We start from the raw sequence: 70,180 nt of genomic DNA, 5'->3' as shown, positions 1-70,180 counted from the left end.
GGCGGGTATGGACAAAACCTCGAGAAATGACCGGGTTGATCATAGTTATAGCAGGGTCCTCTTACTGTCCCGGCAGATCCCACAGTTCCCTTGGAACTGCCTTGTACCGCAGTTGCGGCTGCTTTGTTGGGCTGTACTGCCATCTTGTACGGCTTTTGAGGTCCACGGAAATTTTGGCTTCTTGGCTGAGGTGGCCTGAATCTAGCACCAGGTGCCGATGGGCGATAATGAGGACGACCTCCCATAGGTGCCCTAGCTTGAGACGGCCCACCTTCGAAGGCTCTCTTGCGTGTCTTGGCTACGGTGCTGGCGTTGTTATTCTTCTCCTGCTTCAGACAGTCGCTGATGAAGTCGTTGAATCTGACGCGGTTGTTGATACCAACATGCTTCATCATTTTTGGATTAAGACCCCTCTTAAAACTGGCTATCCTTTTAGCATCTGTGTCAACCATGTCGGGAGCATAGCGACACAAGTTGTTGAAGGCATGCAGGTATTGCGTCACGGTTTTGGTGCCCTGGTTCAATGCCAGAAACTCTCCCAACTTCATCTCGGTCAGTCCGGGTGGAATATAGACTCCACGGAAGGCCTCAGCAAACTCTCTCCAAGAAATTTGAGCATTTGGAGGGAAGGTGGTGCGATGGTGCTTCCACCACATTCTCGCCGGTCCTTGCAATTGAAGTGCAACATATTCCGTTTTTAGCACCTCAGTCATTCTCAACACACGGAATTTATCTTCCATCGTGTTGATCCATTCCTCAGCATCGAGTGGCTCTGTTGCTTCCTTGAATACTGGTGGCCTGGTGTCCATGAAATCTTTGAAGCTGCTATATTGGTTCACTCCCATGCCACCACCTTGATTGTTACCACGTTGAACGTTGTTGGCGATGGTTCTGAGAAGATCCTCCATGTTCTTCTGAGATTGTTCCGTGTTGCGCTGACTCCCGAGCAGCTGTGCGAGGAACATTTCGGGGGTAAACGGGGGAGGAGCTGGCAAATGCGGTTCATGGGGAGGTTCATTGTTGTTGCTGTGGTTTCCACCACCACCACCACCACCGGTCCCCGCACCGTTGGCACCGGGCTCAGCGGCCTCATACGTGGTTCGGCGAGTGTTTGTCATCTGCATATTTCAGCAATAAGTACGATTGAGTGACGCTGTAATAATTGCGAGTGAAGGAAAAATTATGCCATACTGAATTTACTGGAGAGAATAAATTCATTCAATAAAAACAGAGGCACAACAATCGCATTCCAATTAAAACAACAGCACTTAATCGAATTACTTCAACGGCAAACATTGCGTCCATACAATCACATTGCCAGCATACATACACTAGACTTTTTATGCGTTCAGATATCGCATTCTAAAATCAAGTTCCAACCATATGCCAAGTCTCATACATTCGAAGCAACATACGATAGATTACATGCCAACAAAAGAAAGGTCATCGTGACAAGACCTAGATACTAGCCCAAAGCAACTAGCCTACTCCTCGGGGCCATCGTCGAGATCGGAGACGTCACCATCACCCCCAGGTGAAACTGCAGGCTCATCCTCGTTGTCGTTGTCAACGTCCATACCAGCGACGTTCGGTGGAGCATATGGGCCAACCCCATTGTAAAGCGCGTGAAACTCCTCGTGCAAGTAGCCGTTGTATTCCTCTAGCTCATCGACCCTCTGCAGCAGAAGGTTTCTTGCGTTCCAGGCTTCATTCCTTTCTTGAACCAACTGTCCAATCATGCGATCTGCATTGTTGTTGGCTTGAGTCAACGTATGCACTCGCTGCATAGCTCGATCACCTCTCTCAACCGCTTGGTCTCGCTGTAAGTTCATATCAGCCAACTGCTCCTGCAAGCTAGCTATAGCTCGTGCCTGTCTCTTCTTCTGCTTCTTCCCTTTGAGCTTATCCTCACTACGCAAGCCAGTCAAAGTCCAGTAGGTACTCTCGAGACCCTCATACGCTCTGATGGCGGCGAACATAGCACTCATTGCCTGGTTGTCGCTAGCCTGTCCCTCAGCTGGACCTCTGACCAATGCACTTCCCAGAGGCTGAACCCAAATGGCATCACGAGGATCATCCCTAGGAAAAGTACCAGCTAGAGCTGCAGCAAGCTCACTGGGAAATCTGCTCATAATGTCCCTGATGACACGGAAGGCTGCTCCCTCTGCACCCTCAGCTAGGGTGCGACCCTCAAACTCAAAATGCCAACCATCCCAATCTGGAGCATCACCGAGAGCAGGAACCGTGATCTCCACCACTGCAAGTCCATCATCTGCTAACTGGCTTTCATTCCAAGAGTACACCGGCTCTTGACCCTCTGGGTACCCCACATCATGGAGCACTCTCCAAAGCAAAGTTGGCATGCCAAACTCGCTCAAGAAGGTGTCCGTGGTGCGGTGCTCCCTTAGGGCCAACGGACGTCGGGGTGCTCTTCCTCCGGTGGACTTACGGGCGGTCTGCTTCGTGCGGGCCATCTGTAGCAAAAGTTCTCTTATTACCTCGGGGAAACATATTTTAGGTGATACACTTTTATCAAAATGAGATAATCAATTTATAAGGGGAGGTATGCATGGGATGAATGAGATGCACAAGTAACATGATGTATGTACGGGTCGTACGTTCTCACAAACTTAGGAAATAATAATTTCTAACGACGAATTCGGTGGCATAACAACGATCTCTCAAATACGTAGTTAATACGTTCTACACGATAACGTTGTTATGTACCTGCAGAAGATCCATTTCAGCCCAATTCCCAATGAATGCATAAAAGCAGTAAAGTTTTATCTACACACTCTACACGAATCCCCAGATATGTGTACAACGGTAGTAACTACCCGAACCATCGTCCTATTGACGGCATCGCCTCCACAGACGGAAGACCCATACATGAGATACCTTTGTAAAACATGCGTAGAACATGTAATTACTCCAGCATCATATAAGCATTCACCCTAGATCGGCGGTGTATCCGATCATGCTCTCACAACTCACACTTACCGAGGCGTAGAGGCAATTGATCCATTCATTACCACTCAAACAAGTGGCACTCATACAATAGCACGCCGTATGAGCGACGAAAGAGAAATATGATGCAAGAACCCCAGTCAGTACTTAATTAAGCCACCTAAAGTCCTTAACTGGGCATAAAGGATATGATCACTGGCACACTTTATAGTTTTAAAATCATGTTTTCCAATGTCTTTTTGTTTTAAATACACTTGTGAACAGTGACACGCTAAACCATGCTCTGATACCAGCTGTGACAGAACCGACCAATTATACGAAATTAAGTAAGAAAATCATCCACCAGAGCAGACGATTGACAGACTTAAGCCCGTATAACCCGGTAGTCCATGAAATCACGAAGGATTTCAAACCAACTCGTGTCCCAGCCATGATCGTAATAAGTTTAGCGGTCACCATCACATATTACATAAAAGTTCACGGTCTCAGATACATCAGAGTTTAAACATAGTTATTACAAACCAGTTCGAATAAAAGTAGCGGAAGTCATTTGTTCAAACCACACACACACTCACGCGGAGTTTAAATATAGTGCCAGCGGATGATCATCTCCAACAAAAGCATCAGATGAGACGTAAGGAATGACCATGCCCATGGTCCTAAGCATCACCCATCGCAGGATAAAGGCAGTTGATACAGTAGCCATAGTACATCTGCCCATCTGCAACAAGTGGGAATAAAACCCTGAGTACGAGAAGGTACTCAGCCAGACTTACCCGACATAACCGAAAATAATTGACACCAAGGATTATGAAGGGCTTTATAGTAGGGTAGCTGACTCATTTGCAGAAAGAAGCATTTTTAGCATTTCAAGAACCTTTCTAAAAGCATTATTGCCAAGTTAATTATTATTACCTGTCATCTAGATTTGCACCTATTCTAGAGTAAACATGTGATTAAGCAGATAATGATAACCAATGATCATTAAGCAACTTCCATACTGTCATATTCACTATAACTGTCCAAGTGTTCCATAACATTTACTACGATGAAGTAACTCAAGTCAAGTGCTCACTATCCAGGAGCGATGGCGATTCGAATCGATTCCTAACCAGCTGGTGATTTATTCCTTACACAAACCTCACTCACCCGCTAAAGTGAGATATTGATCACCGAGTCAACTTTCCAGGAATCTCGAGTTTGCCAGGAACCACATGTACCCGGGGGCCGACCGACTGCACTTTGGTCTTATCATCCCGCCCCCGTGTCCTACCACACCTGCTCTGGTACAGTACGTTGCGGGCAATCTACTCGGCCCGAAAAATCTCCCAGCTTCGCAGTCGGAAGGTACTTTATCCGGCCAGCTAAATGTAAGGCATGCGTTCAACATGACTCGAGGCCCAACAACGGTCGGTCCTTAATCGACACAGACGGAAACACTACAGTCCAAAACTCTGCAAGTCTCCGTCCGGTCTCAACTTCATTTAACACTTAGTTATACCATGACTTCATAGTCATCCAAGCAGATCTAGGTAACCACCTATAGATCGCAGGTGACAGGAAATCACCCGACTTCTACCGGTCTAAGCCAGCTAAGCATTGACTCGACTGCGGATACCAGGGTAACAAGGATATAGTATAACAAAGGTAAGCAAGGTATAATGCAGCAACGGTTGCAAACAACTCCTGAACGTAATGCATCAATTTAAAGTAAAGTATTTAATTAAATAATTGCAAACCGGGAGAAAATGCTCCGGGGCTTGCCTCTCTCGAAGGAGCTCGGACGGTGATCGGGGCACTCCGGAAGTTCCTCAACGTCCTCCTCGTCGACTTCGGGCACTTCCTGCTGCTGCACCTCGAGCTGCTCCTCGAGCTCCTCGGGGATGACGACTGGGTTCTCGGTTTGCGATCCTGTATGATGCAATGCGCGTAAGTGATTATGCAACGGTGCATCGAAGGAGATGCATGCAATGGATATGTTGAAATGCAAGGTAGTCAACATCATCTAAGAACTATACTACAAGCACATGTCATCTACTGCATTCTCTTCTACTACTAATATGTTAAGTTAACCTATCTTATGAAATGCTTCAAAGATACACCAAAGCTTTACTACTTTCTTAATCACACTTAAAGCAACACTTGCTTAAACCCTAATTAATAATAGGTTTGAATAGCAACCTATATTTCTGATGCTCCTAAAAATCTGAGAAAATTGCAGTAGCATACTACTACCCTAAACAGACTACCATAAAAATTTCATGGCATTTGGATAAGTAAACTATCCTACACAAAAATGATAAGCTATAGCATGAAAATGAGCATGAAATTACTTTGTACTATGAAAAGTGTCAAACAACAGAATTAATATTTTTCCTAGGTTCTTCATAGCATATAATCACTGTACAAAAATCATCAGATGCATGTTTTATGCAACTTTGGCTTTTTAGCAAAAATAACAAAAATCAGCCATAAAAGGGACTTGAACTACACCTCAAAATTTTCCCATAGCACATGCATGAAACCTATTTTCCTTAGGAAGTACATGACATAAGAAGATGAACAAACTTGAAATCATATTTTTCTGAAGCCTATATATTTTTATACACATTTTTCAAGTTATCAGCAATTTACATGATTAAATAAAATCCTATAGAAAAGTATCTCAAAAATGACATGCAATAATTTTCCCAAGTAGATCTGGTGATAAGGAACCTAGAAAAATTTGTTTCAACAAATTTGGAGCAAGTTTGATCATCCTAACATTTTTCAAACCATTTTTGATTTCAAATAACAAATAATAAATGGAAAACAATTCACTTAAGCGCTGCTGGGCCGGCCCGAAGGGACCCGACGGCCCACGACACAGCGCAGCCCAAGCCTGGCTCTCTTCGGCTCGGCGACTGACATGCGGGACCCCCGTGTCATTGACACGGAACAGGGGAGACAGCACACATCGGCGCGGCAATGGCCGAGCTCACCAACGGTGATCTCCCCGACGAAACCGATGGCACCGGCGTGTTCCTAGTGACGATACGCACCTACCCATACCCTTTTCCCGACCGCTACCACTCTCTAGCTATGACTACGTCGGCAATGGCGGACTGCGGCGAGGTCGCTGCGGAACTTCGGCGACGGCGAGTCCCCATTGCCCAGACCAAGCTCGGTATGAGCTTCACGGGGTCATGGTGACGCTATCCAAGAAGAGAAAGGAGAAAGGAGACGCCCCCAATGCTCCGGCCACGGTGAGCCCAACTCCGGTGAGGTCGAAGCATGGCGGCTACGGACTCGGCGTAAGCGCCAACGACACAGCACGATAGGCTCGACCAGAGGGAGGAATAGGTACAGGAGATGGTGGGAAAACTGTGGGCAAGATGTAGCGAGGTGAAACGCAGCAGCGAGCGCACGGGAGCTCGACGGAGTTCACGGCGGCAATGGCGTTCGACGCGGGGAAGAAGAAAAAAAATGCGAGCTCAACTAAGACTCACCGGCTCAACCGCGAGGTGGACGCGCTAAAGGCAACTATGGCAGCGCTGTGGCTAGCTGAAGGCGGCAAGGATGCAGTGGCGAGGGAGATGGCGGCCGCAACGCTCTCGGCGGCAAACAGAGGGCGCTGCGCTCGGCTTCCACGGTTCTGACGAGGCGAGACACGGCGTAGGCGAAGCAAATAGACGAGCCAACAGCCGCGTGGCGATGTCGTGGCAGCGACGGTCTGACCTGCGGGGGCGGCGACGGCGTACGGACTCCACTTGGCGCACTTGGCCTGACGGCGGTCGGCCACTCGGCCTGACGAAGGCGACCATCAGACCCGCGATCAGAGCCTGACGGCGCAATTTGACAACGTTCTTTCTACTAAACCGTGAAGTATTAGCTCATACCATCTACACAAGAGTTGTAGCTCTAAGTACCATCTGTAATTCATCTTAAATGATCAAGACCTAATTTGCAAAGGACAGAGAGTAAAATCATGCCAAAGTCGGGTTCAAGAAACTGAAAACTGAAGTTTATACTTAGAAATTTCTAAGTGTTGAAATCAACCCAAATTCTGACTTGTGGGACCATTTTGAGCATGTTGTGCACATTTTCATGACTTGGTCACAAAATAACTTTTGTTCCTTATGTAATTTGCTATAACTTTGTTTTAGGTTGCTCTGACATGCAAACATTCTAAGTGGTATTTTTTAAACAGTCAAACCAAAAAGTCCTAGGGTCAAAACAAGTCAAACCATGATTTGAAATCGTAATCAGGCAAAATGATCAACATGAACATGGTTCCTAATGACTTTATAAGCATAGCTAAGATGTTTAACAATATATTTAGCTATACCACACCTTGGTCATACAATAATCAAGCACTAAAGATACTAAAATGATGAAAAACACTTGAAATGATACATTTGTTTTCAAAGTCATGTTTCCCGTGTTCAAGTGACATATGCTCATGAATTGATGAATGATGTTCATGAATATGAAATGCAAGTGCAATTAGGCAAGAATAACACCAGGGGTGTTATAGCACTCAAGCTCAGCCATTCGGGCGTGTTCTGCCCGGATGAAGTAAGACTTGCGAGACGACACCTTCCTTATTTCCTGTGAGAAATAGGCATGCTAAAAACAACCGACGAAAGATTCAAAGGGCAAGGATAAGTACCAGAAACTCACCTCCGCGGCGAGCTATAGGTCGACCTCAACCAGCTGCCGAGCAAACTGAGCCTGCTTCCGGGCACTATCAAGCTTCGCGGATAGCTTGGTGAGCTCAGACACCGTGGCATGCCCTTGCCCCCAAAAATGTCCTAGAGCTGGTGCTCCTGGGAATCCTAGAGGATGAACCTCGCCTTCTATGGGTCCTCAGGGAAGGGCCACTCTAGGTCACCCTCCGATGAACCACCGAAGGGCCCAGCCTCTGACCGGACCACTGCCAGCTCCCGTGGCGACACCGCCAGCTCTCGCCACGGTATCCGCCTCGTCATCGGACGGGATCTCCACCACCACGTTCACATGGGACGCCGTCGGGCGTCCTAACTCCGTCTCAGCCATGCTTTGCTCCGGCGCCTTCGGCTCTGACGGTAAGGATGGGTCGTGCAGCCCTCCACCCGGTGAGGTGGGAAGCTCGCCCTCCCTCGTCTCCTCCACCGCGACCGGCAGAGGAGGGGCTGCAAGAGTTACCACCGACGCCACCTCCACCATTGACACCGGGATCACTACCAACAACATCACCGCCGCTGTCACGTTATCAGCAGCTGCCCCGGGGGGCACAACCCTTGGGAGGGAAGGCTTCGCCGCCGCCCTGCTGCCCCTTTCGCTCGCCGCAACATGCTGCAGAGTGGGCCTCCAAACCTCCTGCACGGAGGTCAGGGCGATGCTCAACCCCGACATCCCCTGGCCACTGACAAAAATCGCGGGTAAGCCACACTCCAAAAAAGACTCAACCACCAAAAGTCGAAGAAGCAACAAAAGGAAACATACCGGGTGGCGAGCGGCACTACTCTAAAGGCAGGCTCCGACGACAATGGGCCCATAGGACGAGGACCGCTCCTAGGATGCGACCCGTGCCCCCTCACTTCAGACAGGGTCAGAGTCATCCTAACCAGCTCCTGCCCGGCTTATGGGTCGCTACGACCTCTAGCTCGGGGCTCCCCGACCGAAGCAGCGGGCGGGGCATCCCCCGACTGTGAGTCGCGCGTCGACCGGACGCTAGTCTACCCCTTAGACCGCTCGGACTGCTCGACCACACCCATGGTAGGCGAGGCCTCCTCCGACCACAAGTCTAGCGTTGGCACCGGCCCCGTCGTTGCACAGGCGCCGGTCCGCTCCTTGGACCACCCGGCTCGTCCAGCCACGTCCGCCACAAGTGACAACGGAGCTGGCAATGCCGCTGAGGGGCGCGGTGATCGCGTCCGCTTTGCCGACGACATCCACACTCGCAACACGCTTCCTCGATGTAGGAACCTTCGCACATCGCATGGCCTCCTGCTCCTCACCAGCGGACATCGTCGTAGGGTCACGATGTACCGCCAAGGTCGCAACGACCTCCCGACTCTCCTCGTCGGAGAAGATCATGTCGTCCAAATCTGTAGGATCATCCGACGTGAGTTTCGACTCGACGTCGCTCATACATTCCCTGGCCCTCACGCGCCTAGTGACCTCCTTCTTCTTCTCTTCTTTCTAATAAACCTCCTTGGTTTTCTTCTTCTTCCAGGCGTCTACCGCCTCCTTCTGGGTGGCCTACCGAGCCCGGCCCAACGGTCCCTTGGGAAGGTGCGTCCAGGACTTGTACCTCCCAAGCCCCTACGGAACAAATGAACCAAAATAAAAAAAGAAGGGGGGCAGAGAAAAAAGCACGAACAAAATAAGGGAGCATACCAGCATGGGCATGATCGAGGCATTAAATGGTATGGGTTTTCCCACTACCGTCTCTCTAGGCCTCAGCTGCAGCACTCGGCCGATGCGACTCCAGATCTCGTCGTCCGGCAGCTCCTCCAGCAACACGTGGTCTGGGTCCGACTGGCCGCCATACATCCACATCGGGTGCGTCCTTTCCACCAACGGCGTGACTCGGTGGCAGTAAAGGGTATGGAACACCCACACCCCGTCGAGGCCGCCCCTTATGAGCTTCTAGAGCTCCTCCTCGATGGCCTCCACCTTATGCTTCTCTATATGGGCGTAGCCTTATGACCAACTCTTCTGCTTCATCGGCCTCCCACCGGTAAACGCTGGAAACGGCGCCCTCGCCAGATTCCTGATATAGAACCACTCCCCATGCCATCCCTGGTTGGAGTCATAGGGCGAATACGCGGGATACGAGCCTCCCACATGCGGCTTCCTCTGTAGGGTGAAGCCTCTGACCGGTGCGATCTCGACCAAACTCCAGTCCGCCATAGCTCTCCTAGAGAAGAAGAGCCAGAAGAGATCCACGTGTGGCTCCATCCCGAGGAAAGCCTCATAGATGGTCACAAAACCAACAATGTGCAGCACCCCCATTGGATTGAGGTGCTACAGTTCCAGACCCCACTCGCTGAGGAGCTGAAGGGTCGAGATGGCGACTAGAGGGGGGGTGAATAGTCTTTTCTAAAACTTAAACGCATCGGCTAACCGATACAAATACGGAATTAAAACTATCGGTCTAGCCAAGACTATACCCCACTATATATGTTCACTAGCACCTTGCAAAGATAACAATTATGCAACAAAGGTGCCGGGCTAGCTAGAGCTCTCCTAAATAATTCTAAGAGCAAGGTTACATAAACTTATACCACTAGTATTTTAAGCAATAAGAGAGCTCCTACACATGCTAGTAAGCAAAAGCACAAAGCTAACAATGCTCACTAGCAATGCTCAATAACAAGGTAACCAATGCCTAATTAGTGAGCGCAAATACTTAGCTACACAAACTAAGCAATATGACTAACAAGGTTACTAAAACCAAATTAGCCACGCAAGAGAGCTACTTCTATGCTACACAAGCAAGAAGGTAATTAGCAAGCTACACAAGCTATCTAATTACAAGAGCAACTACACAAGCTTAATATATATAAAAGTAATTGCAAGCTTGTGTGATGGGGATGCAAACCAATGGGAAGAACAAGGTTGACACGATGATTTTTCTCCCGAGGTTCACGTGTTTGCCAACACGCTAGTCTCCGTTGTGTCGACCGCTCACTTGGTGGTTCGGCAGCTAATTAGCATCACCCGCTAAGCCTGCATGTCGGGCGCCGTAAGAACCTACCCCTTGAGTGAGGGTAGCTCAATGACATGCTTTACTAGAGTTGCTCTTCGTGGCTCCCGCGGGGCGAGCACAATGCCCCTCACAAGCACTTCTCCGGAGCGCCGCACAAGCTTTTTGCGCGCTTCGACGGAGACCACCACCAAGCCATCTAGGAGGTGGCAACCTCCAAGAGTAACAAGCACCATCGGCTTGCAACTCGATCACCTAGTGCCACTCGATGCAACCTCATGATGCAATCGCACTAGAATCGCTCACTCACACAATCGAATGATCACTATCAAGTATGTGTGAGATGGAGGGCTCTCAAGCACTCTCAAGCATGGACACAAAGTCCCCTTAGGTGCTCCACACCAGCCATGGCCAAAAGCCACTTCTATTTATAGCCCTAAGGGCTAAACTAGCTATTACCCCTTTACTGGGCAAAAATCGGGCCGACTGGATGCTCCGGTCGTGTTGATCGGACGCTGGACCTCAGCGTCCGGTCGCCCGCAGACAGCCACGTGTCCCGGTTCCAACGGTCACTTGACTTGACCGGACGCAGCAGCTTTCAACTGACTGGACACTGAACCCCCAGCGTCCGATCATTTCCAGTAAGGTACCGACCTCGACCGAACGTGTCCGGTCACACTTGATCGGACGCAGCCAGCGTCCGGTCACACTCCAGCTTCTGTGTCATCGTACGTCAGCCTGACCGAACGCACCCTGCCAGCGTCCGGTGCTTTTAGATCCAGCGTCCGGTCGGTTGACCGACGCCAGCATCTTCGCGATCAACTCATTTTCACTTCTAACTTCTTCACCCTTGCTCCAATGAGCTAACCACAAGAATTTGCATCTGGCGCAATAGAAAATAGGCATTCCATTTTCCCGAAAGCGCCGAATCGAGAGGGACCCAAACCCATCTCAACCCTGCAAACATCACCTCCTTTGTAAATGTGCCAACACCACCAAGTGTACACCACCATGTGTAAGTGTGTTAGTATTTTCACAATCATTTCCCAAAGGATGTTAGCCACTCAATTTGCCACGCCACTCGATCCTAGCGATAATGCAAAGTTAGATCACTCGAGTGGCACTAGATGACCGATATGCAAACAGGTTTGCCCCTCTTGATAGTACGGCCATCTATCCTAAACCCGGTCATAAACTTCTCTACACACCTATGACCAGTGAAATGAAATGCCCTAGGTTATACCTTTGCCTTGCGCATTCCATTTCATCTCCTTCAATGTTGATACAACACATGCACCAACATGATCAACAATGATATGATCCACTTCATATCATCACGTGATCATATTGGTTCATCGATCTTGACTTCACTTGCTCTTCACCATTGCCATCGTCCATCGGCGCCAAGTCTTGCTCAAGCTTCACCACCACGCGGTCCATCACTCCAAAGCCTTCGACTTGCCCTTCACGCTTGCAATCGGTCCATCAAGCCAAGTCTTGTCTTGATCTTCTCCACCTTGATCACATGACTCAATGTCATGTCTCATGTGCATTTAAGCTCCTTCATCATCACATATGTGAGCTTTGCAACATCTCCAAGCCATCTTCACCTTCATGGCATATGTTGCTCACACACATGTACCTGTGGACTAATCACCTAGGTATCTCACATAAACACAATTAGTCTACCTAGGTTGTCACTCAATTACCAAAACCAAACAAGGACTTTTTAGGAGCCCACGCATAAACCAGTGCGCGGGGTATCCTAATCCACGCTCATGGAAGGTAAGGAAAGAAACCACCTCATCGAGACGAGGTTGCGGGAACTCCTCCTCCTTCCTAGGGACCCTCTAGTGCGCCACCTCCTACGGTGGCAGGAACCCCTTCATGACGAACGCCTCCAGCACCGACGCCCTCACAATGGACGACCTCCAGTCCGACATGGCGGTGAGTTCCTCTCTTTTCCCTCGCCCTCTCCCCTTCTTTCCTAGAAACCTCCGTAGCTCTCAGGAATGCTCACGACAAAGAGAAAGAGAGAAGGTGGCGACAGACGAAGAACAGACAAAAGAGCGGAACGAAAACCCTCTCCCCTCTCCTACTTAAGGAAAAGGGAGCAGCGGTTACAGAGGGACGCACCGATCAAGGAAGTCAGAACGACGGGGCGAGATTTTCTTTCTTTCATTTTATATAGATAAGACGTGCCCTGAACCGATGAGACGTGCCCCGCTCGATGGAACGCCTCCTGATCGGACGAGACGTGGCCTGGCCATGACCCACCACTACCGCACGATCAACCACTACCACACGATGGGCACAAGAATCGAAGCGCCACCGCACGCGGGCGGCTCCCCACTTCCCTAGGCCAGACCTATAGGAACCCGAATGACAGGTAAGGATAGACACCGTATGACAGGTAAAGAAGTGAAGGGGCGCCCCATGTAGGCCACGCCGACTCCGTTGCGGACGACGAGCATGGGTCTCGGTCGGACGTTTCCGACTAAAGCTCTCTGAACCCCATCACTCAAGTCGTTAAGGTTCTAGTCGGACTTTTTCGATTGAAGCCATCCGAACCCCGTCACTCCAATCGTCAAGGCAAGTACTATCAAAACCCCTCTATTTTATTACAAATCATTCATACATCCATATACGTATTCATCTCATATGCCTGAACCCCCTGGACGGTTAGGGCATGAACTGTCCGAGGGCTCAGGAACTAAGCATCGCACGTGCAGCGAAATGCACCATAACGCTCCGTGTTGCGCCACGAAGCGATGGTTGCCTCATTCGACATGAGCAAACAACAGAGCCAGGGGAAAAACCATAGATGATCACCGTACGGCCTTCTCTCGGTCTGGCAAACCGGGTCATCTCAACCTTCTTATTCGATCCTGAACCTCTCGCCAAGCCCATAGAATCTCTATCGAAGGGAGGCCATTAGGCCACCCGGGTCGGTCTCTAGAACGACCTAGGCATCTGCCTGGTTACAGGTAAAGGAGTAGTGGAATGCCACAAGAGGGCTATACCGACCCCGTCACGAACGACAGACCCGGATTCCGCTCGATCACACCCGTTAGCGAGCTCACCGAGCTAGTCTTCGAGCTCGAACGATCGAGACAAGCGACGAAACTCAGCCCCTCTGATTGTGAGGAACCAGATGGGGTAGTGCAAAACAACTCACATTGACCCCCACGAAGGCCCGATAAGGCTCGGGGGCTCAAATGCCAAAAACCTTGGGACCACAACTCCGAACTCGCATCGACAGGATCTATGACATCCGGCTACGGCTTGGGACTGCGACTCCGAACTCGCGTAACAGCTTTACTTTCGACAAAAACCTTAGGACCGTGACTCCGAACTCACGTAACAGCTTCGCTTCCGACAAAACCCTTGGGACCGCGACTCCAAACTCGTGTAACAGCTTCACTTCCGATAAAAACCTTGGGACCGCGACTCCGAACTCGTGTCGACAGGATCTACGACATCCGGCTGCGGCCTAGGACCACGACTCTGAACTCGCATAACAGCTTTACTACCGACTGCACTCTAAAAAACCCTGGCCAGGGACCACAACTCCGAACTCATATAAAAACTAACTAAACTAACTAAATCGGCAGCCCAGGCCGCACCAACATCAGGACCCATGGGCTCCGTCTCGTCCATCTCCAGAACTAACAATTTCAAAACCACGGCACGCACGCCCGCTGAGACAACACCCCCCAGACGATTCTGCCCGAACCACACGGGGGCTCGGGGGCTACACCCGTGGGTGCGCACCCATCGACAAGACAAAAATCCCCCGGATGATTCTACTCGAATTGCCCGGGGGCTTAGGGCTCCTGTCGGGTTCATAAACCCGGGGTCCCTCGGGGACCGACTTCTACGCCAAGGCTCGGTCCAAGAGTCTAAAAACAACATGGCAAAGAAACGATCCAGCAACCAATCGGAGGGCCAGGCACAAGAAGAGCAACGCCCACCTTTCCGACCGGAGCACTCAATTCAGGCTCCAGCTGCCTCCGGACGGCCTCTCCGGTCAGAAGACCTGCCCCGAGCCCTACTTTCGACTCCGACCCCACGTCCCTCTGATCGGGAGCTCGTAGGAGCCTTACTTCCAACTCCGACCCCGCGTCCCTCCGACCGGGGCTCGTGGGAATCCTGCTCACCGCTCTTCTCCGACTGATGCACTCAGAGCCGACTGGAGCCATTCGACCGAGGACGCCCCGTTCGGTAGGAACCAGAAGACGTGTGGAGAAAGGCAAGACAATGCTCACAAGTCAAAACCACTGTACCAGGGACCATGCCCTGTATGAAACAGTACTCTGCTGCCACCCTGACACAAACAGTATTTTAGGCGCTACCATCTCCCCCTACAGTATTGTAGGGGCCGCTGAAACTCCCATACGGTAAGCCCCCCGCATGTCTCTGGACATCGATCGCGGTATGGACACCAGGATTTACCGTACCGGATGAACATAACGCGACTCCTCACATGCCACTAGGCATCAAATAGTATCTGCAGGTACCGGCGTCCATCTTTCCTGAAGAAGATAACATGACCTCCCATGCGCATTCGATATTCTACAGCGACATCAACAGTGTTGGGGCCGCCTACCATTATTCAGTCTTTATTAGTGTGGGTAACAAGGCTTAGAAACATCCGTACCCTCTCTCTCTCACCTGTAAAGCTATTCCCTTCATCTATAAAGGGGGATACGCTCCCTCCAGCAAGGAGAGATCGTCTTCTTCAAGTTCAGACCCACTAGATCGATAGCTCATAACTCCTCAAGCACACACTTGGACTTTTAGCTCATAGCGGAGTTCCGGTCGCCCTCGGCCCTTCCGGTCGGATCCGATCGGGCCTCTTGAACACCCATTCTTTCTCCTTCTCGTTTATAACCCCACTACAGACTTCGAGCACCTAGGCTCAGGAATAAAGTCACCGACCGACCCCGACCGGACGTAGGGCATGTTGCCCGAACCAGTATAAATTCTATGTCATTGAGTGCTAGGCCACCTTCGATCACAACGTACGGCAAAACTACAAATATTCACGAGTTGTTCACTTCCTGCACCTAGTAAATTCTTACGGTAATTCCCATGGAGCGATTGAGCAGTTGGGTTCTCGAACGAATGACAAGTGATTGATCAAAATTCACATAAAACAAATTACTTGGGAGTACATTTTTTCTCTCTCAAAAAGCCATGTGTTAAACGGTGTATCAATAATCAATACCCTGGCTAAGCATTCAGTCACCACCAGAAACACTCGCCCCTAAACTTCGCTCCAAGCCGTCCGATCAGCGAGAGGTGTTGAACCAATGGTTCATGATTGTACTTGATCGTGAGACAACCACACCACTCGGTCAAAACTCGAAAGGCCGCAGCTTTCCGTAGTCCCTTGCCAGTTGCCACTTTGCCAGCCGTTGCCAATCGCGCCGTGGGATCTCATCGAATGGAGCGGGCGGCGACGGCGATGTCAAGGGAGGCGGCGAGGACGAGGAGCCGGGTCCTGGTGGTCGGCGCCACCGGCCGCCTCGGTGGAAGCATCGCTCGGGCCAGCCTCGCCGCGGGCCACCCCACCTTCGCGCTCGTCCGGCCCCACCACTTCGCACGCCCCGACTCCCCCTTGCTCGAACCGCTCGTAGCCGCCGGCGCCACTCTGCTCCAGGTAAATGCGCGGCACCCCTAATCTCCAGTTCCACTAGAGCGTGGTTCAATTAGCTAAAGCCTAAAGGGCTTCGGTTCGTTGTGGCCTAGGGGTCACTGGAAGATTACTCGAGCCTGCTCGAAGCGGTGCGTCAGGTGGACGTTGTCATCTGCGCGGTGCCCACGAAGCAGGTGCTCGAGCAGAAGCCCCTGATTCGGGCTATAAAGGAAGCTGGATGCGTGAAGGTGAGCTACTGAGCTGGCAAGCCACAATACATTTCCACTTAACTTGATTAACTTACTACTTTTTCGTGAGTCTACTGTCATGACATATCAGAAGGTTCATCGTTGAAAGCAAATGATTTCGAAATGGGAACATTCACCCAAGTAGATGGAACAAGTTTTAATGAAAGCAAGAAATCGATTTCGGCTCTATGGTTGTCTGATTAAATCATGTAGACAAACTGGCAAGGAAAATAATCAGGAGCATATGGGCTATAGTGAGATGGATAAGAGACTAGATAAAGACTTTTTTTATTTTATTTTTTTGGGAAAAAGTTGCCCCTCATTTGTTTGCCTCATCAGTTCTGTGTTCTGACCTTATCCATGGCTAGCTCTAGGCATGTTACCTACAAAACTTAGACTCCCTAGGTGGTGTTACTTTATAGGTCTTTGTGGTCAATGGTCATATAGCTTGTTTTGTGTTACTCCTCGTCTCTCCATTTCAAAATGTAGGCCATTTTAATTTTGTTCTAAGCCAAACTTCTCTAACTCTGACCAGTTTTATGGAAAAATATATTAACATCTAAAGTACCAAATAAATGCACTATTAAGACATTTCATGGAATTTTGTGAAACTAATTGGATGTTGCAGATGTTGGTGCATTTTTCTATAAACTTGGTCAAAGCTAGAGAAATTTGAGTTAGAACAAAACTAAAACAGCCTACTCCCTCTGTTTCTTTTTATAAGGTGTATTAAGATTTGAGAAAGTCTTTTAGGATATACTTTGACCATTAGTTTTTCTTATAATATATTATTGGTCACTACAAAACCAATGTCTTACTAAGGACAAATGAAATAAGAATATATTGATGTATCTTTTGTGCACTAAAAATACATATGTTTTGAGTAATTCATGGTCCAAGTTTGCAGTCTTTGCTATTTTAAATCTTACTACACCCTACATTTTGAAATGGAGGGAGCACGTTTTGAAAAGGAGGAAGTAGTTTCTGATGACATGTTTTAGGATGGTCATTTTGGATTTTCATAACCTTTTTCTGACTTTGTCCACCAGAAAATTTATGATAGCCGTTGTTGTGTTAGGCAACATGAGGCGTTGCTTCTGACTTTGCAGTGATTTCATGCAGAGATTTATTCCAGCAGAATTTGGAGCAGATCCAACAAAGGTTCAAATTTGTGACATGGATTATGGCTTCTATGAGAAGAAAATTGAAATCCGTCATTCAATAGAGAGTGAAGGCATTCCTCATACCTACATATGCTGCAACTTCTTTATGCGCTATTTGCTTCCTTCACTGGTGCAACCTGGCCTAGATGCTCCTCCTAGAGATAAAATCAAAATATTCGGTGAAGGAAATACTAAAGGTCTGATAGTAATGCTTCTCTATTCTTTTAGTCTTATATCTGAATTTATCCGAAAGTATAAAAGATTGTTCTACATGTATATTTCGTTACCTCAGGGAAGAACATTTCTTTGCAGGTGTTTTTGTTAAAGAGAATGATGTTGCTAAATTTACAATATGCACCATAGAGGACCCCAGGACATTAAACAAGACGTTATATCTGAGGCCTCCAGGAAACGTCTGCTCAATGAATGAATTGGCTGACCTCTGGGAGACAAAAATCAAGAAATCCCTGAAAAGATTATATGTAACAGAAGAGCAACTTCTTAAAGAAATCCATGGTAAGTTGAAACTGCTAAAGATTAGGTGGTAATTATATTTGTGTTGCTTTTGTTAAAGCCCTGTTGTCCAGTGTATTTTCTTGAAATTTAATCAATTCCTTTTCAATTTAAGCTTTAAGATACTGTCGTAAAATTTGATGTATTTCAAGTTTGATGAAGTTACCGATGCTGTTTTCTGATCTGTGATTTACTGATACTTTATAATTTAGTCAATCTTTTTCAGTTTTTTATACCTTCACCTTTAGCTGCAAGTATATTTGATCATGGATGTCTACGAAGAACATAGTTGATGAAAATATGAAGAAACTGTGAAACATCTCTTTTCCTAGTTGCAATTTGTAAATCATTTTCTGAAAGACGTTTGTTTCATGCATAAATCGTGTACTCATTCTTTCTTTCTCCTCATTGCAGATGCTCCATTTCCCTTGAAGATGGATCTAATTTTCATATATTCAGCATTTGTTAAGGGTGACCACACATATTTTGAATTTGACTTGTCAATTGAAGGAACTCAACTGTATCCCCATGTAAATTATACAACAGTGATCGAGTACTTGGATACTCTAGTTTAGAATATTTGGTCGATGTATATCTTTCTTGTAAGTCATAAACAATGCCTTTTTTGTGTCAAATGGAGTATTAAAAGAAGGGGAGTGATGGATACCTGTTCATCTTTGTTTGATCTGACAAGTGAATGTGGTGATGATCTGACAATTTTTTATCCTGCATACACGATGTGATCTTAGGTCACGCGTAAATCAGTAATGGGCCCATATCCAAGCAACAGACAAATCGTAAACAAATAAAAACTCTCTGACAATTTAGTAGGCATCTTGAACTTTCCTTACCGAAGTTTAGTAAGGTTCGCAGAATGATAAAATGGTGAGAAAGAATAGATCAGTGTTAGGAAGTCATAGCACAATATTTTACAGCTGGTAGATCCTACATAAGCTGTCTCCTTTAAATATAGGTTTTATGTTCCTAGGAATATATGACGATCTTTGGAATAAGTGACCTAGGTAATGGGGAAGAATGGCTTCTTCCTCTCTCCTTTGGTTTCTTCTAGAAGAGGACAAGAATGCCAACAGGCGAACAGTAAGGATGTGTTTTTTCTTGTCTTCCTTCTTAGCTGTCTCCCTATAACTCTTGCTTTTGCCCTTCATTTGGCTCTGCAACTGTGGGTGTTTGAAGAATGCCATATTCTTTTTCCTTGAGGTAACTACCTTTCTGGTTCATCTTTGATTCATAGAATTGATGAAGATTTGCACCACATGTTTCCTTAGCCTGAGTTTTGATCTTAAGAATAGAAAGGAATGATGCTTTGATTTTGATTCTATATACTTTATGTTCTGTACATTTTGGTCACAATAACTAAGATACGTGCTAATCCATCATCCATAAAAACCGTAACATATGCATATACATTAACATGCTATCCGAACTTAGAAAGTAGTAGATCATTTACTTCAAATCCGGACACAAACTATAAGCATAATTCTTGCTTTTAGTAAGACACCCTCCTTGGTGAATAGCACAGTTAAATCCCACCATCTCTGTTTTCGCATGTAGATTGTTTGGGCATGTCTCATTTGAAATCTGGAGTAGTTTCCCTATATGGGAGCCTGTTTCTTGTTCTACACACAAAGTTTCAGAATCTTCAGCTAGTTCACATAAATTGTCATGATGATTTGCTGGTTTTATTCCTTTCTTTCCATCCTGATTTTCTCTTGAACATCTAATTTGTTTGATTGATCACATAAAAGGGCCACCTGTTGCAGCTTATGTATTATTCATGAATACCATGAAGCTTATGGGTAAGGTTTACAACAAGTATGTTATATTTCATAATTCAGATTTTAGTCATTTTGCAATTAAAAGAAAATAATTATTCAATAGTTTTATCATTCATCTGAAATGAACTGAAAGGTGAATTTGGATCTTATACTTCTAGAAGCGTAGCCCATGATGAATCTTGTTTTCCTTACTAATTTAACTATGCCAACATTTTGAACTTGAATTTGGTTATACCTTTTATTTTCTTGACATTACAATATTGCATATTTTGTGAATCACAGGGATTTCAAGTAATCAAGTATGCTATCTGCACAGAGCAACTCAGGGCATAATAGGCATTCTCGCAATGATGCTTCCACAAAACACAAAAGTGGCTATGAACCTTCAGACACAGAAACTGAGTGGCATGAAAGCCCTTGGAATGATGGAGCATTGACATCAGAGAGGAGTCGTCTTCCTAAAGATCGTGGTAGGAATAACCAAGTTGGAACTAGGAGGCAAAATATATCTCCTAACCCCACAAGAGATTATCATGCTGAGAAAACTTCAAACTTGAGATACAGTCATACTCCTCCGAGGGTCACAGAACAAAGGCGCCATCCTTCTCCATTTGCGGCTGTGAAGAATGAATCACGTAAGAAGAGCAGCCGGACACCTCCCAGATTCCGTTCTTCTATGGAAAGCTTTAGTAGATCATCAATTAAGGCAAGGTTTTCCCGCAATCGTTCAATTTCTACACCGAAACTACGGCCACAAGAGAAGGAACATCCTGCTAGAGCTCCTGCATTTCCTGGCAGTAACCCGGTCTCAACACATCCAGAAAGAGAAGTTGCTGATAATATTGAAGAAGATTCACATGCAGAAAATTGTTCCCAGGAGATCAATGAGTTGATTGCAAATGGCAAGTTACCTAATTCCAGATATAATGAGTATGCTTTTACGAGCACAGAGTCGATACCTACAGGTGATATCTTCTTCTCCCGTGATTGCAGGGCTCCACTTGAGAAAAGATCAACAAAGCAAAACAATATTGACCAGTCATTTACCTCTGACTCAAATGTCCATGCTGAGAATGATGGCACTATTACTCAAAGTAATTCGGGCCAGCCATCACAATTTGTTTCAGCTCGGACAGGTGTTTCACGCACAACTACAAAATCCAGTTATGCTACTGGTCGCCACTACCAGATAAGCAGCACCACCACTTTGAGTAGCCCATATAGCAATGGCAGATTAAGTGGGGAGAGTGGAAAGTTTAGTGAAATCACTGGGAAACTAGTTGGAGGCGTCATGAAATTCACATCCAGCAAGGTGCAAAATGATGCGTGGCTTCCATGTATGACAGGGAAGGCATGTCGGAAATCAAGAACGTCGAACAACAAAAAAAATGATGAATCTGAATCAAGTTTCATTCAGAAGGCACTTGTCATTGAGAAGATTAGACTTTTGTGGGCTGATAAGTATCGTCCACGAAATTTAAATGGATTTACTTGCCACAGGGAGCAAGTTCAGCAGCTTAAACAATCGGTAACCTTTCTGACTTCTTCCCTAGCTAAGTGTGTTTTATCTATTATGAACTGTGTTTTCATAAACGCTAAACAGTAGACAGTCGGTCACCCTTTGCTGTTTAAACAGTAAATGGTGGTCAATCATGTTGTAAAAGGTCCATTACATAGGAGAAAACAGCCTTTTAGGCTATCAGGCGAACAATGATTATAAACTTATAGTTGTTGCCTTGCTTTAACAAAGTATTTATCGTCTGTTTCTGGCATTTTCACGGCGCAATGAGTTAAATTGTTTCGGTTTGTCCTACCTGCCATTTTTATCATAGTGTTCAAAGTTGGTGCTCTTGTCTTCTAAACATTAAGTATTCTGTTGTGACAGGTCTCCATGGAATTTTGCCCACATATTATTTTCAAAGGTCCTCCGGGATCAGGAAAGAGATCTTTGTGCAGAGCTGTCCTCACCGAAATTTTTGGCGATTCCTCTCTGAATGTACAAACTTAAATACCAAATATGAAAATTTCTGTTAGTATATATACTCAGCACAGATTTCATCAAGTGTTTCGACTTTTCCAGGTCTCTCACTATTTGAAGAGCTGCAATGGCCAGGTCTGTTCTGTCATTAATGCTTATCGCTACCTTTTACTTTTAGGACAATGTACCAATAGTTGACAAGGGAAATTGTTTCTGTAGTTTTTCCATTGATTCTTACCAGTCAACATTAATCTTTTAAAAAGAGCATGACATAAAGTAGTTATGTTTCTTGAGTTCAAGTGAGCAAAGGTTTCCATGATGCTGCAGGGGTCCGTATCTGTGCCTATTCTCGTCCCAGTTTCATCCAGCAGTCACCATGTGGAACTCCACATGAGGTTTCAATCCAAGAACGCTAGATATGCTTTGATGACTCTAGCAAATGAAATGTCGGATAAGTGTAAAATCACTGAGCCAATTGTGAGAAAGAGCTTTAAAGGTATAATTCACTCTCTGCGGTTCTGCAACATTGTTCATTGACATGCCATTTCATTTGAATCATTAATAACATGATTCTTTGTTCCAGTAATTGTTCTCTATGATGTTGATAAAGTCAGCGAAGATAACCAGCGTCTGATAAAATGGATAATCGATTCCTCCTCTGATGCATGCAAGATAATAATGACTTGCCAAGATGAATCTAATCTCCTAGATTCTATAAAGAGTCGTTGCAAGATTATTTCAATTGGTGTGCCCAGTACACGTGAGGTGAGTTTTCATTTTAGTAATAAGCCAGGACTTATATGTTAGATTTTTTTTTTTTGATGAAAATGGCAGGAGCTCTGCCGCTCAATTAAGTTAGGAAAAGTTATATGTTAGATTTGATCAACTATAAATCTGAAATTCATAAGACATGCGATAATTATTCAGCTTTATTAGTATGTTACTTTCATTTGACATGGGAAAACTTATTCTAGATAAATGGCATTGAACATAAATATTTTCTTAATAGTTTAGAACCACTTATTAACATTTTAATATTTCTGTCAGGTGGTAGATATCCTTACCTATATATCAAAAAAAGAGAGTTTTGATCTTCCTACAAGTTTTGCCACTACCATTGCAAATCAATCCAGGAAGAACTTGAGGGAGGCTATATTGGCTTTGGAGGCATGTAAAGCCAACAAGTACGATCGTAGTGTTCCTCTAGCATGAAAAGTTCATAATTTCCTATCAATCTATATCGTATTTCACTAGTATCTGATTTTTGTTTTTGCTTCCCTTTCAGTTTACCCAGTTATCCCTTCATCGATGGACAAGCTATACCACTAGGATGGGAGGATGTTCTGGAGGAACTTGCAGCAGAAATTTTGGATGATCCTGCTCCTAAAAGGTCTGACTGTATAATTAGAAGAATTTTAACTGTTGAATGTTCATATTATCCTTTTGTTGATTGGGAGGCTACGATGAATATACTGTTTGGTGACTTATTATCTGCCATTATGTGCGACAGTTTGTGTGATTGCATCCTACTAGTCCATTTGCATAACAGATGGAAAAAAATGTGTAGGTTATTTCTGGCACGAGGCAAGCTCCAAAAGCTCTTGGTGGAATTTGTACCTCCTAAACTAATACTCCAGGTAAATTATGCAAACTAGATATTATTATTGTATTGTTGTTACTCCAGGTAAATTATTGTTATTCTTTATTTATTTATTTTGTGCTTCAGGGATACTATTATCTCAACAGAGATAACTATGCATATGAACTTCATTCTCGAATCTCTTGCAGAAGCTCGTAGAACTCTTCCTGAAGGGAATTCAGACTGGCGTGAAGAGAGAAGTCTATTATTGGCATGCCTACTATGTGAGTTTGGTTTTCGTACATTCAGTTTAGCATGCACTTCCCTGGTGAGCTATTTTATAACAATATAAGAGAACAATGAATTTCAGGATAAGAGGTTGCCTGTTGGTGCAAGTGCTCTGCTTAAATTGGAAGGTAATTTCTTTTCCTGCATTCCAATAACTAGTGCATGTAGTACTAGAAAGTTGCTTTTGTATTTCGGGGACCTGTTATTATTGGTTGGTGGCTAGTGATTAGACTCGCTTTTGAACCTACATTTCATTTGAGTTGCTATCGGGAAAGGCATATTGTCAGTGCATTTATGTGCCGTCTTCCATTGGCTTTGCCAATCACTGGAATTCCCTGAAGTATCTTTTTCCCTTGTTCAGAATTTGTTGCCAAGTTCATGAGCATCCACCGGAAAAGCCTGTCACATGAGCCCAAGATTCCTAAGGTGGCGCCGTGAGAATCGATAGAGCATGTCCTCGTGCTTCGGCCGTGTCGAAATCCTGTTTGTGGTGGTGGTTACTGGTTACTTGCTTTATATTCACCTTATGTGTCAACTGTTATGGTTCATCTTTTTTCTCGTTCTATGGTACATATGCTGCTACTGTGTGTCCAGCAGAATAAATGTCTATACGGCTATACCTTCTGTGTGGCAATATCTTGTTGCAAAAGTATGGAAGCAGACGTATAATAACCTTTTGATTGGAAGTAGTAGAAGTACATGGATGGGCCGCCCGACAAATGCAGCACGCGGCACGCCACGCTTTTTGCTGGGCTGCTACGGGCCTGACGGCCTTATGGGCTTATCCGTGTGGTAAGGCGGCCACTAGCCGACATGTGTGGCGTGCCAGTTCTGTGTGGGGTGGGACCAGTTGGAGGCAGCTCGCCCGGGCCCCGCCCAGAAGGCCCCAAGCCCCGGAATGGAACCCGCGACTGTACCTGTACGGACGGACGTCGGCGTCTCCGGTCCACGCCCGCGGTGAACGAGGTCTACCCACGTCGAGCGCCCGATTCCCAATCCCAAGTATATTCCTTTCCCGGCGTGGCGTGGGACGGGAATCAGATGCGGTGCCGGTGCGCGCGCCTCCCCTCCCCACGTCAGCTTCCACTCCACCCTGCTTCCACTGAAGCGTTATCCCTCGCGTGGCGCGATCGGCACCGCCCACGTACCCGTCGCGCGGCCATCGGACGGCCTGGGAACAGGGAGTCGAGGGGACGCCAGGGCCCACCCGTCGCCAAAAAGCGAAGTCCTATGCTGCCGCCGGAAGCCCGGAAAATATCACATTGATTCGAGCCAGCCAGCCAGCCCGGAGCGCTGGACAGCAGCAGCGAACTCGAGGCCGTCGCTCCGCCACCTCGCACTCGCCTGTCGCCTCTTCTCGCTTTCGCCACCAGGGCAGGGAAGGGAGGGACGGGACCTCCCGATCGACTCCGGTGAGTGGCTAGGGGCCCCTCCTGTTTCCCTCCGATCCGTCGCTTGCTCGTGCTTCTCACCTTCTGATGGCGTTCGTTTCTTGGGGGCGTCGTGCTGTACGATAGCATTTTCTTCGTCTCTTGCCTGCCCTAAGCGCCCTCGTGTGTTCTTTTTTCCGCTTCTGTGTGGCTTTGAAGTTACTCAGAAGAAAGAACTTTTCTGCGTTCCCAATTTGTTGACTGTCCATGGCTACAAAATTTAATCAGTTTCTGATTAGAATTTTTTTTTTCTCCCTCGGCATGACAACAGAGCGAGAAACCAAGAACTTCTTTGTTCAGTTATTAGTCACTTAGCCGTGACCGTGAGGCCATGGATATGGTGCTAGTATTTTTGGTGTACAATTGTGTAAATTGTTTGCTAAAGTCTAGTTAGGCATTGCATGTTGATCTTAAGCAGGCAATACAGATTGAAGCGATCCTTGTTCTGAAAATTGGGGAATTGTGTCATTTGGGTACAAGTATGCTGAGATCAGGGACGGTGAGCTAGACCGAATAGTTGAGATGGGTAAAGTTGCATATACACAAAGGACAACGAGGTTCGGCGTGATCGGAACTGCTACTTCCGGCTGCAGTTGCAGCTTTGCCGCTTCCAGTTCACTTTGCTATTGCTGCTGGCTGGCTGGTGGTCCTTTGCAGCTGCAGCTGCAGCAGCAATCTGAACCGATTAGATCCGTTATTATTTGATTTGATTACCTATATTGTTTGAGCACATACTCTATAAAGTGGCGAAAACTATTTAACTTGCCTCTTATGGTCCTTGAATTATAGAATTCCTGAATTAATGAAATTGTTTTAAATCATAGCCATGGCTGGACCTGGTGTTCTCAATGAACGTATCCTTTCTTCCATGTCCCAGAAACATGTTGCTGCTCACCCATGGCATGATTTGGAGATAGGTACTAAACACTTCTTCCCTCACCAAGGATATACTCCAATCATTTTGCTATGCTTGTTTCATAGACTATGATATGTCACCTTTCCATTCCCTGATTCCCTTATGGTGTAAGAATATAAAAAATGCACTAGTGTTGTGCTCTGCTCTATAAGTGATTTGTTGTTTTGTATTTGCCTTACCGTGTACACTTTCAAATGCAGGACCAGGGGCTCCTGAAGTGTTCAATTGTGTAAGTTTACAGTTTACTAGTAAATTTACAAATATGGTCGGTGTTCTGAATTCTGATCTTACTGATGGATAGTAATTTAAAGCTTTTATCTTCATACTTCTATTAAACTTGCCTGGTTAGCAGTTGTGGACTCCACATTTTATAACCTCCCTACATATATTAGGTCTATTGAAACTTGTGGGACAACATCCTCAGGATTTTTGAATTTGCACATCATTTTGGCTGTGATATGAATATATGATGTAGTGGTACAAACATGTCTCAAACTGTCTTGTATTACGGATACATGATGTTTCAAGTTGTATTATTTGGGTATAGTACTCCCAATCAATGGTTTTGTATAAACCAGCTATACACATACTAGTCATCTAGAAAAAAAAAGGGTGTACCCAGTGCAGAGAGCTCCCACTCTGTGCGGGGTCTGGGGAAGGGTGTTAGTGGCAAGCCTTACCCTCGCCTGTGCAATGCGGGGAGACCGCGACTCGAACCCGGAACCTTCCGGTCACAGGCGGTAAGACTCTACCACTTGCACTAGGCCCGCCCTTCACTAGTCGTCTAGTAGATACTAGATATTATTTCTTGCAGCCGGGACTCCTTTATTTACCTGTCTTTAGCTGTGATGCTGAAATAAAGCATATCTCAAACCTATCTTATCATGTACTTGCTTGATTCCTATAAAGTAAGTTTACATGCGCATTTTTTTTTCAATTGTCAGGTGGTTGAGATTCCTAGAGGCAGCAAGGTTAAGTATGAGTTGGACAAGGCATCTGGTCTGATCAAGGTGAGGTCCTATTTCATGTTCAGCACATTGGTTTTGTTTCGGTATTTCTTAATTTCAAATCACTTAGTAATTATATGCACCATATACTCCCTATTGGATAGGGAACAGCATTGCTGAATTCTAGTTGATGTGTGTGCCTAAGCCAAGAGGCAATTGGCACTGCTCCATACAGAATGCAATCTTTATTTCAAATCAAAGGAATAAAAAGGACATGTCTTATAATGTGTTATTAACAATATTTCTGTGACCGTTAGTAACACCTAGGATTAAGGTGTGCTTGCTTGCTACATCTTGTTTTTTCACATTGACAGTAGGTAATCGGAGATTACTTGTTACAGGTGGACCGTGTCCTTTATTCCTCTGTTGTTTACCCACATAACTATGGTTTCATTCCACGCACACTCTGTGAGGATAGCGACCCCATGGACGTCCTCATACTGATGCAGGTATTTAATGTATGCAGCGTTTTGATAGCCTTCCATTATCAGCTTTACTCTAACATTGTGTGCTCTTTTTCTGGAAGGAACAAGTTGTCCCTGGGTGTTACCTGCGAGCTCGTGCTATTGGGCTCATGCCTATGATCGATCAGGTCTAGTCTCTCCATCACCTGATCGCATAGTGTTTGCTCTGTTTTACCTTTGGCTATGGGCTATTGCGCTGTGTTCTTCCATGTAATTTTGATATCACTTGATGTGTCAGTTTTGACCAAGCCACCATAAGACCTTTCTATAGAATATAACAGTTCCCCTTGTAAATTAGTTCTACCCCAAGGCTGAATTTTTGCATCTTATTTAATCATTGTTCAACATTACTAGGGCGAGAAAGATGATAAGATTATAGCAGTCTGTGCTGATGACCCTGAATTCCGTCACTACAAGGACATCACGGACCTCCCCCCACATCGCCTTCAAGAGATCCGCCGCTTTTTTGAAGATTGTATGTTCTTAAACTGTATCCACAGGTTGTTCCTAGTGTTACACTACAGATCATCAAATGCAGTAACTAGAGTCCAATCGTTATATTTCTGCCGTGTTTACAGATAAAAAGAATGAAAACAAAGAGGTTGCAGTCAATGAGTTCCTCCCAGCGAAAGATGCCATCAACGCAATCAAGTACTCGATGTGAGTTTTCTAAAACATACTCTGGCATATATGTTACTACTCTATACTAGCTTGCTTTGATACTATTCTACACAGGACAATAATTTGTGTGTTATCAAAACAGAGCTCACTAAATCAGTTTGGATGTTATACTGCAGGGACCTATATGGCTCATACATCATTGAAAACCTGAGGAAGTGATCTCCAGCTGCTTGATTGTGGATGCTACATCATTTTCTCAACAGCTCATCGAGAGTACCCTAGTACGACATATGTTAACACGCACGAACTGGAATCATGACCAAGGGATATTACCTTCTGTTCATGTTGAAACAATCAGCAGTGCCTTTATTTCCATTATATGCCATGTCAAATCAAGGCACTTGGCCCTGAAATCTTTGTGGTCAAGTCAAACCAGCACTTTGACAGAACGATTGCTGGATGCCTGGATTACTGTTACATAAATTCCCATTTGCTGAACTTTTTTTCTCGAATACACAAAAGATTTACGTATCATTGTAATTAAGAAGAAAAGTTTAACCGTAACGACACGCTTCTAATGAGCGTGTTTGGTGGTCTTACCTAGCAGACTATCAAACTTTGATATTACATAAAAGATAAACAACCGAACTAAGAGCACCACAACCACCTACGGAGCTGGGCGTCTCCGCTGCTGGCGATCCTACTCCGCCATCCAAGAAGAGCGTTCTTCTACCAGTCCTATTGTTGGTCGCTGGGAAGAGCTCGTCTAGAGCTGTCACGTGGCTCGGCGTCAAGTTTTCTCTGAATATGACGTTGTATGTTCCCCTGGACGCAGATGAAACTGGAGCCGTCGGTGGCACGATGCCCATCCTCTGCATGAGTATCTCGCCTCGCTTGGAGGTCGGTATGTGCGTCAGTGGCTGAGCGGCAATCCATCTGTCCTGATTGACAGGGGCCTCTTGGTTGCCGCCTTCTGCCTTGGTGGAGTGGCGAGTAAGGGCGACCTTCGCTTGAGCTGCAGCTCCTCGGTAAACCTTGCGAGGCGCCGCGCGGCATGGGCGTCGCGTTGCTGGGGTTGGACGTGGCTTGGCTATCCAATTGTCCGTCCTTTGTCGGTGTAGAAGGATCGGGTGTGGCATCTCCCCTGGCGCCTCGGTGCCCGTGACAACGGGCTGTCCCCTCTGTGGAGCGTGCCCTGCATAGGCGATGACGGAGGCGGGTTCGTCGTGCACTGAGGAGCCGTCATCGGAGAACTGATGTCCACCAGCGAAGCTTGAACCTCCTGAGAGGCGGCTGCGTAGCCTGCAGCAACCCAAGTGCTGATGTGGCCTCCTATCGGCTCACGATGAGGGAGGCGGCAAACTCATCCAGCATCGGGTCCTGTGCCCTCACACAGCGCCTACACCAGCGGATCTGACTCGAGGAAGCGGCGTGCGGCAGTCGAAGCAGTGGCATCGTCGGTAGGCACGCCCATCCTGATGTCCGGCGCCGGCTCACCCCGGCGCCACCGGCGTCATCGTCTCCGGCTTGGACGGATACCGTCAGCGCCACCCACGGCTCTAAAAGGTCCTAATGGCTAGAGGGGGGGTGAATAGCCTAATAAAAATTTCTATAACAATACCTAGCAAACCGGTTAGACAATTATGAGGCGAAACAAGTGTTGCGCTAGCCTACTAAAAATGCAAGCCACCAAACACAATTCTAGTTGATATAGTTTCTATCCACACAATAGCTATGTCACTACACTAAGTTAATGTGCTCTCAAAGGCTAACTAAAGAGCCACACTAACCAAACTAACAAGCTCTCACAACTAGCTACACTAAAGAGCTTAACAACTAGTTTGCGGTAATATAAAGAGAGTGAGCAAGAAGGTTATACCGCCGTGTCGAGGAAGGAGCCAATCAATCACAAGAGTGAATACAATGAAGGCCAATCACCTCGGAATCAAATGATGAACACAATGATTTTTACCGAGGTTCACTTGCTTGCCGACAAGCTAGTCTCGTTATGGTGATTCACTCACTTGGAGGTTCACGCGCTAATTGGCATCACACGTCAAATCCTCAATAGGGTGTCGCACAACCAACATAAGGTGAGGATCACACAAGCCACGAGCAATTTACTAGAGTATCTTTTGGCTCTCCGCCGAGGAAAGGTCAAGAACCCCTCACAATCACCGCGATCGGAGCCGGAGACAATCACCACTCTTCGCTCGACGATCCTCGCTGCTCCAAGCCATCTAGGTGGCGGCAACCACCAAGAGTAACAAGCGAATCCCGCAGCGAAACACGAACACCAAGTGCCTCTAGATGCAAACACTCAAGCAATGCACTTAGATTCTCTCCCAATCTCACAAAGATAATGAATCAATGATGGAGATGAGTGGGAGGGCTTTGGCTAAGCTCACAAGGTTGTTATGTCAATGCAAATGGCCAAGGGTGTGAGTTTGAGCCGGCCATGGGGCTTAAATAGAAGCCCCCATGAAATAGAACCGTTGTACCCCTTCACTGGACACAACGCGGGGTGATCGGACCCTCCGGTCATATTGACCGAACGCTAGACCTCAGCGTTCGGTCACGTGATGCGTGCCACGTGACCCTCTCTTCAATTACTGAACACCCGATCTCAACGGTCATATGACGACCGGACGCTGCAGCTCAAAGTGACCGGACGCTGAACCCCTAGCGTCTGGTCATTTCCAGTAAGCATCCTGAGACGACTTTTCACGATCGGACGCGTCCGATCATGCTTGATCGGACACACCCAGTGTCCGATCACTCGTCGACTCCTCTGTGCACGACCATGTCAGTGTGACCGGACACAGCCAGCTAGCGTCCGGTCATTTCAGCGCCAGCGTCCGGTCGATGAACGACACTGCGCTTTTTCTGCTGCTACTGACCGGACGCGTTGGTCCTTCAGAGACCAGCGTCCGGTCACTTATAGTGACCTCTATTTTTTCTATCTAGGGCGCCGGTGGTACCGTTGGACTATCCGCACTCTACGGCCAAACACTTCGCCGGTGAAGTTCCTAACCCTTGCTCAAATGTGCCAACCACCAAGTGTATCACCTTGTGCACATGTGTTAGCATATTTTCACAAACATCTTCAAGGGTGTTAGCACTCCACTAGATCCTAAATGCATATGCAATGAGTTAGAGCATCTAGTGGTACTTTGATAACCGCATTTTGATACGAGTTTCATCCCTCTTAATAGTACGGCTATCGATTCTGAATGTGATCACACTCACTAAATGTCTCGATCACCAAAACAAAATGGCTCCTACCATTTATACCTTTGCCTTGAGCCTTTTGTTTTTCTTTTTCTTCTTTTCAAGTCCAAGCACTTGATCATCACCATGGCATCGCCATCATCATGTCATGATCTTCATTTGCTTCACCACTTGGAATGTGCTACCTATGTCATGATCACTTGATAAACTAGGTTAGCACTTAGGGTTTCATCAATTCACCAAAACCAAACTAGAGCTTTTAGGCACCTTGCACAGTCACATCCGAGGTGCCAAGGGGAGCATGCTGGGAGGCCGGTGGGTTCTCAGTACGAGCCAAGCGACGAGGCAGGCCACCACCCTTTGGCACCGACTTGGACCGCCTACACTCCCTGGCGAGGTGGCGGTATCCGTGGCAACGCCGTGGCAACTGGCAAGTCACGACACGGTGCGAGTATGAGAGGCAGTTACGGTGCGAGTACGAGAGGCAGTTGAAGCATCTGTCGCAAAACTCTGCTTATTATGAGATGCACCCTATTTACCGTGAACTTAGTATGTCTTATCTTTTGGTGTCAGTTCAAGAGATGGCTAGGACTCATCTAAAGCATTACTGTTATGAGGCACTCTTTGGCATAACTTTTGCTTGCGCCGAATATAGCTATTAGTTGGCGAGAAACTGCTTTAGTTCAGTCATGGCTTGTGCCTACTAGCCAGAGCCATCACAGAAATAAGTCGTTTGGTTGAGTTCTGCGTGTTTCTTGTTACGAAATGGTGCCTGCCAACAGACACCTATTCATGGGTGATCTCATTAGATGTGCAGTTAGGATTAGGATTAGCATAGCAGTTAATCTCGTCACCAAAGGGCCTGTCCTTTGGTGAACGGTTGTCTCTTGGAGACACCCCCTCAAATGTATATAATCCCCTTTATAGATCAATGAAAAGTGGTTGTTCCAAAATCTTGTTCATTTTTCATTCACTTTCAACACGTCATCAGCACTACTCTACTGGACAAGAGAAAGAGAATGACGACGACAGAGGCACATGCCTCTGAACCCCCATCGGTAAGCATGGCAAGGATTGACTTACCGTCGCATGTTGTTCATCAACTATTCTTCGCCCTTCGTCGTGTCGATAGAGTTCGCTGTGGCCCGATCCGCCACCACAGCCACCATGGACAACGCCGTAGCGACTTTGAGCGCCTTGGGCCTCGTGTTCGCTGCAACAGTGCCCATGGTCATGGCCATGGTCCTTTTGGCCGCCTCTTTGACTCCGTTGTTCGTGGCTTCCGTTCCAATGCTGTACCTCGCCACCGATGGACTCCTGTTCGAGGCCACCATGCTTCTCCTCCGCGTGATCTTCGTCTATAGAGCCAGCCACCATCTCCTCGCCTTGGCTTGGATGGTGCCGACCCCAGCAACGCTGAGCCTCCAGCGGTTGAAGCCCCAGCGCCACCAGCGGTTGAAGCCCCGGTGCCACCAGTCGTGGAAGCCCCGGCGTCGCCCGTTGATGAAGTGGTTGCCGAGCCCGTCGCCGCGTACGTCCCCATGGAGCCTATGTCGCCAGCACCGGCACCGCCTCACTACTAGTGTGTCTTCTGCAAGGAGTACACGTTAATGCCACACACGCTGGAGTAAAACTACTCGCTGCCATCGCCCACACCGGTCGATCCGACCCAAGTGGCGGCTAACAGTGGCATGCCCGGCGGCGTCCTCAATCCTTGGATCTTCAACACCGTCTCCGCGCCGATGCTCTAGCAAGTGAAGACCGAGGACGAGGACATGGTGGCTGCCCCCGGCGTCGGCAACCTCTTCAACCCCGGCGACACGCGCGCGGCCAGGACCGGCGTCCCGCTATACAGCTTCATCGAAGCGGCTGGCCCCTTAGCTCCTTCTCCAACGGCGACCCCGACATCGGCTTTTCCACCCACGACTCGCGCGGAAGCCGCTACACGCATGAAGGCGAAGGCCCTCTTGGGTCCTCCTCCGGCAGAGATGCTGCCGACCCCGATGCTCCAGCACCTCCTCGGCCGCAAGACGGCAACAGTGGACCGGCGCCCTGGCCTCCGTCGCACCGGCGCCTAGAATCCGGCGGATCTCGACCTCCCAAGCATGGAGGTGCTGAACATGGCCGTCGGCGGCAACGGCTTCTACTCCCCCGACGAGGGGAGTCTTCCTCGACCTGAAGATGGTGAGCTCGGGCGGCGCAGGGGAGAGGAGCGGCGAGGTGATTTTTGTGGCGGCGGCGTCCTTCAGTCAAGCGACGGCGGTGGTTCCTGGCCTCTGTGGCTATGGAAAACCCTAACCGCCCGACCAGGCCTTTAATGGCCCGTGCAAATGGGCCAGCGGCCCAAGGCTTGTGCCCTGCCCCTCCATCCACTCCCTTGTGCTTGCCTGCATAGGCTTTTCTGGGCCCAAATTCGATGTTGGCTTTGTTTCTAGTTCCAATCGGTCCAGCAGACTTAGTGCCTATTTTATTTATTTTTCAGCATTAATTCGTCAATGACTATGTTAGTCTCTTATAATTATGTGCTGTAAAATTAAGTACTCTTATATTTAGTCGCTGACTTTAACTATAGTTGTACTTGTGATATTTTATCATTGTTAAATGTCCATTTATGATATTATTCAAAGTATTTGTCCATATATGTATGGCAAAACCAATAAATAATGTCCTTATTATTACGACCATGATCTTGCAAATTATTTATTCATTAATCACTTTTGCAATCGATCATTTTATTTAAGCCCCTTTTTATGCTTTTTTTACTTTAAAGCACTACGCGCTTAAATAATGGATGCGACATTTTATGTATATTTTCTCATCAATTATATAACGCGCATGTTCCCTATTTGTATGTTGGCCATACACAAGGTAGCACCACTGTTGCTACTACGGGATCTACACTAAGTAAACACTTAGTGACTATCCTTAATGTGCATACCCAACATCACAAATGAGAATATTTGGTCTACATCTTTTCACAAAGATGACTACCATTAATTCGCATTCCTTTTGGCCATACACAAGGTAGCACCATAGTTGTTATTGTGGGATCTACACTAAGTCCACAACTTAGTGACTATCCTCAACGTGCGTACCCAATTTGTTTGCGAATTGACTAAGGTCTACATCATTCTTGATGACTACCTTAAGACATGTTTATACAACTTGCATAATTACTTGGCATCTACTGTTAATACAGACTATACCCAATTTGAGGTCTACACTTTTATGGTGACTACCTCCATTATTTCATTATGCACATGAGATCTTTACAACATCAATAATACAAGATTTATCTTGTATCTATCTTGCATCCCATAATTACAACACACCACAGCATTTTAATAACTTAAAATATTTTGATGGTTTGCCTCGTGTAGGATCAATGACCGTCAAAGAGTTTGATTTGCTTGCTCTAGACGTCCGCAATTATCCCACATGGGCTGTGGACGTAAAGGTTAGTCTTGCGTCCCGTGGACTTTATCGAGCTGTGTTACCACCCGAAGAGGGTGTGGCACCTCTTGATGATCAACATGTATACACGACCCTATATCTCATTAGGAGCCATATTCATCATGATCTTAAGGTTGAATACTTGTTGGAAGAGAACCCACAAAATCTATGGAATTCTCTTAAGCAACGCTATGAACAACAAAAGTCACTTGTCCTGCCTACGACCAACTATGAGTGGACGCAACTTCGCTTACAGGATTTTAAAACTGTGAGTGATTACAACCATGCTGTTCATAGGATTTGCTCAAAGTTGCAATTCTGCGAGAAAGAACCTACAGATGCGGATAAAATAGAAAAGACTCTGTCTACTATGCTTCCCTCTAAAAGGATTCTTCAACAACAATACCGTGAAAGGTGTTTCTAGGTTTATTATGAACTTATACAAACTTTACTTGAGGCCGAAAAACATTCTGAACTTATGGTTTGGAATAATCAGCAGCGCCCCGTAGGGTCTGCTCCATTGCCTGAAGTACATGCTTACACTCAGAATAAACCCAAATTTGATGGTGGACTTTCTAAGACCCATCCTTAGGGAAATTTCAAGAAAGGTAAAAAACAACGCAGACGCAATAAGAAATCCCAAACTCGTGTTTCCAACAATGGTAAGAACATTTCCAAACACAGGAATGACAAACCTATGTGTCAGAAGTGTGGTTGTTATAGCCATACTACAAAGAAATGTCGTACTCCAAGTCATCTTGTTGATCTCTACTTAAAGTCTATGGGCCGTGGACGTGCTGCACCAGGACAGAAGTATGAAGCCCACTTCAACATTCGATATAACACCACCAGAAATGAGGCTGGTTGTTCGCAACAAGTTCTAATGGAACCAAGCAGCAACAACATACGAGGAGGCGAGGATCTTGCTAATACGGGGAATATGATCGTGGAATATGCATCCAACGACATATTTGGAGACTTTGAATAGGCTCCCAATCCCTTAGATTCTCATGTCTTTATGTCCTAGTGATTATAATAGTTAAAATAATTTATGTCCTATGTGTTGTAAATATTTAATAATGTCATCACTATTCGGTTTAAATATCCAATAAATGTAATGTAAACATTTGATATTCAATAAATAAAGTATGTATTATATATATCACCACAGAGTTTTATATCAAATTCTTTATTTATATATAGTTTCTACGGGGGTCAATCTGATGGAGGAGGAATTATGCCTAGTGGACAGTGGTACCACTAATTCTATACTTAGAGAAACAAAATATTTCCAAACTCTTACAAAAAGACAAGGAAATGTTTTGACAATCGCCGGGCGCGATGCTACAATAGTTGGCTCTGGTCATGCCACTATTGTACTCCCCATGGGTACCCAAATTACAATTGAGGATGCATTATTGTATCCCAATTCAAAGCGTACATTGTTAAGTTATAGAGATATCCGTCAAAATGGTTTCCATATAGAAACCTATGATGACAATAATGAGGAAATTCTCCTTGTTACTAAAAACAGCGGATATGGCAAACGAATTGTTGAGAAAATTCCCTCTTTTCCATCCGGATTGTACTACACATACATCAAACCCGTACCGCATGTTGCGTACAAGGTAATTTTTTAGAATGTTGACGCATTCAAAATTTGGCATGAACGCCCTAGCCATCCTAGTATAGGGATGATGCGGAAAATTATCAGCAATTCTAAAGGTCATGAGTTAAATACTGCTAAATTCCCAAAATCTTTAGATTTTATGTGCACTTCACGCGCTATAGGGAAATTGATCGTACGTCCATCGCCCGTTAAGATCCAAAATGAGCCACTAAAATTTGACGCATTCAAAGAGATATTTGCGGCCCCATACAACCACCGTCTGGATCGTTTAGGTACTTCATAGTTCTAATAGATGCATCTAGTAGATGATCTCATGTGTGTCTTTTATCCACACATAACCATGCATTTGCAAAAATTATTGCTCAAGTTATTAGACTTAGAGCACATCATCCTGAACATCAAATTCAATCAATTCGAATGGATAATGTTGCTGAATTTTCCTCAAAGGCTTTCAACGATTATTGTATGGCTTTGGGAATTCAAGTTCAGTGCTCTGTCCCATATGTTCATACATAAAATGGTTTAGCAGAATCTCTTATTAAGAGAATTAAACTCATTGCAAGATCGTTATTACAAAATTGCAACCTACCAACTTCATGTTGGGGTCATGCAGTCTTATACGCTGCTGACTTAATTCAATTGCGACCAACTGCATATCACGTAGTCTCCCCATTGCAATTAGTACGTGGAAATATGCCAAATATTTCCCATTTGTGAAAATTCGGTTGCGCTGTATACGTACCGAACTCACTGCCTAAGCGTACTTCTATGGGCCCACATAAAAAACTTGGTATCTATGTGGGATATCAATCTCCATCAATTATCAAATACCTCGAGCCTCCTACAGGGGATTTATTCACGGCCCGATACGCTGACTGCATATTTAATGAGGACCATTTCCCAGCATTAGGGGGAGATTTTAAGTACCAAAATGAATGCTAGGAAATCATCTAGAATGACCAAGGCATTCCCCCTCAGATCCACGTACTCTAGAAACTGAACAACAAGTTCAGAAAATCACAAACTTGCAGCATATTGCAAATAACCTGCCAGAAGCATTTACTGATTATAAGGGTGTCACTAAATCCTCTTATCCTGCTCGCAATGCGCCCGAAAGAGTGGAGGTACCAATAAAAACCATTCAACTCCCACTTCCAAAGAAGAGGGGGAGAAGTACGGTCGCTCCTAAGGATAATGGTACAAGTAAGCGTCCGAGGATATCGAGGACTAGATCCTCCAAATCAATAAATCCAAACCAACCTCAAGTTGGTAGACACCCAATAGTGGATAAAAACCCAACATCAGGACCAAATCCACAACCTGGATCGATGGTGCATCCAAATTCTGATCCTGGGATATCGGAACACCCTGACTTCATAGTTTTGGGAAATATTGAGTTAAATAATGGGGTGAAAGAAATTTCCATCAATTACATAGATTCTGGAGAATCATATGATCGTAAGACTACTGTTGTCGACATGTACTTCTCCGCAGCAATTGCAGAAATCTTTCTCAATGATCCAGATCCCAAGACCATGGCAGAGTGCAAAAAGCGCTCGGACCGGGCTCAATGGAAAGAAGCAATTCAAGCTGAGATAGCCTCGCTCACTAGAAGAGGGGTATTCACATCTGCAATACCTACACCTTCCAAAGTCTTTCCTATAGGCTTTAAATGGGTTTTCGTCTGGAAACAGAATAAGAACAATGAGGTGGTGAGATATAAAGCGAGGCTAGTAGCATAAGGGTTCACGCAGAGACCCGGCATTGATTACAATGAAACCTATTCTCCTGTAATGAGTGAAATTACTTTCCGATACTTAATATCATTGGCAGTTCAAAATCATCTATTTATGCAGTTGATGGATGTGGTGACAGCATATCTATATGGGTCACTTGATTCGGACATATACATGAAGGTTCCCGATGGAATCCAAATTCCGAATCCAAACGCGCAACATGTATTGTGTAAAACTACAAAAAGTCATTATATGGTTTAAAGCAGTCGGGACGAATGTGGTACAACCGACTGAGGGAATTCCTTCTAAAGAAAGGATACTCTAACAATGATGATTGCCCATGTGTTTTCATTAAGAAATCTCGAACAGGATTTTGTATTATATCCGTGTATGTTGATGATTTAAATATCATTGGCAGCCCAAAGGATATAGATGAAGCACGCAAACATCTAAAGAGAGAATTCGAGATGAAGGATTTGGGTAAGACCAAGTATTGCCTAGGTTTACAACTTGAGCACCGTCCTTCAGGGATTTTAGTGCATCAATCAGCCTATATCCAGAAAATATTGGAGAAATTCAATATGGATAAATCATACCCTAATAAAACTTCAATGGTTGTTCGCTCCTTAGAAATAGGGAAAGATCCATTTAGACCACGGGATATTGGGGAAAAAATGTTGGGACCAGAGATCCCATATCTCAGTGTCATTGGCGCACTTATGTATCTTGCAAATTATACCATGCCTGATATCGCATTTGCAGTGAACTTACTAGCTAGACATAGTATGGACCTAACTCATCGTCATTGGACAGGAGCGAAGTGTATCTTCAGATACCTTAATGGCACAAAGGATCTTGGTTTATTCTTCAAGAAAAATCATGATCCCAGTATGATTGGTTATATTGATACAGGTTACTTATCTGATCCTCATAACGGAAAATCCCAAACAGGATTTGTATTCCTACATGGAGGTACAGCTATTTCATGGAAGTCTTCTAAGCAGACTCTGACAACGACCTCTACTAATCATTCAGAAATTATTGCTCTATACGAGGCATCACGAGAATGTGTATGACTTCGCAGAATGATTAACCGCATACAACAGTCATGTGGTATTGGTTCAATTGAATCACCTACAATTATCTATGAAGATAATTCCACTTGTGGTACATAGATACAATCATGTTACATAAAGAGCAATATTACTAAGCATATTGTTCCTAAACTGTTTTATCCCCATAAATTACAACAAAACGGGGAAATAAACATCTTACAAATCAAGTCATGTGATAATCTCGCTGACCTATTTACTAAGTCCTTACCAACTTCTGTGTTTCAAAAATTGGTACATGGAATTGATATGCGACGACTTCGAGATTTACCAGAATCAGGGGGAGACATCTCCTAAATATTGACATGTACCTACATCGTATTATACTCTTTTCTTTCACAAGTTTTACTTATAAGGTTTCTTGTTAAAGTTTTTAATGAGGTAATATTAACATAAGCATGTGTCATATTTTCTATTTTCCCACCAGGATTTTGTGGGAAATATCAAAGACACATATTGCCCTCACAACTCATACATGGTTTTTCCCTGAAAATGTTTTCCATGTGAGTTATCCAAGAGGCAATACCAATAATATGTCGTCATATTTTCTCCTAATTTTCTCACTGGGTTTTTACAGGAGTTTTAGCGACATATCACTTTATATTGCTTCTCATATTTTTCCTGAAATGATTTTTGGGAAGTAATCTATATATCGTATCTCCAATATTTTTCTCCACTGGGGTTTTTAATGGGATACCAATGACATAGTGATTTATTTAAATCACACTTATATATGTTATTTTCTTCTTATTTTTCTATAAGGTTTAAAGGAGTTTTTATAGCATATCTATACATACATATTCCTCAGATTTTTCCCACAGGATTTTTCGAGGAATCAAGCTCACGGCTGCATTGATCTCAAAGAAAATTCGATCAAGAGGGAGTGTTACGAAACGGTGCCTACCAACAGACACCTATTCATGAGTGATCTCATTAGATGTGCAGTTAGAATTAGGATTAGCATAACAGTTAATTCCGTCACCAAGGGGCCTATCCTTTGGTGAACGGTTGTCTCTTGAAGACACCCCCTCAAATGTATATAATCCCCTTTACAGATCAATGAAAAGTGGTTATTCCAAAATCTTGTTCATTTTTCATTCACTTTCAACATTTCTGTGTAGTAGCAGCTGCCCAGGGCTGGGTGGCAGGGTAGCAAGCAAACTGAACCTTGATGGCCCCGCCTGAGGATGGCAGGACGCAGGATTGCCCGCGCTTTTTCTAAGAAACTTTACAGGACTCCAACCGGATGCAGCAAAAGCAAAGGCAGGGTGCAGTGGTACAGACAAGGATGGAGCCCGGCAAAACTGATCCAGGGTCTCAACCAAACGTGCCCTTAAAACTGATATCAGCCTGTTCGCTTGTTCGTTTCAGCCAGCCCAAACCAGCCAGCCAACAATGTTTTCCTCTCACAACAAACCAGCACCAGCCAGCCCAAACCAGCCCAGAAACCAACCAGCCAACAGGCCGCATGATTTGCAAACGAAACTAGCACAGAAGTTTACTTTTTATTACCAAACTTTTACAGTACAACAAACTCCCACCCTGAAGAACAGCTATCACGTTACAAAACAGTTCGTCTGAATCAAGCTCTCATATATGCCCTAAAGCCAAAACAGCCTCAATCCCTCAGCAATGCCTAAGAATTTAAGAAAAGTGTGACACTGCCACACTGGTGTGCAATAGGAGAGTTAAGCACCGAGCACGTGAAGCATGATGGCATTCTGAGCGTGCATTCTGTTCTCAGCCTGGGGGAACACGATTGAGTTGGGAGCCTCGATGGCACCGTCTGTCACCTCCACTCCTCTCTCTGCGGGCAAACAGTGCATAAGGTAGGCCTGTGGCCCAGCAATCTCCATCAGGGCTTCATCCACCTGAAATATAGGGTAAAAAACAGAAGTTTTAGCTGATGGACAACAATGTAAGCTATCATTACTGAGAAACAGAGTTCCACTGTCACTTGAATACCACAATTATGATGGAGATAAAGACCTAGTATCTTGAATCATATGAAGGTCAGAAAATAAATGATTATTTCTCTAGTTTTAACTCAATCACCTCATGGGCATATGCAAAGTATATGTACTTGGAGTCCAGTAAGACACACAGATTCTAGAAAGTGTGGAAAAAAAAAGACAAACCGTGAATCCCTGGAACTTCTGCTTTCTATAATCAGCTTCTTCCTTTTGGCCCATGCTGGCCCAAACATCTGTATACACAACATTTGCTCCCTTAACTGCTTCCCTGGGATCGTTTGTTATTTCAATCTTACTGATTCCAGCACTCCTGGCGATCTCCACAGTCTTCGCATCAGGCTCAAATCCCTTGGGACAAGCACATACAAAGTGAAAAGGAAGTACAGCAGCCAATAGAAGCCATGAGTGCACAATGTTGTTCCCATCTCCAACATAGACAACCTACATAGCAATTGAAGAAGACCATTGGTCACAACCCAGCTCAAAATTAGACACGTAGAGCACATGCAATTACTTCCGTGGTATGATGATCTACCTTAGTGTTTTCAATACGACCAATGTGCTCAAGCATAGTAAGTGCATCAGCCATTATCTGGCATGGATGGTTATAGTCGGTGAGACCATTTATGACAGGTACAGGTGCATATTTTGCCAAGTCCAAAATATCCTGCCAAAACCATATGAGAAGTTAGGAGATAGTGCTTGGATGGAAACAAAAAGGAATCAGCATCGAGTGGAACTACCTAAGATCAATACAAGAAGGACAAACGACAACGGTAAAATATGCAGATAAAGTATCTGAGTAACAAAGACAACTAAAATCAACCCAAAACATCAATTATTTGTTTACATCCAGACGGAACAAGTTTGATATATTATCAAAGGACACAAACAGACAAAGAAACCACAGAAGAGAACTGCCAAGATAATGATATCAGTTCAAAACCACCATGCATCCATATACATCCAGGACACATGTTGGCTCTTATATTATTAGAATTAAACAAACTTACCGTTCCAGTTAAATCTATACTAAATCGAAGTTGGTGTTTCATATTAATATACTTCCGACTGACAAAATTTTACTTTAACTGATGACTATAGTGCTTGTTGTTTTGAGGTAGATATCTAATTGTTGTGCTTAAGCAGCATGGAGAAGACAGATCAAATATGTAAAAAGAAATGATCATGTTGGTAAAAATACCACAAAAAGGAAATCTTAATCATGCAACTCATGACCATACCTGGTGAGCAAAGACCCTAGCCATAATGATGTCATTATAGCCAGAAAGTACTCGAGCGACATCACGAGTCTCCTCACGCTTGCCCATCTGGATATCATCTGGACCCAAATAAATAGCATGCCCACCAAGTAAGAAGAATCCCGTCTCAAATGAAACACGGGTCCTCATTGATGGCTTAGCAAAAATCATCGCCATTGATTTCCCTTTGAACGGTTGGAAGCTCCTGTCTCCAGACTTTATCACTGCCTTAACCTCGATCGCTCGATTAAGGATATGCATTATTGTATCCTTGTCAAAATCATTGATATGAAGGAAATCCTTAGGAGCCTGTTTGGCTGCAAGAAATTGCTAGAGTTAGAAAGAAAGTGTGCTAAGCATGAAACAATACTTCCTATAGAATGAAAGCTCACATCGATGCCTAAAACATTTGAGTGCATATATTGGTATGAGAGTCAGAGAGGATCACATTCAGAATTAAATAAAAGTCAGAATTGCGTGCATTTGATGTTCTACACATCAAACAGAAGGAATAGCTCAATGGTGATGCTAAGAAAATCAAATTACACAATGCAGAATTCGTAAGTGCTAATAAATTTGAAATTCAAGAAAAATGAAAGGTTTAGTAATTCACATATGACATATGTATATCTCACTCAAAATAAGTGTTCCTAATAGGTCTAGTGGCTACACCAGAACAGAATTACAGAAACGAGACTAAAATTTGGCAATTGGCATAGGCAACTTTTCTAGTTCAAAGAGGAAAATACAGCTGACTTTTAAGAGGTACTGGCAACCTATACACCCCGATGAGCACCCAGAGTTAGCTACAAACAAAAGGACTTGATCACATTTGACTGTCCCAAATCAACGAAATCAACCAACCATCGCAGCTCAGCTTATAGTTTATCGCATCTCACAGCATTGTTACTTCTACTCTAAGTCATCATCGAATCCCAAAACCACACCGAGAGCACAGATCAACAGCCATACCCCTCAGCAGAACCCTCGATACCACCAAGCCCCAACAGCAACGAATCAGAGTGCTTCAATGCGGCGTTAGAATAACTAACCATCCTTCCCCGTGGCGGCGGACACAGCGGGGCTGGACACGGCGGCGACCGAGACCCCGCGGCGGGCCACGGGCGAGGCGGCGGCGGCGGCGATTGGGCGAGCGGTGCGCGGAGGGAGCGTGAGCGGCTGCCTGAGGCGGGGGAAGGAGACGACGAGGTGGCCGCTGGAGCCGGAGATCGCCGTCGCCGGCGTCATCGCGGGTGGCGCGCGTGTGATTGGGGTGCGGTGGCAGTGAGGCGGATGGGTGCGGGAGTGCGAGCTCGGATACTGCCGTCGCCGGACTGGAGATACGGATTTGTTGCTAGGGGGCGGAATCAGGTTAGTCTAGGGTTTGGCGAGGTGTTGGCGAGCACAGTGACAGTATGGTTTAGGGTTTAGGGCAACAACTGTATCATCAAGCGATTAAACAGTAGTCTCTGTACAGAAGATTTGAGGAATCAAACAATTTTAGACGAAGTGAGACATTATGGTTTTATTCAGCAAATTACATTCTTATACTAATACGTACTAATTATTAGCTTGTGAGAGCAACTCCAGCAATAGCCCTCAAAATAGGGCCCATACTTTTCATTTGAGAGGTGTCCCTACTTTTTAGGGCCATGTTTTCTGAAATGAACTCAAGCAGCAGCCCCAAAACAGGACCCCTACTTCTCAATTGCTTCTATTTTTTCTATATATATATATATATATATATATATATATATATATATATATATATATATACACACACACACACATTTGAGAACATCACACTATATAATAATTTATTTAAACTCCAACTCTAAAGCACCATACTTAAAAATATGATTGAAAATATGAATATTCAAATTTAAATTCAAACATAAATTTGGTCCAAATTTGACGACATTCGATCAATCAAGACACATAGTAATAGTTCACGACAACATTATCAAATGAAAAGACATATAGTCCTAAACCAAAACATAACATAACGATGAATATCAAATTTCTCCTCCGCCACTAGCTTCATGTCCTCCACTGCTACCACCGAAAGCGTTGTTAAATACTGCCATCTTTTTAGCTGCAATCTGAGCCCTCATTGCTATCACGTATGTCTTTTGGGAGGGGTCCAATGTGTCGAGGTCACAAAACATAACCTTTTGTTCTTGCTCCCGTAGCGTCTTCTTCTCCTCATTTGCAATCTTGCGCTCTTCAAGTGATAATTTGCGCTTATGCAACACCTTGCTCTCCTGCCTATCCTCTCTAACTCTCTCTTTCTCTGTAAGAAATTTCTCTATCAAGTTGTAATTCGTTGGTACTCCTCCTTTCTTCAGCTTCTCCTTTGCTTGCTTCCTCCCCCATAGGCCTTTTGCTGCTAAGCATGGAAGAGTCAGGGGTTTGGCTCTTTCTACTCTCACCATCTTCTACATCAAACACATCCACTGCTGCTGGTGGTAAATCACTTCTCCTAGGCCTTTTGTTGCTGATTGGGGGCGTGAACTTCTCGCAATGTCTGATCTTCAACCAACAATGGAGGAAAGGAAACCCCTTCTTCTTTGGATCTTTGTCTATATATGCAGTTTGAGCTTCTAGCAATTGATTAGCAAAAATTAGTAAATAAATGACGCAACATCTAAATAAAAACAATGCTTACATGTTCCTCGTAGGGCACACCACTAGGATGACGGCGCTCAACCTCCTCAAATAAGCCTTGAAACTTCTGACATTCCTTGTGAATTATCCCCCACCTATGCTCCAAAGAATTTGCATTCCTAGCAGATACAATTTTTTTGTTGGCATGAAAGTTATCATGAATACGCTTCCAATACGCTTTGCTAGGTTGCTCATTTCCAGTGATCGGATCCAAACTCGTGTTCTCCCATGATTCACATAATTGGAGATCTTCGTCTGGAGTGTAGTTGGCAGCACTGATTGGCCTCCTCTTTGGAGAACTAGGTTGACTAGGCTGGGTACCAATGGGTAAAATTGCAATGTCATCGACGTCAACATCGTCGGACATCATCCGTGACCAATTACCTCCCTGCGATGTATTCCAAACTGTGCAAAAAAACCAGCACATATACATATCAATTTGAATCACATATACAGTACAGTACAGTTTACTAGTCGCGTTCAGAAACTTCATCTGACACCCGGGAGGCTATCAGATGCTAAAAGGATCTCGTCACGGCAACAGGCAAGGGAACTACTACTAAATTATATGTGCTGCTACTACTGCTACAGCATGAGCATACTAGGATCCAAACTAATTCACACAAGTGCTTCAATCGAACATTTCATAAGTTGAGAAATAGGAATAAAAAACATTCACATATTCATTGTGGCCTCAAATTCACACGCAACAGCATTCAAATCGGATACAGAATCATTCACATATTCACTGTTGTTGCTGCTCCTTCCGGGCACAGCGACGGGAATGGGAGCGCCGGTCTCGTTGCGGGCGGGAGGGGAAGGAGGGCGCGGCGAAAAATTGGCGGCACACGTGGGGCTTCGCGCGCAAGGGGAAATAGGGCGCGACGAAAGAGAAGGCCACAGTGATTTGAGGGCCTCGCCTAGCCCGCCAGGCTGAGGTCTGGAGGGGTGATTTGAGAGGCCTCTCAAATTTGAGGGCTTTAGCAGAGTCTGCTAGAGTGAGTTTTTTTTTTTACTTTTGGTCCTCAAAAGTAGGATGATGATTTAAATAAGGGCTCTGCTGGAGATGCTCTGAGAAATAAGATGATGATGGATAAATCCATTCTACTCCCGTAGCAAACAAAAAGTTAGGGGTTATTCGGCTAATGGTTTTTGCAGCTGATAAGTCGGCTGATATTGTTTCATTATGAGAGAAAAACACTATACCATAGCTAATAAGTCGAGCTGATAAGTTGAAGCGAACAGAGAGTAACATGATGATGGACTAACGGGTTGTTTGGATGTTAGTCGATGCCTACCAGACCAAAATTTGGTCGTTGACTGAGGGAACCAGCAACATTTGGATCAAGCCCGTATTTTGGCTCGGCCGAGCTTGCACGAACAAAGTCCAGTTGATTTTGTGGCCCATGTGCGATCAAATTTTGGGCAGCCGATTTGATTGCCAAAATTTGGTCGGACTTTGGCTGCGCATGGCAATGCTAAAACTAAACACTTCATAACTCATTTCTCAAACCAAACGCATAGTATAACATAATTTAGTACAAGTCATACCAAATCCAAAGTTACCTTGATTTCTATAATAACCATACATATATGTAGTGGAGCAAGCATGATGGATTGTTAGGTCATAGAGATGTAGACCACTCTAGAAATTATATCAAAATATTAAAGGCAAATTTTGCTCGTTCGCTAGCTGACATAAAAAATGAAGCTATTTGCTGAAAGATACTTTGGTTGCTTACAATTTTGCTATAAGGCATCGCGCCTCTTAATTTATTTATTTCTATCGGTTAAGGAGAGAGGAAGGTGGGAAGATGACCATTTTGCCCTTGTCCGTGGCGCGGAGGCAGCACCTAGTCTGGTTGGACCAGCTTGTACTTAGGGCGAGCCCCTTACTTGCGTTCCCCATCTGGCTCACTCACTCTCCTTCTTCCCCATCTCTCATTCCTCCTCCACTGCATCTGCACGGGAGCAGGGAGCGAGAGAGGCGCACCCACTGTACCATTTCTGCAAGACACCGACCATTCATCACCTAAGATTGGCTTTCTATATTTAGGCTAGCTTTTTTGTACAGTGTAAGACACGTCTTTTATATCTAACTAGCGTGGGAAGGAGGTGGGAAAAAAATGAGAAATTTTTTTATCGGGCTGACACTGTTCTTTTTCGGGGAAAAAGGGAACTTATCGGGCGCCGGTGAACAGTAGCACGCTCGGTACTGTTGATCTACATGATGCTGAGTCTGTGAGAACGCCGATGAATGCTGAGTTTGTGAGAACGCCGATGAACAGTGCGCGACGATGTGACACCCCTCAAATTTAAAGTTCTTATATATATATATATATATATATATATATATATATATAGATAAAGCAAAATCCCATTAGAGGTTTTATCTAACACCAGAGCTATCCACGTCATCCACTAACCAAACAGCAGCACTACATCACGGCTGGCCTTAACAGTCCCATTCGCAGTTTTAATAGATCGAGAGAAACTTCCATCCATCATCACATCCCAAATGGAGACACCCACCGAATGGAGCATTCGAGGCGCCCGTTCACCACTACAGATTGCAATAGCAATCGATTCTCCTTCCCGTCAGCTTCCTTTAAATTCTCCTCTTCCGCCTCATCTATTCATTCACCTCTGCGGCTGCACCTTCCCACTGTTGCAACTAGCAGCGTCCATGCGCCATGCCTAGATCCTCCGTTGCCATCGGATCAGAAGATATAGGATTATAGCCTTCTGGAGGGAGCACGAATCCACTTCAAGCTCCACAATGCCGCAAGATATTTGCCACATGCGCTCCCCGTTGCGCTGGCTTGCCGCCGCGGTCTCCTCGCCACACCCGCACGCGCAATGGCTGGTGCAATAACCCCGCCATGCATGCAGCCTCGCATGACCTTTGATGGGCGCTCGCCATCCACGCGAACTGTAGGCTGCGCACGAGCTCCAGCAGGCTGCTCTGGATCTAAGAGGAGAGGAAGCGTGAGAAAGCGAATGGAGAAATAGAGATGGGGAGAGAATCACGGGACAGATTTGGTAGATAGATATGGTTAATTTTGCTTGGGGCCCACCGTGTGGTTTCCACAGACACGCGTCCTGAAAAACTTTTTTCCATGTTCATTATTTGTCTTCATCGATGCTTCACATGTATTATGCATTGCTTTGTTCCAATTAGTTTAATTTCTACTTCTCCATTTCATCTCCCATGTTTCTCAGTTACTTAAAAAAAGTGCCATGCATAACCTTAGAAAAATTAGATCTTACATTTAATACATGTGGCATTTTTGCACAATAACAAAGAGTGCTTTTGTAATTTTTCAGCTAGCTGCTTTTGTTTTCCCATTATACCTAAAAATCTAAATAGTCCTCTATAATAATAGTATGAAAGTCATCGCTAATTCCCGCAGCAACACACTTCTCGTTCTATATTCAAGGGCTGGTGGAATTCTGTATTCTTAAGATATTTTGGAGACTTTGAACTATGAAGCAGCACCTAAATTAGAAAATTGCAGAGAATGCAATCACGGGTTGTTTGTAATGATTTATTGGCATTGGCATCTCCATGAAAAAACAAAAATTTAAGCTTCAAGAGTGAGTTTTCAGCATTGACACCGTTTATCAAAGGATTGAGTTGTAAAAGAACAAGTAACTGAAATGAAAACGCATGGAAATGAATCAAGAGGCTTGCAAATGATCATATAAGAAACAAATATAAGTCAGGGACAAGCCGTGGTGATCTCCATACACTACCCAACAACAGCTTCTTAATGGCTTCAAGACGTAGAGCCGGTTGATGTAGAGCCGGTTGTTTCAAAGCAGCCTTGGCGACCAGCTCGCACAAGTCCCTGGTTCTCACATGTAACTGAAAATTAGCATCAGCCTTTGGGAAACGAATCAACATACATGTAAATTATCAAGCCTGTACATGCAAATTTCAACTAATTGTAGATACAAGTCGAATCAAAGGTGTGTGCGCATTCAATTTGGCTGAATCAGCGTAACACTGCAGCAAACAGGGTCATCTTTTGCTTCCATATCAGATGAGACATGAGAGAGAACAGACAGGGAAAGGGCAAGAGGACAGCAGCCGCGCAGGCGCAGACTAGCACGTATGGCGCGTTTGGTTTCCTTCCGAGGGCAGCCAGGAGGGATATTTAACTTTTGCTTCCATAATAGAAGACGATCTCTCTAATAACACTACAAGGATTGACGATACGGTTTTAACAGCAGAGAGATAAAATCGATATATATTTGTCACTTTTGTTTATGTGGCACGCCAGTACCCTAATCCAGCTTGGATCCGGATCAGCAACCTCAAGTAAAATGACCACCTCTGCCTCTGGCTTCTCTATCCCCCTGCCCCTGGCTTCTCTATCCCCCCTCCCTCCCCCATCACTGACATGTGGGCCTCACAAGTCTCCTTTAACCTTCAACCATCACCACGCAGCCTAGGAGGGGGATGAGCTCGGCCACGCCGCGGTGTGCCATGTTGCCATCCACGGCGACGCGCAGTGCTCACCACGGCCGTAGACACGGAGAGCCCCGCGCTCTCGACGGCGCGGTGCGCCTCGAAGTCGAGCCTCGTCGGCGTCGTCCCCGCAGTATGTGGTGTTGGCACTTGGGGTCGACCGCGAGCCCGTTGAGGACACGGCGGGGACCGTCCAGATGCTACACTCCAACCGGATGCTCGACACCGTCGCCATTGCCAGCCGTGCGTCGCCGACCTATGCGGCCTCGGCGTCCTCGTGCATGGGCTCCAGGTCCTGGAACGTCATGCGTTTCCTGCTCCTCTCCAGGCCGCCGTCGCCCATCGCGTTGCCTGAGGACGCCGACGCCCAAGACCAGCATGGTGGTCACGCACCGAGGCGGCTTCATGATCTGGCGCAGCTGTCCGGATCTGGCGCGCCGCCCTTCCCCGGCTCCGGCGAGCGCGGCCGGCTCCGGCGGGCGTGCCGGTGCCAGTGGCCGCGAGGATGACCGGCTGCGCCTGCTGCAGCAACCACTCGATGGTCTTGCTGTCAGACTTATGGCCGAGCTCGCGCTCATCCTTCCGGAACGCCTTCGAGCACGTGCGCCCTAGGGCGGCCTCGCTACCTAGCGCGGCAACCACGCGTGCCGTGAAGCTGGCGGACGTGACGATCTCGGTGAGGGGTACGTCGACGAGGGCGTCCTAGTCCCCAAGGCCTGCGGCGGCAAAGTGAACAGGGCCGTCGAAGATGGCGGGGCGACGAGCAGAAGCACGAACGCCGCCGCGCTGCGGAATATCATGGCTCTGAGGAGCCCCTCGCCGGCCTCGTACGAGCGCGCCGAACGCTGGCCTGAATTGTACGCATGCCATGCTCTGCTCTTAGCCATGACATCTTGATGACATCATATACGCTCTTTTTCCCTTTGAAAATTAAAGAAGAAATGTCTTAAAAATACAAGTATATGTATATCAGCCAACAGCTATCATGAGCTGTCCATTCTTTAATCTGTGGCCTAGGCGAAAGTAAGATGGGAAGGGCAGCATGGTCTTTTCGCATTGGTTGATGACCCAGCACCATCGTGGCTTGCTAGCTTGGCATGCCACGGGAGCAAAAATGGTATTTTTGTAGCTTGTTTCTCTTTGTGCTGTTAAAATTATATCGCGATCGTAAAAATGCTATCTGAAGAGTCGTCATCTGTTATAATGATAAAAAGTCAAATATCCCTCGCCACGACTGCGCGAGCCAGCCAGGCCCCTAGCAGCCATGCTGGGCACGTGCGAGGAGGTGCTATTTGGTTCGTCGTATGCTGTCGGCTTGGGCTCTATTCGACATGATTTATTGTTATTGCGGTTAATTTATAGGGCTAATTTATCGTAAGAGAAAAATATTGTTTTATAGCTAAAAAAGTAGAACTGATTCTGGCTTATAAGCTCAAGCTAACGTAGCCTTGATGTAGGAGGGGTGCTGTTTGGTTCCCATGATGCACAGATGTCAGTCCTTCAAACGGACGTCGCGCACGCGCTTGCTCGCACCATCCCGCCCAGGCCCGAAAGGAACGAAGGAAAATCTCGTATGGGGAGAGACAGGCCCAGCGGCTCCTTTTGCATGATATCAGCCTGGCCCTTGTTTAGTTTCACCAATTTTACACCTCTAAATTTTGCATAGTGCAAGATTTTCCATCACATCACATTAAATTTTTAAACACATGCATAAAGTATTAAATATAGGTAAAAAAAATAACTAATTACACAGTTTGATTGTACTTTGGGAGACGAACATTTTGAGCCTAATTAGTCAACGGTTGGATAATTATTACCAAATACAAACGAAATACTATAGTACCGCTTTTTTGATGTCCAAAATTTGGGCAACTAAACACACCCCTGGCTAGAACGAGTGTACAGCTAACCAAACATGCGTTGGTCACTTGATTGCATCAGACGAGCCTGGTTAGCCCTCTTAGGCCTTCCGCAGTGTGAAGTAGAGCCAGAAAAATAAGTGGGTCCGACTGTAGGAAAACAAACATCGTTTCTTATAGCTGCAGTGTGTAAAAGAGTTAGCACCGATGCTATCTTCTATCATGAGACGGTACGGGTGCTGTTTATTGGCTTTCATCTGACACCAACATATGCTCTTCTCTCACAGAACACAAGAAATATTGTTTTAAGTCTCTAGGCAGCGCTGCTTCTACTTGCTCCGCTCCAGAATCTTTGAAAGTTAGCATTGGTGGCTGCAGGGTAGAGAGTGATGTCTGAAAGGGAGAGAAAAGGTTTGAGCATCACTTTAGGAGCACATTGCTGAGGGCCTTACAGGCAACCAAACGCGCCCCCGCCCATATATAGTTGATGTCCACGAGCAATTTAACTGAACTGCAGTCTGCTTGGCAACTGCTTCCTTAGAGCAGCACCAACGCAGGCCAACACCAACTGTTGGTTTCAGCAAAAAGATGTTCCCATGTAGGCTTTGGGCAGCTAAAACTACTATTCTTCTAACGCACATGCAGACGTTCAGTGCTACCTCACCTGAGAAACGTTGAACCACAACATGACTATAGGAATCTTTTTCTCTCACACTCTCTCCTCAAACCTCTAGCTTTCAGACCACGGCATAGATGTCTCTACAGACCACTCTGACTCAGAGTGGAACCACCATCCGGTGCTCTCTCTCCTCTACATGGAAGGCCGAACCTACATGGCTCAGGCTAACATCCTCGTCGGTGAATTTTTGGGCTGATAAGAGAACTCTAGAAGTCAGGTCCCTGGTTGATTTCTAGGCTGATAAGCCTGGCTGGTGTTGGTTTATTATGAGAGAAAAAACACTATATCATGACTAATAAAACCTGACTAAAACCAATAAGCAACCAGACTGAGTGTCTTTATGTGGTTCCTAATTGTCAGGAATCAAGATTTAATGAAAAGCACTCTAATTTTTTTTAATTAGATCTTCAAAAATAATCATCATCTAAAGCACACACAAGATATGAAGAAATTGCTGGAGAAAAAAACAATATATCGAGAACTATTTCGATTTTCATGTTTGTTTCGTTGAAATTTGGTTTATGCTGATAATTATGTAGATTTATTGTGAGAGAAAAATATTGTTCATTCGCTGAAAAGTATCGTTAAAGTAGTTTAAACAAACAGGGCTCACTCTTCTCTCCTTCCCATGGTGAATATGACGAAACAAAGCCCGTGTTACTTTATTTTATGGTTGATTTTTCGAATCATATTATATTTCCTCTTTCTTTATCCGGAAGACCAAGACACCCTCTCCCGTTATCATTTTCTTAATTTTAGATCAGACATGATGAGAAAAGCCAAGAGGACCTGTAACTTGTTGCAAGAATTTCGTCTGGTGCTGACTGATGACCGCTGACCGGTTCCTTGCGTTGAAATTCGCCGATCGCGTATCAGTTGCATCATCATCCATGGACCAACAGAAAACAGCGACTGGAGGGCGCACGACGGGTCCGGAAAGGTCAGAAGCATCCACGAGCCCTGCCGCACCCGCGTGCGCCAGCGCGCGCGTCACGTGGTCAGATAGAACCCGGGCCCTCTCTGCCAGCGCCCACGCGGGGCGCGACGCGAGCCGAACCGAACACCCCAACAACCCCTGCAGCTCCAGCTCCAGCTCCCTCGCCTGTCGCCTGTTGCCCACGCACCACCACCCAGCCCCGACCGGGTCCGTCCATCCGCAGCCCGAAGCCGCGCCAACCGAGCACGAATCTCAAATCCATCTGACCCCCGCCATCGCGCTCGTGCCGTGTACGGGTACCCCACCAAACCACCAGTGAGCCAGGCCACCGTTCAGGCAGTCGCATCCTGTCATCCACATGGCACACGCCTTTCTTTTCCTCCAAGAACAGGGGAGGGGATCCGCCGCGCCAGCGCCCCCATCTGCCTACCCATCCGCGGCTGACAACCGCGGCCCCCCCGACCGCGCCGTGGAAGATACGCAAGGGATTGGGTGCGTCGCTGCGGCAAGCTTTCTCTGATTCGCAGAATCGCAGCCTTTCCTTTCGTGTTCTCCACCCTCCGCCTCGGCTCCTCTATGCAGTAAGGCCATGTTTAGATTTAAAAAATTTTGTGTGGTATCCGTTACATCAAATCTTACGGTACATATATGGAGTACTAAATGTAGACGAAAAAAAATTAATTGTACAGTTGGGTGAGAAATCGTGAGACGAAACTTTTAAACCTAATTAGTCCATAATTAGACACTAATTACCAAATACAAACGAAATGCTACAGTGAGTCAAAATCCAAAATTTTTTGAATCTAAACGGGGCCGGTCTCCGACGGCGAACTCATCCTAACCTTCAATAGAGTATTTTGGGTTACATTAGAGGCATAATCTAAATATAGACATCCTCTATCCTGAAAACCCATTTACAGAAAAGATTCTCTTTTAAGTCTTATTGGGGTTGTTCGCTGGTCTTAAGAAACCAGCCAGCCGGCTGGTTTCCCCTCACACGGCACTATTCATCCATCCAGCCAAACAGTGTTTCTCTCTCACACAATCAGTCAGTTTCAGCCAAAATTCTGCCAGCCGAACGGGGCCATTGTTGGAGAAGATGCCGAATAGGTATGGAACCTTTTGCCTGTAACGCTACCCAAAAGACGAGTGTGTCTTGTATTTTGGATGTTATTGTCAGAGATAGCCTAATAGAAGGCCGCTAATAAATAAAGCAGAGCGTGTGTTCAGTTACACCCCAAAATCCCAAAAAGTGCTACAGTACCTATCCCATCGAATGTTTGCGCCCCGTGCATGTAGCATTAAATGTAGACGAAAAAACTAATTGCACAGTTTGGTGGGAAATTACGAGACGAACGTTTTGAGCCTAATTAGTCCATGTTTGAACACTAATTGCCAAATAAAAACGAAAAGTACTACAGTAACCCAAAATTCCAACTTCCTCGAACTAAACACGCTCAGATAATAAAACCCTGCAGTAAAATTCGCAAACCTTCCCTTCCCCTCATCCTCTGCCTCCCAGCTTGTTTGTTGCCTTGCGCATGGGATTTTTAAGTTTGTGTCATCGTTACGGATGACACTTCTCTGTTTGCCAGTTTTATATGACCAATTATATATTTACCACACGAAACGATGAGGCATCTATGTATTTGCTATTTTCGCTGATATGACACGCTAAGTAGTCAGCCAGCGCAACCGCGCTTCTCAAGACCACAGCTTCTTCTCTTCGTCCACTCTCTAACATGTGGGCCCCGCAAAAGTCAGCCCCGCCCGCCACCTGGGGCCAGCGAGGCTCGTCTCTCCCTCGTCCTCGCGCCGCTTACTTCTATTCTGCCCGGTCCCATAAATTCGAATACAAACGCGCGACCGTCGCTGCTGCGACCGTGGGAAAGGAAACACAGAAAAAGGCCAACGCCTTCTTCTCTTCCTCAACGCCAATCCGCCAAGGGAAGGAGGTGGAGCGCAGCTGCCTCCGCTAGGGTTTCCCATCTTCTCGGTGGAGGCGCCGCGCCTCCGGGACCCGGACCCTGCCAGGTGAGTGCTGCAACCTCGATCCAATCTTATCGCCCTTCGACGTCAGTGCCGGGTGAGGGATCTCGCGCTGAAGGTGAAGGGGTGGGGGTTGGGGTTCAATTCGTTCGGCTGCCAGGGTGCTGCGCGGCTGTTTTTTGGGGCTACGGGCGACGGTCTCGCCTCATCTGGTGTTGGGTCGTCAGTGAGGCGGATTTGGGTGTTTCCTCTCTTACGCGTGGTTGGGGTGGTCGGGGTTTTTTTTTTGTCAAATTTTGCAACGGAGCTGTCGGATTTGACACGAGTAATCACAGGGTTCGTGCGTTCCTTCGCGCGATTTCGTGTTGGTATGTAAATATGTAATCACAGGGTGGGGAATATTGAGCGTTTTCTCCTTTTTTTTTCGGGGAATGATTCGTGTGCTGTGTGCATATCACCATCTCAAATTCTCATGCCAGAGGCTTTTCTAAAGGAAGGATACGTGTTCCGCTTGAAATGCTGCCGAATATTTTGGATCTGAATCCCCCAATCGTGAGCAGGATTTTGATCGATTCTGACGTCGAATTTATCATGCCAATTTTGATTCAGGTCCTCCTTGATGCCAGGGAGGTGCAGCCGTCATTGATTCCCCTCCTGCAGCTGCATCCCCATGCCGACCATCACGCACTACGCCGTGCTGGATCCCTTACTTGAGGCGGGGTCGCCTGCGCAAGTCCAGAAAGCCACGCCCAAGCCGCCGCCCTCGCCTCGGGACAAGGCCACACCTGTGCCGGTGGCTCCTGTCAGGACGCAGACGTCGCCGGCATCACTCTATGCCACGCCTAAGAGCACCACCCTGCCTGACTCACCTTCCTCGTTCCCCGGAACCTGGTCGCCGTACATCATCAACCATAAGAGGCGGGGGGCCTCCCTTGCCAGGACCTTCTCTCAGGGTGATGTTGGAAGTGAGGGCAGCCAGCCGAAGCTCCCAGTGATGCTGCCTTCTTTGCCCAAAGGGGGTGAACCCACTGCAGTGCAGGAGCCTGAGTTTGCGTTTCAGCAATCAGGGAATTGTCAAGCTGAAGGTGACAGTGGTGTGGAAGAGGCTCCCATCAATGGAAAAAATGAAATGCTACTGAAGGGCAAGGGATCTGTGTCAGCCAAAAATGAGCAGGAGCAGCCTGAGTTTGAGTTTCAGCGTGGAAATCTTGAAGCACTGGTGAAGCCTGTTAATGTTGGAAGGCCTTTGCTTGGCGGGGCACCAAAAAATGATGACAGTGACACATTCCTTGAACTTCAGGATTCGATGAGTCTGGCTAGCAATACTGAAGCTGATGATGCTGGTATGCAAGAGCGGTGGTGGAAGCCCAGTTCCCCTCTTGGGGCCTCTGTTGGCACACCTGGTGCTGAATTCTATGATGCATTTGAAGGTACCAATCAGTTTGTTACACTTTGTTTGTCAGTTATCTGTATCTCTACCAGGTTTCCATGGTATAAGACTGTTAAAACAACATTGAAAATAAACGTTCTAGTGAGTCTAATGTTATTTGCAAGATGCTTCCTGCAGATATTCTTTGCAGACTATTTCTAATTCACTATAGCAATACCATATACCATATCTATTAAAAAGCTGCTGAAAGGGTTTGGGTACAAACTTAGGACCAACTGTATGAGAAAATACCCTGGTCGTTGGTCTCCTAAGATGTAAGATTCATCATGTTCTGCTTCTTGTAAGTTTGGCTATAGTGTTTTTAAAGTAGAATGATCTTAGGAGTTTACCCTTTTGGCAGATTGACAATTTCTCCAGTCCTAAGTTTTCTGCTTCCGATATTTTTAATGTGCAACAATAATGCTCATAGAAATTTTTGATGTTGTTAGAGGTATGCAAAAGTCATCCTACATATGATTTTCCACGATATGAGTTAGTTTCAGGCTAGAACTAGAAATGTGGAGTATGTGTAGTCTCTCCCAGTTATGCCTTTAGCCCTGTTAGGGTTTGATTTTTTACAGGTGCCATTGTTTTGATTTTCCTCAGTCATCTTTATTTGGTTGAATCTATGTTCTCTTCAATCATGTTATACTCTGCAATCATTTATTGCGTTGTAATGACTAATCACCATGAGCTAAGGTCTTTTACCCCAAATGATGGAACTGTTTAGGATACATTGAATGTTGCATGGAGATAATTTCTGCTAATCTTTTCTATTTTACTGGGAAAATTGCCCATTTTACTATGGAAATTTCTGGATGCCTCGATGTATTCAGAACTAGTGGTTGCTATGGTGCTTTTGTGCTAACTTCAATGTTATTTGTCAAACCTCAGAAATATCAAGTGATGGTGGAACTCGATCTTCACGAGCCATGGATGATGACCTCCGTGAAATGAGGCTAAGTCTGTTGATGGAAATTGAGAGGAGGAAGCAAGCAGAAGAAGCACTTGAGATCTGGCAGAAGGAATGGAAGAAGCTGCGTCACCACCTATCACGTGTTGCCTTATCACTTCCATCTCCAAGTATAGCTGAGGATACTGATGATTCAAGCGTGGATCCTGGAGCTGAGTTGTGCCAGCAAATAACTGTTTCACAACTTGTAGCTGCTGCTATTGCCCAGGGTTTTGCCCGTACTGAAGTTGAATCAGAGATGGAAACCGTGATTGCAGCAAAGAACTTTGAGATTGCAAGGCTGTCGGATAGGGTCCAGTACTATGAAGCTGCCAACAGGGAAATGTCCCAAAGAAACCAAGAAGCTATCGGTAAATACTTTCTCCATTGCAGTTAGCTATATTTAGTTCAGTGGTAATTTTTGTACAGAAGATGACCTTGATTAATACTATTTGAAACGGTGACACCCCTATGAAGGGCTTATATATATTCTAAGGTAGTCCAGCAGCCCGTAAACAAAATCATGGGCACAAAATCCTCCTAGTCGGCACCTAAGTCCTAGGTGGTGCCCTCCCTTCCTCTCTTTGTTCTTTTAGAACACTGCTGATTGTATATAGTTTTCAGGTGTTCGATAAATTATATGAGAGGTGAACATCTGTGGGAGCTGGATGCAGAAAGCTTACAGACATTCTATACTGGATATGCAAAAGATATTATATCTGTTTTCTAGGTTCTAACTAACATGAAATATGTTTGTTGTCTTGGCAGTATTCCTCCTATACTCTCTTAATTTATGTCGAGCTAAATGACTTTGTGTAACATAGTATTCCCTCCGTTTCAAATTATAAGTCATTCCAACTTTCTTGGAGAGTCAAAGCATCTCAAGTTTTACCAAAATTATAGAGAGAATTACAAAGATTTATGACATCAAATAGGTATAATATGAAAATATAATTAATGAAAAATCTAATGATATTTATCTGATATCATAAATGTTATTATTTTGTTATATAAATTTGGTCAAACTTGAGATGCTTTGACTCTCCAAAAAATTTGGAATGACTTATAATTTGGGATGGATGGGGTAGAATTAAGGCTACGTATGCACTACACTCATCCACTTATTGACATCGATGTGTATCAATCGGCATTTAACAAGGGTTGGTTTAATCATACTAGTGTTGGCTGCCTGCCTTGCACTTGAGTGAAAAATGTTGGCCGAATTGTTTGAGAAACATTTAATATATGATATATTGATAGTTTTTTTAGTACTGTGTACTTTTGTTTTCCAGCATATTAACGCTTGCATGTTTTTCCTTGTGGTTTGCAGAGATGTCAAGGCAACAAGGCAAGGAGCGTAAGAAGCGACAGAAGTGGTTCTGGGGTTCAGTTGGGCTTGCAGTCACCCTTGGTGCCACAGCCATTGTCTGGTCTTATCTACCATCATCGCAGCCCCAGGCTAGTGCAGATTCAAATAGTACCGCCAGCGACTAGAGCTAGGATGAAGACATCTCATTTCAGAAGCCTAACAAAGCTCTAACTATACTCCTAGTGGGAAAAAAGGTTGTATAAGTTCTCTTTTGGTGATCGGCCATGATCGCTACAATCTTCATCTGTTGCTTTGTCTGTAAAAATGTTGGATGGGCCATCTCCGTTCAGGACTGGCTCCATTCCAATCACCGTAAATCTCTGCATAGATGGTTCATGGTTGAGCAAATAATACAAGGAATGTGGATATGGTTAGTAATCCATGCCCACCGACCCCACTCAAGAGGAGTTGATTTTGTCAACCGCAGTTTTGTTCTGTTCATCCTTTTTTTTTTTCTGTTTACAAACAAAGAGATAAGAGATAAGCTTACTTTCTTAGTTCTGTGCGCTTGTAATTGCATTAAGTGTGGTTCTGTAGCCGAGGGCTATCTTAACCCTTTGTGGCTATGACAAAGAGCAACTAAATGCCGTGTTGTCCTGGGCAACAAAATTGACACATTCTGTTTTCATTGCTCTTTAAATTTTATATATTTATGTTTAGTAGGAACTGTCACTGTACATGGAAATAACGTTGCTGGGCACAAATAGCACGCATCTATCCTATACTAATACTAATACTGACAAACACCAATTTGCATTCTTTTTTTCGTAGTAGATTCGCCACGGCCAGAGTTAGCTGCTGCTGCTGAAACACGTAGGAACCATAGAGCAGCTACATCTTTTGGAACACAACAAGATACGTGTCATATTTAACAAACAACAGATTTACGCCTACAATGGTCTGCTTATGTTTCCGTTCCAAGCCACTTGATCATCTCCATGTGTTGACATACCAATGCACTTTCAAAATTTGAACTTGAGTCTTCACTATTTTGGAAGTGCTCTTTCAACCAGTTGTAGTTGCACTTCATCATTTGGGTTATTTTATAAGGATGTGCAATTTTCTTCAGTTGTCCAATTGGTCTGTCCTGTCCGAAATGATAGCAATTTTTATCCACTCCAAGTGACAAGGCCCTCATAGCCCAAGTGAAAATAATAAACCAGTTGATGTGCCTTTTTCTTTATGCATTCTATCAGATAGATCTGTTATTCTTAAGTGACATGACAGATAGCACTCGCTTACATTATTCTCAACATTACATTACAGTTAACTATGATTTCTCTATTGCCCAAAGGAACAGGTATACAGTTCCTTGGTCTAACTTTCAGAGGGGATCAAATTGTTTAATTCTACATTTAAATTGTTTCAGCACGTGGATTCGCTGCAAAAGCTGACTACCACAAGCTTGGCGATGTTTCGATACAACACTTACTATGCCTTGGGACAATGTGATGATACAAAACAACCAAGGTTAGTACCCTGCCCTGCTCATGCGTTGGTCAGCCTCACAGTGCAGTATCAGTTACTTCATTACTGCTAATTGCAGATTCAAAGATTCAAAACTAAAGAACCTTGATGTCTTCTGCGCAACAACAATATGAATTGGCTGTAATCTAGCTAAAGTTATATGCGATTTCAAGATAACTCTACTTTTAATTACATAGTAAGATGTGTATTTTTTCAGATTGCTCTTGAATATCTGATATGATAAGCAATATTCCTATATTGTGATGCCTGCTGCTTTCCCGTTGTTTTTTTATTGGAACAGGCTTGGTACATGTCAACTGTATATGTAACTACCACCTCAATAACAAAATTCTTCACCTGCCTTCTTTGTTCAATGGGAATTGGCTATGTGCTGCAACAATAAAGTCTTATCATCTTTTTCTTATGCAGATATAGATCTTGCATGATCTTAATGCGCTTGGCGAATATCGAGTACATGATATAGAGATGGCTTCATGGTAATATCATAACATTCCTTGACCAATCAGATAGCTTAATGCCTTTTGTTCAATCCAAATTATTTCACCGCTGCTAATTGTATAAATTTAAAACTTACCCATGCTATCTTCTGCTAAATGAAATTTAATGAGAAGCCAAAAAAAGGTGGTTCCATGTTACTATGCTTAATTTCATAGTCTACTGTGCATATATATATGTGCTTTCAGGTTGCTCTATTTCCAATGCTCAAGAACTCTAGCCCGCGGCAACGCCCGGGGGTTCCGGCTAGTATACTGTTAATTCTTGCATCTACCTTGAAACACTTGCATCTACATTGAAACATTCGTAGGGTGTTTAGTTTAAGGAGGAATAGTTTAAAGAATGAGTTAGACCATGATCTTTTCACTCACTTTTTTATTTGGTTTGTGGAATGCAACGGATTGATTCATCATCACATCATTCCTCACAAACTAATAATTAGTGCTAGTATGAGGAATGAAAACCAATCATTATTTCACCTAATTTGAGGAATAGACTCATGATGCACCATCTCATCTATAATAGTTTGGTTTCTTAATATCAATTCATCTAGAATGGTTTGATTCCTTAGTGTCAATGCAATCCAAAGGAAGCATCATTTGCATAACAAACATGCACACACTATTTATAATGTTATTTGTGACGATGGATCAATCCATTTCATTTCACAGAACAAAGAAAAAAAAGCAAGGAGTAAAATCATTCCTCAAACCGAACACCCTTTTTCTCATGTGAATATGTGATTGATGTTTTTTTTATAACTCAGAATAGCATGGAAGCAAAGATTGTTGACTGTTAAGTCATATACTAACTAAAAGGCACTAAAATATATGCAAAAGAAGGAAACCAAGAGGCTAATTATTTGCTATCACCAGAATCCATGCGTTTAACTTCCCTTCAGTGTTAAATAAAAAGAATTCTAATTCAGAACTGAATTTGCAATGCGTGTTCAGTGGGCTTCGAACTTGGTATAGAAACGTTTCGGACGTGGGTTCTCTCAAGAAACATTTCTAATGATCAATTAGAATCATTTGGTGAGATTGTTTGGCTAGTAGACTAGATTCTGATTCAATAAAAAAAATCTTCATAAAAAATCATATAAATAAAAATATTCTTAAAAAATCAGAACGTTTTGGGGGCTTAGAACAACTTAAATACAACCCATTTCTAATTTATTGTACTTAAAAATGATTAACTGGAAGAAATACAATTGCTAGTGAGACAGGAGACGTGTGACTATCACGAATCGGTGTGAAACTAGCTTTTCCCCGTTCCTAGAGTTTCTGAAGGAAAGGAGAATCGTTTCACTCCTGAATCGCTCCGCTCAAAACCCGTTTGCCACCATTTCAATCGATTCTGATAAGAATCAGAACGGATTCAATCATCCAAATGCATCGTGCCTATCAGTCGATCTCCCATTGCAGCTACGAAATACATTACTCATCCTTGAGCCAGTGACGAATCATGTAGATGACAAAGCTAACACAAAATGATGATGATCCAACGATGACTGCAATCCTGACAAGCAGAGAAGAAGCAAAAGCCTCCTGCACAAGCGAATGCCAGAGCACAAACCATAGAGCACCGAAGGCAGATCCTACAACAGCTCCCACAGTGACCTGGTTTAGTGTATGAAGGCGCTGAGACACTCGTACCCAAGACTGCACGTGAATAAGACCAGAGTTAGATTGCAGCCAAAACTTAAAACTAGTGCCTACTGATACGAGAAGCTCAACATTCAGGATATTATCGAACATGTTGGAGGCTTGGAGCTTCCAAGAAACACTTGACTTGACCAACGGAGTTAAACTTAGTCGGGCACTATTCTTACCAGATAGGCGGCCACCGACAGAGTTGCAGGCCCAAGAATCATGGTCAGAAAATTTGTCCCAAGCCCATAGTACACTGCATTGGAAAATGAAATTAATTAATCAAACATTGTGCTAAACTGGAGAAAAGTGTGTTTGATTTGTGTCCATGTTTTAGAGTGAAAGTTTTGTTCCTCCTAATTTTATCATAAAATTGTAGAGCATAAAATAAGCATATTATATATAATTTAGTTTTGTTCATTTTGTTTATCAGCAATGAAGAGCCACATAGCAAACCGACAAGAAAATAGTATTATTGTTAGCAACACACTTAAACCAGGTAAGTAGCTCTAACCAGCCTTTATGCGTTTAGTGTTAACAGGAGAATGTATTGTCATGCTGTGTTATGATCAAAGTATAATTGAATACTAGAGTCTTTCTGATGTTCTTACATGAAAGAGCTAGGATGGTCGCAGCATAGAATATGGATTGTGCATGGGACGATGGCATCCCAGGATCAGACCGCAGAGCTGGTGCAGGTCTTTCATGGTTTAGCATCTTTTTAAGAACCATTGAAAGCAGAGAGTTGCCAACCGCACCCAGCAAAAACCACATAATTTCAGCATCATGCTTCCAAATAGCTGCAAAAGCAAAAGAACCAGACACCAGCCATTTACTCTGGTGCACAATATTACGATTTCAGTAGAGTTGCCAGAATTCCAAGTAATATCGCAAAGCTGAGCTCAAGTTCTAGTGAAAAGGTCATTTTTCAAATATTGTAATGGTTGACTCTGACTGAAACTCAGCAGTCAGAAGGAAGTTTGGGCATCCATAATTTTATCCCTGACAATAAGCATGCAACTTTACAAATCAGGGCATTTAATCAGATTAATGATTCTACATGTCAACGAAGAAGGTCCATATGAGAACCGTTCAGCTCATAAAAGTAGAATTCACTGCCCGACTAGACACCTATACGAAGACAGATTGATGTTGATCAGAACAATAAAGCAATGTACACTCCCTATAGATCGAGGAATCAGAATATCCTGGAGCTTCATTTAGTATATAAAGTCTACTATGCGATTCTCTTTTTGGTTCTATGCAACCTTTGTTCAGCTTGGCTAGCAAGTTATAAAGTTTACTAAGTTTAAAGATAAGATCTTTTTACAGTTACTAGTATATAACACTGCAGCAAAACAAATTTGGTTCTCAGAATCTTTATCATGAACACCTACAGCATCATGCCAAGAAACACTAACCATCCGATTCAGCGCAGCTTCCACGGGCGCCCACCGGCTCGCTTCCCACCTCGTGCGGGACGGCGCGTCCCCTCCCACAAGCGGGTCACTCTCCATGGAAACCCCAACCTCGGGCGGTTCCCCGCCGCTCCCAACCCTGATCATCTCCGCCATCCGCACGCCAAGCCACGGACTTGGCCGCCTCCGGGTCCGGGGCAGGAAGAACCGATATTTGGGAAGTGGTGGCCGACTCACCGAGTCGATTAGACAGGGGCGAGGCGGTGGAGCTAGAAGCAATAGGCAGGGCATGGTTCTTGGAGCGGTGACCCGCGAGACAGCGCGGCGGGAGCTGAACTAAAGGAGGAAGAGAGCATCTCGATGACTCCGGGAGAGGGAATTAGGGAGTTGCCGGGGTTTGGATGGATTGCGCCGTTGCGGTGGTCTTTGGTGGGTTGCCCCGATGTGGTTGACGTTGACAGGATAGAAAATGGCCGTGGCCCGTGGATGACTAGTCGTCTGGAGGAGAGAAGCTGGGAGAACGGAGGGCGCGACAAGCAAGCGGGGTGTTTGGTCGTGGTGGGCGAGGCCTTCGAAGATTAAGCGGCTGCGGCTGCACGGCTTCTAGTTCATGCTATAGTACTCGCCGACGAGTGAACAGCTGTAGGCAGCTGCAGCAGCTGCGGCTTTAGCAGGTGCGTTTGTGGTTCTTTCAGTTTTAGCGTATGGACAAGGTCTCCAAAGTACTATACTCGCACATGAGCGAGGCCATCGGTCTTGTCTAATGGTCACTGAAAGTTACTGCAACGGTATGCATAATAATTAGTTGAATTTAATTAACCTTCTCTCTAACATTAAATTGAATAAAGTCTAATGCTCGTAATAAATACTAATGCTATAAATGATTAATCTCGTCTAGAAAATTAATAAGAGATTGACTCATCGGATGAGGTGGCTAGTATGTGCATATGTTGTAAGTTTAAGAAAGAGGGAAGGCGTGACCCGCGCTCGCATGCGCACCGCGACAACAACGAAGGTTTTGTAGCTTCTCTGTTCGGCTGCCATTGTAAGCCGGCTTATAAGCCGGTTTATCAGTTACGGTATATTATTTTTCTTTCTCAACAAATTAGCCGTACAAATCAGCACAAGCGGTTTATAGACCAGCCGAACAGAAAATTCAAAGTGAGAAGGGTGAGTGATGGACGACTGAGAAGTAGGAGACGGACGAATGAGGCAGAGAGTAGGAATGGACGACGGAGTGAGGGGCAGACAGACGAGATAGACCAGAGAGTGAGAGATGGAAGGGAAGACCGCTTTTATTATTGGCCCTGTTCGTTTCGCTGAAATTTAGCTTATGCTAATTTGTTGTGAGACGAAAACATTGTTCGTTCGCTGAAAAGTACTGCTAAAGTAGTATTGCGGAACATGACCAATACCAGCAAATATGCCCCGTATGTTTCAACTGAGGTGCATAATTTGTTACGTAGTGCTTGTGCTAATAATAAAGAGCTAGCTATTTTTATTGGAATTAATTGGGTTTGGCTCAATGTCGGGTTCATAAACCCGGGGTCCCCAATGGACCCGTTTCCCTGTAAAAACTCGGCCCAGCAGACGGCGTAACGACAACGCGCGCTTCCTGGGCCGACCCAGATACATAATGACAGGCCAGGAGAACGATCCGGTCCCCGACCGGAAGGCCTGGCTAAGGTGGGAACACAGTCCGACTCCAACCTCTTTTTTTGACCGGGGATACGCTGGACCTCTGCTCGCGGCTCTTCCCCGACCGACACGGTCGGGCCAACTGAGAACGACCGACCAGGGACGCCCGCTCGGTGAGGGCCCGGGGGTCAGGCGAATCAGATAAAGTAAGGCGCTCAAGTCAAACTACAATACCGGGGACCGTACCCTGCCATACCCTTCGTACTTGTAGGACGGTACCATCAGGCCATGCCAGATGGGCACTATGTAACCTTCCAGGCGTGTCAGAACACAAACAGTATTATAGGCGCCGACGTTTGTCATACCAGGCGAACACAGTAGAGCCTGCCACATGCATCTGGACATAAATAGTATTATGGGCGCCGACGACCGTCTTGTACCCGACAGCATGGGCAATAAGACTAGGTAGCGCACGTATACATTCTCTCTCTTTCTCTGACTTGTAAGGCCATCCCCTTCGACTATAAAAGGGGATGAGCTCTCTTCTAAAAAGCTCTCTAGCCCTCCTCAAAAAAGAGAAGTTAGACGATTCGAGCACTCGAGGACCTGAGAACTCGAATAGCTCAATAGCTCTAGAACTCTAAAGCTATACAGAGCATACGCTCCAATACTTAGCGCATGTTAGAGCCCCCGTCATTCTCGACCCTTCGGTTCAGAGTCTGACCGGGCCTTTAACACCCCCCTTCTTATTCCTACTCGTTTGTAACCCCGCAGCAAACTTCAAGCACCTGGGCTCAGAAATAAAGTCACCGACTGACTGAAACTAGACGTAGGGCACGTTGCCTGAACCAGTATAAATCATGTGTCATTGAGTGCTAGGCCACATCCGATCACAACACACGGCAAAACTACAAATATTTACTTGTTGGTCACTTTTTGCACAGACAGTTGGCGCCGTCCGTGGGGAGGGCGTCGTGCATTCACGCTTTTGGTCATCGGATAGCCCACCTTTCCGCCATCTTCGTCATGGCAGGCTCGAGCGATATGATTTGCTTCGGCTCACTAGAGTTCCTCATGCTCCCATCTATTGGGATGTGGGTTTCTCCCATCTTCGTGCCACTCCAGACCATCCTCTTCGGGAATCTAGACTTCATCGCTGACCGGCTCGGCGTACTCTGCCTCCGCGAGGAGGCGCTCATCCTAGCATCCACTAGAGGAGGAGCGCCCTTCATCGGCCCCAGGCCACTCGACGACCTCAATGTCGAAACCCTCGCGCTTCACCTCGAGCCCATGCTGGGCTCAAACTCCATGGTAAGTAACGTATATGTTGTTCTTTACTCATTATTTAACACCTTCCACCGACTCTCTAGAGGGACTCCGTTGTTCCCACTACGACCACCGTGCGACCGGTTCCTGTACGGCTTCGCGTCCCCTAGGGATGCGTATGCGAGGGGGCTCCAAAGGATGCTGACGCCGCCCTTCTCACAACCAAATTCATGGGGATGGTGGGCCACGCTCCCGCCTCCTTTTACGACCACGTAGATGATGAGGTCAAAAGCAACGGCTCTAGCATCGGTGACGTCGTGGCACCTAGCCACCCTTTGTCCTGGGAGTGTGCTATGGTGGACGCCCCGGGATAGCCACCGGTGGTAGCAGAATCTTTGTAGACTCACATCCCTCTAGACCCTTGTGCGAAAGCCCTCATGCGTGCGTAGAAGCACGGTGAGGAGTTACGACAAAGGCGACAGAGTCAGTAGCTACCTGTGCTAGCACACTCGGCGTAACACGCTACGCCATGTGCGCATAACCCGACGAGCGGCGCTCGGGGTCACGCTCGCTAGGTCCAGCGTAACATCCTAGATGGAGGTAACAATTCCCCATAGTTTGTGTAGGCTAGCAAGAAGATCGCTGCTGCGACGATGCTTCTACATGGCCTTCCTGAGCCTGCTGACCTCTAGGAATAGGCAATCCATTAGAACCTCCAGACATTGGTGGAAACCACCACCGTCCAACAGGCTGAGAGCTCCACGTCGCAACATCGGCTCGTGGCCTCTTGCCCCATCGGGGGAATGGGGCTGCACCAGTCGAATCGCTCCACCCACTCATCACTACGGTTGCTGGGCATGGGGTAGGAGGCCCTTGGCTACACCATAGCCTGACTCGGTGCCTGCTCCACACCAACCACCTGTGCGTGAACGGCTCGGGCCAAACCATGACGCTCGAAGCATCATCAACAATTGATGCCATGCCCGGCATGATGATGACGTCCATCAAGTGGAGGCAAGAGCAGGAGGCAAGGGCCTTAGCTAACCATCGAGGAGTGCAGGGACACGCATCCTAGGCATGGTGGCTGACCAAACGACTAGAGCCCTAGCTCGGATGGCCCGAGGCCACATGCCTTTGGTCGTCATATTCAGAGAGCGTTGTTCCCACAACGCTTCCGACCACCCACCAACATCGCCAGATACACCGAGAAAATGAACCCTGGTATATGGCTCGAAGACTTTCGGCTCGCCTACCGAGCCGAAGGAGTGGATGATGACCACTTCATCATTCAATATCTCCCCATCTACGTGGGGGAGCATGTTCGAGCATGGCTCGAATTCCTCCCACTCGACAGCATCCTTCCCATGTCTCCTGACTGGGTCGCTACCCGCTCATGGTCGACCCCATCATCCCCAAGAAGTGCCTCACCAAGGTGCTGATGGATGGAGGTAGCAACCTCAACATTCTCTATGTCGACACCCTTGACGCCATGTGCATCCTCTGGTCAAAGCTCCGCCCAGTGTGCTCTCCCTTCCATGGTGTGATAATAGGGATGCAGGCGTACCCACTCGTGCATATCGACCTACCGATGTTTGCTGACCGAGCTAACTTCCGCTCGGAGGTCCTCACCTTTGAGGTGGTGGACTTTCTAGGGTCCTACCATGCCATCTTGGGGCAGCCATGCTACGCCAAGTTCAGGGTGATCCCCAACTACAACTACCTCAAGTTGAAGATGCTGGGACCGAACGACGTCATCACCATGGGTAGCACCTTTTCACATGCCTGCACATGCGACCACGAGCATTATGAGCTCACCATGGCCGTCATCAACTCTACCGAGTCCCCGAAGCTCATGAATTCATCGACTCTAGTAGTCCTAGACTGCAACAAGCCGACCTCCTTGAGTGCCTTCCACCCGACCAAGGAAACCAAGGCTGTGGGGATCGACCCCGCTGACCGACCAAGATGGTGTGGATCGGGACCAAGCTCCTGGCCAAATAGGAAAGTGAGCTCGCTGACTTTCTATGCACCAATCGCAATGTCTTCGTGTGGAAACCTTCTGACATGCCAGGCATACCAAGGGAGGTCACCGAGCATGCATTATGCCTCATCCTAGGCTCAAAGCCCACCAAGCAACACTTGCGTTGTTTTGATGATGAGAGGCGCAAGGCCATAGGCGGGGAAATTGCCAAACTCCTAGCAACCGGGTTCATCAAAGAGGTATACCACTTCTACTGGCTAGCTAATCCTGTTCTTATGAAAAAGAAGATTAGGAAATGGGGAATGCATGTTGATTATACTGGCCTCAACAAGGCATGTTCAAAGGACCATTTTCCTTTGCCACGCATAGACCAGATAGTCGACTCCATCTCAGGATGTGAAATCCTTTCCTTTCTGGATGCCTACTCAGGCTACCACCAGATCATGATGAAAGAGTTCAACCAGGTCATGACTTCATTCATCACCCCATATGGTTCGTATTGTTACGTAACCATGCCTTTCAGTCTGAAGAACGCCGACGCCACCTATCAACGGTGCATGCAATGATGCTTCACCGACCAAATCGACCCGCCCGACTAGTCTGACCAAGTCGAGTAGCCAAAACCAACAATCGCCATCTATGTAGATGACGTAGTGGTGAAAATGGCTCAAGCTAGCGACCTGATCGCAAATTTGGTCGCAACATTTGTAAACCTCCGAAGGTTCAATATCAAATTGAATCCAAAAAATGTATTTTTGGAGTTCCGAAGGGGAAGCTCCTTGGATACATCGTGTCTGAGCGTGGCATCAAAGCCAACCCAAAAAAATCATGGCCATCTCCAACATAGGCCCTATACGTAACATCAAGGGCGTACAGAGGCTCACTGGCTGTTTGGCCGCCCTAAGCCAGTTCATCTCCTGACTAGGTGAATAGGGGATGCCTCTATATAAACTTCTTAAGAAGACAGACACATTCATCTAGATAGAGGAGGCACAACAGGCTTTAGAAAGACTCAAAGCATCACTAACGTTGGCCCCAGTCCTCGTCACTCCCGAACGGGAAGAACCCCTCCTCCTCTACATCGCGGCAAACAACCACATTGTGAGCGCCACCCTCATCGATGAAAGGGAGTAGACGGGACGCCCCCTAAAGGTTCAATGACTGGTGTACTTTGTCGGTGAGGTACTCACCGATGCCAAGGCTTGAT

General features: G+C 45.6%; 6 protein-coding genes and 1 pseudogene across 9 annotated transcripts; 4 read left to right on the top strand and 3 right to left on the bottom strand.

The window, feature by feature from the left end:
• Positions 1-12,877: 12,877 nt before the first annotated feature.
• Positions 12,878-18,894, top strand: LOC136467543 (probable pinoresinol-lariciresinol reductase 3). Of its 2 annotated transcripts, none has more exons than XM_066466295.1 (5): positions 12,878-16,307; positions 16,397-16,531; positions 17,654-17,891; positions 18,058-18,210; positions 18,622-18,894. In XM_066466295.1, the coding sequence occupies exons 1-5, from the start codon at positions 16,092-16,094 to the stop codon at positions 18,780-18,782; spliced, it is 903 nt and encodes a 300-aa protein (XP_066322392.1). In that variant the 5' UTR covers positions 12,878-16,091; the 3' UTR covers positions 18,783-18,894. The 2 variants fall into 2 exon arrangements, with proteins under 2 accessions (XP_066322392.1, XP_066322391.1); XM_066466294.1 differs by having other exon boundaries at positions 12,884-16,307; positions 18,007-18,210.
• Positions 18,895-19,046: 152 nt separating this feature from the next.
• LOC136467542 (uncharacterized) lies at positions 19,047-24,981 on the top strand. Of its 3 annotated transcripts, none has more exons than XM_066466292.1 (12): positions 19,047-19,425; positions 20,286-21,531; positions 21,889-21,999; positions 22,084-22,116; positions 22,309-22,477; positions 22,565-22,746; positions 23,029-23,165; positions 23,267-23,371; positions 23,549-23,618; positions 23,770-23,844; positions 23,931-23,976; positions 24,210-24,981. In XM_066466292.1, the coding sequence occupies exons 2-12, from the start codon at positions 20,305-20,307 to the stop codon at positions 24,284-24,286; spliced, it is 2,232 nt and encodes a 743-aa protein (XP_066322389.1). In that variant the 5' UTR covers positions 19,047-19,425; positions 20,286-20,304; the 3' UTR covers positions 24,287-24,981. The 3 variants fall into 3 exon arrangements, with proteins under 3 accessions (XP_066322389.1, XP_066322388.1, XP_066322390.1); XM_066466291.1 differs by having other exon boundaries at positions 19,047-20,024; XM_066466293.1 differs by having other exon boundaries at positions 19,047-21,531; positions 23,276-23,371.
• Positions 24,982-25,126: 145 nt separating this feature from the next.
• Positions 25,127-28,782, top strand: LOC136467544 (soluble inorganic pyrophosphatase). Its single transcript, XM_066466296.1, has 9 exons — positions 25,127-25,260; positions 26,103-26,195; positions 26,395-26,423; positions 27,139-27,204; positions 27,543-27,650; positions 27,728-27,793; positions 28,020-28,140; positions 28,244-28,325; positions 28,463-28,782. Exons 2-9 carry the CDS (start codon positions 26,105-26,107, stop codon positions 28,503-28,505), a joined length of 606 nt encoding a protein of 201 aa, XP_066322393.1. The 5' UTR covers positions 25,127-25,260; positions 26,103-26,104; the 3' UTR covers positions 28,506-28,782.
• Positions 28,783-40,934: 12,152 nt separating this feature from the next.
• LOC136464240 (ornithine carbamoyltransferase, chloroplastic-like) lies at positions 40,935-44,103 on the bottom strand. The gene is made up of 5 exons (XM_066463201.1): positions 43,736-44,103; positions 42,666-43,000; positions 41,957-42,088; positions 41,587-41,862; positions 40,935-41,319 (listed from the first exon to the last, which is right to left on the bottom strand). Exons 1-5 carry the CDS (start codon positions 43,929-43,931, stop codon positions 41,137-41,139), a joined length of 1,122 nt encoding a protein of 373 aa, XP_066319298.1. The 5' UTR covers positions 43,932-44,103; the 3' UTR covers positions 40,935-41,136.
• A 595-nt stretch (positions 44,104-44,698) lies between these two features.
• On the bottom strand, positions 44,699-45,720 carry LOC136466047 (uncharacterized; annotated as a pseudogene).
• Positions 45,721-55,165: 9,445 nt separating this feature from the next.
• Positions 55,166-59,459, top strand: LOC136467540 (uncharacterized). Its single transcript, XM_066466288.1, has 4 exons — positions 55,166-55,333; positions 55,898-56,718; positions 57,612-58,040; positions 59,000-59,459. The coding sequence occupies exons 2-4, from the start codon at positions 55,959-55,961 to the stop codon at positions 59,161-59,163; spliced, it is 1,353 nt and encodes a 450-aa protein (XP_066322385.1). The 5' UTR covers positions 55,166-55,333; positions 55,898-55,958; the 3' UTR covers positions 59,164-59,459.
• A 2,432-nt stretch (positions 59,460-61,891) lies between these two features.
• On the bottom strand, positions 61,892-64,663 carry LOC136467541 (lipid phosphate phosphatase epsilon 1, chloroplastic-like). The gene is made up of 4 exons (XM_066466289.1): positions 64,092-64,663; positions 63,282-63,507; positions 62,853-62,926; positions 61,892-62,682 (listed from the first exon to the last, which is right to left on the bottom strand). Exons 1-4 carry the CDS (start codon positions 64,377-64,379, stop codon positions 62,458-62,460), a joined length of 813 nt encoding a protein of 270 aa, XP_066322386.1. The 5' UTR covers positions 64,380-64,663; the 3' UTR covers positions 61,892-62,457.
• Between the last annotated feature and the right edge of the window lie 5,517 nt (positions 64,664-70,180).

The sequence above is a fragment of the Miscanthus floridulus genome, chromosome 7 (assembly GCF_019320115.1).
Source record: "Miscanthus floridulus cultivar M001 chromosome 7, ASM1932011v1, whole genome shotgun sequence".
In the NCBI taxonomy this organism is placed as follows: Eukaryota; Viridiplantae; Streptophyta; class Magnoliopsida; order Poales; family Poaceae; genus Miscanthus; species Miscanthus floridulus.
Note: the sequence above shows the minus strand (reverse complement) of the source record. Positions and strands in the feature narration are given on the sequence as shown.

Bases quoted from the DNA above. Each gene is read 5' to 3' on its own strand.
- LOC136464240 (XM_066463201.1), bottom strand. From the start codon at position 43,931: ATGACGCCGGCGACGGCGATCTCCGGCTCCAGCGGCCACCTCGTCGTC. The intron at 43,001-43,735 runs GTTAGTTATTCT...AATTTCTTGCAG, and splicing joins CGCCGCCACGGGGAAGGATG to CCAAACAGGCTCCTAAGGAT. The intron at 42,089-42,665 runs GTATGGTCATGA...TGGTTTTGGCAG, and splicing joins CTAGGGTCTTTGCTCACCAG to GATATTTTGGACTTGGCAAA.
- LOC136467541 (XM_066466289.1), bottom strand. From the start codon at position 64,379: ATGCCCTGCCTATTGCTTCTAGCTCCACCGCCTCGCCCCTGTCTAATC. The intron at 62,927-63,281 runs GTAAGAACATCA...TTTCCAATGCAG, and splicing joins GACCATCCTAGCTCTTTCAT to TGTACTATGGGCTTGGGACA. The intron at 62,683-62,852 runs GTAAGAATAGTG...ATTCACGTGCAG, and splicing joins TGTCGGTGGCCGCCTATCTG to TCTTGGGTACGAGTGTCTCA.
- LOC136467540 (XM_066466288.1), top strand. From the start codon at position 55,959: ATGCCGACCATCACGCACTACGCCGTGCTGGATCCCTTACTTGAGGCG. The intron at 56,719-57,611 runs GTACCAATCAGT...GTCAAACCTCAG, and splicing joins ATTCTATGATGCATTTGAAG to AAATATCAAGTGATGGTGGA. The intron at 58,041-58,999 runs GTAAATACTTTC...TGTGGTTTGCAG, and splicing joins AAGAAACCAAGAAGCTATCG to AGATGTCAAGGCAACAAGGC.
- LOC136467544 (XM_066466296.1), top strand. From the start codon at position 26,105: ATGGCTGGACCTGGTGTTCTCAATGAACGTATCCTTTCTTCCATGTCC. The intron at 26,196-26,394 runs GTACTAAACACT...TTTCAAATGCAG, and splicing joins ATGGCATGATTTGGAGATAG to GACCAGGGGCTCCTGAAGTG. The intron at 27,205-27,542 runs GTGAGGTCCTAT...TACTTGTTACAG, and splicing joins AGGCATCTGGTCTGATCAAG to GTGGACCGTGTCCTTTATTC.
- LOC136467543 (XM_066466294.1), top strand. From the start codon at position 16,092: ATGGAGCGGGCGGCGACGGCGATGTCAAGGGAGGCGGCGAGGACGAGG. The intron at 16,308-16,396 runs GTAAATGCGCGG...GTTGTGGCCTAG, and splicing joins CCGGCGCCACTCTGCTCCAG to GGGTCACTGGAAGATTACTC. The intron at 18,211-18,621 runs GTAAGTTGAAAC...TCCTCATTGCAG, and splicing joins ACTTCTTAAAGAAATCCATG to ATGCTCCATTTCCCTTGAAG.
- LOC136467542 (XM_066466292.1), top strand. From the start codon at position 20,305: ATGCTATCTGCACAGAGCAACTCAGGGCATAATAGGCATTCTCGCAAT. The intron at 22,117-22,308 runs GTCTGTTCTGTC...ATGATGCTGCAG, and splicing joins TGAAGAGCTGCAATGGCCAG to GGGTCCGTATCTGTGCCTAT. The intron at 23,619-23,769 runs GTAAATTATGCA...AATCTCTTGCAG, and splicing joins CTCCTAAACTAATACTCCAG to AAGCTCGTAGAACTCTTCCT.